This window comes from Mus caroli, unplaced genomic scaffold (assembly GCF_978045245.1).
Source record: "Mus caroli unplaced genomic scaffold, Mus_caroli_1 scaffold_7, whole genome shotgun sequence".
Classification (NCBI taxonomy): domain Eukaryota; kingdom Metazoa; phylum Chordata; class Mammalia; order Rodentia; family Muridae; genus Mus; species Mus caroli.
The window spans coordinates 26,268,895-26,339,032 of record NW_028227262.1 but is presented as its reverse complement, the minus strand read 5'-3'; the positions used below and the strand labels follow the sequence as shown (position 1 = coordinate 26,339,032).

Here is a 70,138-nt window from a genome sequence, read left to right as displayed (position 1 = left end):
CAGGAACCAGAGAGAAGTCTCTGTTGTTTGGGTAATTATAATGATCAATCCTTCGGCTGCCTGAAAGAACTGCGTTTCTAAGAGAGTTCACCAAATTGCAGATTGGCTTCCACGGGCTTCTCCTGGGCATCTCCGAGACGCCCAGGGAAGAGCTCGTGCAGTCGGCTATTTATAATGTACGTTGTCTTTTTGTGGGGCAAACTTCAACACACAGTCTCTTCTCTACTTGGAGTCATGACACACTGTATTTATAGACAGCTTGATCAAGTGGTACTTTCTCTTCGCACACAACACCAGCTTGATTTACTGCTAAGGAAATAGTGCAAAAAAAGATGAGTAAAAGAAAAACTATGTTCAGTCTTCGACAAACGATTTTCGCAATAGGAGATGGGCCTATTACGAGTGCAGTTATTACAGTCACTGGCATCACATAGCACGTACACACACACACACACACACACTCGCAATAGGAGATGGGCCTATTACGAGTGCAGTTATTACAGTCACTGGCATCACATAGCACGTACACACACACACACACACACACACACACACACACACACACCTTAATTGCCTCCCACTTATAAAGCCAGACGCCAAGTCAGCTTATCTCTTCAATAAGCTTTTTCCTCCCTCCTTACAAATTGTTCTGGTGCCACCTAGTGGCCAAGGTGCAGTTTGCAGTTTTACAATGTGGCGTCCAAACAGGCACTTCCGGGACACGAAGGTAATCCCTGCAAGGTGTGTATCCTTTGTCCCATAGATGTGCAGCTTTCCTTTACTCAACAAAGCCATTGTAATAAAGCCATTTGGCTCCAACAAGTGCTATCTTAATAAGGGAATTATCTTTATGCTGGGAGTGATGGCACACACCTTTAATCCCAACCCTCCAGAGGCAGAGGCAGAGGCAGGTGGATTTCTGTGAGTTTGAGGCCAGCCTGGTCTACATAATGAATTCCAGGTCAAGCCAGTGCGATATTCCCACAAGCATCCCAAATGGCCTGAGTGGGAGAGCATGCCAGCCACGTCACCAGTGCTCTCTGCTCTTTCTCCAGTCTGGCTGCCACGTGGAATTGTTGTTCCTACGCTACATCTCAGACTGGGACCTGGACCCGGGCCGGTGTTACCGCGTCACCTGGTTCACCTCCTGGAGCCCCTGCTATGACTGTGCCCGGCACGTGGCTGAGTTTCTGAGATGGAACCCTAACCTCAGCCTGAGGATTTTCACCGCGCGCCTCTACTTCTGTGAAGACCGCAAGGCTGAGCCTGAGGGGCTGCGGAGACTGCACCGCGCTGGGGTCCAGATCGGGATCATGACCTTCAAAGGTGAGACTTGCACACTGGAGAGGGCGATCTGAGTTGCCACTCAGAGTGAGTGTCAGCGGGGAAACTGGGGGTGGGGTGCTACTTAAAGACCTTCAGTTCGTCCTGGATATCAAAAGTATTACTTTATTTTTTGAGGTAGGATCTCGCTATCCCAGGCTGACCTTCAACTTGGAATTCTCCGACCTCTGCCTTCTGAGTGGCGGAAATACAAGTATACATCAATCTCAGAATTATCAGAATTTGAGAGATAGAAGTTGGCAGGGCTATAGGTGCGCTCAGTGACAGAACTCGGGTCCAGCATGTGCAAAGCCCTGCATTCCACCTTTAGCAGTCAAATAATAAATTGAGGAGGAAGAGGAGGAGGAGGAGGATAGTGGTCAGAGAGATGGTTCCGTGGGGGCCCTTGCCTTTGTACCTTAAGTTTAACCCCTGAAACACTCTGTCTGACTTTCTGACCTTCACCTACACACACACACACACACACACACACACACACACACACACACCTCCTTCTTATTTATCTATTTATTTTTCTTTTAAGACTATTTTTACTGCTGGAATACATTTGTAGAAAATCGTGAAAGAACTTTCAAAGCCTGGGAAGGGCTACATGAAAATTCTGTGCGGCTAACCAGACAACTTCGGCGCATCCTTTTGGTAAGTCTGCCTGTCTGTCTGTCTGCCTGTCTCTCTGTCTGTCTCTGTCTCTCTCTCTCTCACACACACACACACATACATATACTCACACACACACACACACACTCACACACACACACACTCACACACACACACACACACACTCACACACACACAGACCTGGAGCCCCTTATTTATTTGTATTATGCATTATTTTATACAATGATTACTTCAAGGCACTTACAACCCAGTTTTCTTTTCTGCTTTACCCAGGGCAGAGCTTCCACTTAGATGCTTGCCTCCTGCCTCCTCTTCGCTCAGTCTTCATAACTCTTTCCTTTTGCTAACCTCCCCTCAGGTGGGGTTCCTTCCAGGGCAGAATTATTCGCCCCTTCTTTTTTTTCCTGGTCCTCAAGCAATTTACTTTCCTCTGGAGCCACCCACTTCGTTTAGACACTTTCCCTTCCCGAGATCAAATTTAAAGCCCTTCACTCCGTTTATATCATCTCTCTTTCTCCGCAGCCTTTGTATGAAGTCGATGACTTGCGAGATGCATTTCGTATGTTGGGACTTTGAAAGCAACCTCCTGGAATGTCACGTGTGATGGAATTTCTCTGAGGAGACTGGATAGAAAAACAACCCTTCAACTACATGTTTTTCTTCTTAAGTACTCACTTTTATAAGTGTAGGGGGAAATTATATGACTTTTTAAAAAATACTTGAGCTGCATAGGACCTCCAGAGCGATGATGCAACTGAGCTTGGTGTGCAACATCGCCATCTACCGGGGAACAGCAGAACTTCCAGACTTTGGGTCGTGAATGATGCTCTCTTTTTTCAACAGCATGGAAGAGCATATGGAGACGACCACACAGTTTGTTACACCCACCCTGTGTTCCTTGATTCATTTGAATTCTCAAGGGTATCAGTGACGGATTCTTCTACTCTTTCCCTCTGAGGCTCACTTTCAGGGGTTCTTTTCTGACAAGGTCACGGGGCTGTCCTACAGTCTCTGTCTGAGCAAGCCATTCTCTCAAAAGCATTAATACTCAGGCACATGCTGTATGTTTTCACTGTCCGTCATGTTTTTCACATTTGTATGTGAAAGGGCTTGGGGTGGGATTTGAAGAATGTGCGATCGCCTCTGGGTGATTTCAATAAAGGATCTTAAAATGCAGATGAGGACTACGAAGAAATCACTCTGAAAATGAGTTCACGCCTCAAGAAGCAAATCCCCTGGAAACACAGACTCTTTTTCATTTTTAATGTCATTAGTTTACTCACAATCTTATCTAGAAGAAGAGTTCAAGAGTTCAACCCAATTTTCAGATCGCTTCCCTTAAACATCCGTAATTCTGTTAAAGGGATCAAACATCCTTATTTCTTAACTAACTGGTGCCTTGCTGTAGAGAAAGGAGCAAAGCGCCCAGATCCAAAGTATATAGTCATCATAGCCAGGAACCGCTACTCATTTTCCATTAAAAATGGCAAATTCTTCCCCGGGCTCTCCTCATAGTGGCTGAGACGGACCACGGAGGTGGTGAACCTCCGGATTCTCTGGCCCAACACGGTGGAAGCTCTGTGAGGGCGCAGAGACAGAATGCGGCAGAAATGGCCTCCACGTCCCAATTCTCCTTTCCTTGCGACCTTGGGAACAAGGAGCCTGTGACTTAGAAACTTCTCGTAATGGGTACCTGGGAGTCATTTGAGTATGGGGCAGTAATTTATTCTCTGTGATGGATGCCAACACAGTTAAACAGAATTTTTAGTTTTTATATGTGTGTGAAGCTGCTCCCCCAAATTGTTAACTGTGTTAGAGGGTGGCAAAATAGGGAAAGTGGCATTCACCTATAGTTCCAGCATTCAGGAAGCTGAGGCAGGAGGATTGTAAATTTGAGGCCAGTCTGAGCTGCAAGGTGAGACCCTATTTCAAACAACACAACCAGAATTGGGTTCTGGTAAATCATACTTAATAAGGGAAAAATGCAAGACGCAAGACCGTGGCAAGGAAATGACGCTTTGCCCAACGAAATGTAGGGAACCAACATAGACTCCCTGTTTGTCCCTCTTTATGTCTGGTCTCCCTATCAACGATCTTTGTTAATGAGAAAAATATTAGAAAAAAATATCCCTGTGCAGTTATCACCCGGTCGCCATTATAATGCAATTAAAAGGCTCACAGGAAATCCTGTATACACGACCGTTATTTATTGTATGTAAGTTGCTGAGGAAGAGGAGAAAAAAATAAAGATCATCCGTCCCTTCCTGCATATGTTCCTGTTTTTTATGTTGCTGTGCGGCATCCAGCGATACTCCTGCCGTCATTTTCTCTTCTGAAATATTAAAGTGGATGCCTGAAGTTTCATAAACTTGAAACTTTAGAGATTACTGTATATCTGAGCTCGTCACTGTGATCATCCAAAATCGTAATGGTTATGGTTCGGCAGCTGTGCTCTTGATTTTTAGCAACTCCCCCACCCCCACTCCCTACCCTGCGCACAGCAAGTTCATCCTGGCTTATTTTAAATCAACTGAATTCGCGATTAAAATGTGAAAGTTTTGGAGATGAACTACTGAATAAAATGATGTTGGGAAAAAAGGGTTTATAAATTAAAGTCATACAGATCACAGGGTAAGGTGGCGCATGTATTTAACCCCAGCTTTGGAAAGATGGAGGTAGGAGGCTCTCTGTGGGTTTGAGGTCAGCCTGATCTAGACAGAGTGCTCCGCAGACAGCCACACAGAGAGAGCCTGCCTTAGAGAAATAAATACCTGATGAAATAGAATTGAATTGAGAGTCCAGAAATTAACCCACTCAGCTATGACCAACTGATGTCAGATAAAGGTCCAAGGTGTGCTGAGTCAGCAAACCCTGCTGGGGCAATCTGACATCAGGTGCGAAGAGTGCAATCCACATGGTGACACCTGCCTGTCCCCTACTCGGGAGGCTGAGACAAGAAGATCAGTAGTAGCAGTAAATCTCCACCCAAATATGCCCTGGTGATGAAAACACAACTCAATTAATATGAATGCATGCTGTGCGCCTAGATTGGACAGATCTACCGCTACACTACCATCTTCTCCATCTATGAGACCCCCTTAGAACTTGCGGTTTCTAAGGTTTGGGGGTATAATTAGTCCCAGGGCTATCCACAACACTGTCCTAGGCGCATTCCCTAAACACGAGCTTATTCATAAACCCAGCCAGAGGGTTCACATTGCCCACAACACACCCTCCTTTCCTACCACATAACCAAAGCCCAAACTCTAGAACTGGTTCTAACTGGGAATTCTCATGGCATCCCATAGCGTATGCCCCCTTCTCTGCAGTGAGCAATATGTCCAGTATTTCCTGGAAACCTTTGGCACACAAAACTCCGAGTCACCAACACCTGCTGCTCTGTCTACTGAACTGGTTTCCGATGCTACCCAATTCATTTGAGTGTGTGTATGAGTGTTAGTGTGTGCTAGTTACTCTTTTTGTTGTTGTGATTAAAACACCATGACCGAGGGCAACCTAAGGAAGAGAGAGTGTGTATCTTGGCTTATCCCACTAAGCCATCACTGTGGGGTGGAGGCATAGCTTCAAGTGTCAGGCATGATGTGAGGATCAGGAAGCTGGGCAATCACATCTTTAACAGCAAGTGCCAAGCACAGAGGGAAACTGGAAGTTAAAGCCCACAAGTGATGTGTTCCCTTAGCCATCCTGAATACCCCCAAAACAGCGCCACCTACCTAGAACCGACATTGAATATCTGAGCCTATGGAGACCTTTGTCATTCTAACCACTGTTGTGCCCTTGCACAGTGAGCCATCTTGCCAGCTCATATTCCACAATTTGTATTTCATTTTATTAATGCTCTCTCTGTAGCAGTGATAATGATGATTGTTCCCTTTTTTGGTTTTGCTTCGTTTTGAGATTTCAGTATTTTACTCAAGTTTTATTTTAAGTGATGTTAATTACAGCATTTGAAGGGGAGGAGCTAATTCCACTCAAAATGGAAGACTCTATAATGTACCCACTAAACGCTAAAAAAAAAAAAAAATAGTGGTAAGTCTACAAGAGGAGTCAGTTTAGATCCCTAGTGTTGTCAGGGTGTGACCACAATCACCTGCCCAGATCAGAGCCAGAGAACCCGGAAGCTATTTCATACTCTGGTGCAATGGGGGTGGGGGAGGGTGGGGGGGAGGGGGAAGAAATTAAAAAAACAAAAAGGAGGAAGAAACACACACACACACACCACAAGGAAGAATTAAGTCCTGAATGACTGACTCCATCTTGCCCACCCTCTCCACCTTAAAATGGCACAAAAGAAATAGCTAACCACACCCTAAAGACTACTTTTGGTGTAAAACAGGTAACTGATGGGCTAGGATGGGGACAGGCCATGATGGGAACAGGGCATGATGGGAACAGGGCACGATGGGAACAGGGTATGATGGGAACAGGGCATGATGGGAACAGGGCATGATGATCTGTCTAAAAAAAAAAAATGTCCCTTTCATGAAGAGACATTCACGTACTTCTGAGCAGATAGGATCGGGACACCAGGGTTCAATGCTTGGGAAGTCACAGTTTCATCTGGGGACTGGATACAGATTTACAAAGGGTCCACACGTTCCCAGCTTCCTTTTGCAGCCTGGCATCTCTAGAGAGGCTCCTCCCCAAGCCCCAACCCACACCTACAGCTAGAAAGGACCCTTTCTGGTATGGGGTTTCTGCTGTACCTCTGAAATGGTAAACACCTTAAAGCTGAGTCATCCTTAGCCTGGAGTGGTATTCATCAACCCTCGCATCCCCAACATACAATATTAAAAGTCCACTAAATTCTGAAGGTAGCTATGTTGCAAAATAGTTCAAAATTAACGATTTTACAATATTCATTTATGCTTGAAATTCTAGTCCTAAACCAAGCTTGTGTCTGCCCGCATTGACGTTCTTGCGTCCAGCAGGGCTGACAGTGTCAGTTTAATACCTGGTTTTAGGATCTGAGTGTACCCTAAGCCAATCAGGCTGGAATTGTTCACTTTGCCAGAAAAGCAGGCATCAGGGTCGACCTGATACTTGGCTGCTATTGCAAAGCGAGTGTTACTGTTTTCTGCAGTGCAGGCGAGATTGACAGCAGTCTCCAACTTCTTGTTCACCTTCTGGTAAATAGAACCACCAAACTCTGTCCCGTCGTATGGAGCTGTCTTGCTCTGGGTCACTCAGGACTTCGAGGTCTCAAAATTCATCTGGTAGCCAGCTAGCCAACCCTTATAGCCAAGCACCGGATTCAGGGCCCAGCGATGTCAAAGTCCACGCCACAGCCCAAGTTGATGTGCTCCCTCTCGTACCCTGCCATGATTTTTAGCATTTCCCCCCCAGTTTTGGGTGAGAAAGATGAATCGAAGGTCAGCTTCAGTCCACAAGCAAGCTGGTCTTCCACAGTGATCTCAGTGCCCAGGGCGCTGTCTGTGTTCCACTTCTCCGTAAATGTTAGCCCATACTCAGTCCATCTGTCCTTGGTTTCCAGACTGCCGTTCACTCTGGTGGTCTCCGTGTTGGCAGAGCCTGAGCTGGTAAATTCCAATCTATTCTTGGACTTCCTTTTCAAATCAAGTTTTATTAAGCCAAAGCGGTAGCCCTTGGTGAAGACATCCCTGGCGGATAGAGGCAGCTGCGATGGGGGGTTGCAGCTAGGATGCTGGGAGCGCTGGGAGCGCAGTGAATAGGCAGAGGGCGGGCCAGCTCTCACGATTGTTTCTTAAGAAGACCTCCTTTAAAATTAATACCAATCCACTAACTAGTCACTCATTCTTCCAAGATTTTACTGATCAATTGCTGTGTATGCATAGTGCCGTGGTCATCATTACACAGACGTGTTAAGCACACAAAGACTACTTTGAAGAAGGCTGAAAGATCTTGGGGTTGGAGAGAGAACTCTGTAGTTTACAGAGCTTCTTGGTCCTCCAGAGAACCCAAGTTCAGTTCCAGCATCCACATCACACAGCTTACAACCGCCTGAAACTCCAGCTCCAGAGGGTCCAACACCCCTGTTCTGCCCTCCACGAGCACCTACATACATGTGTCATACAAACACACAACACACACATACATAAATTTAAAAATATATAAATAAATCAATCCTTTTCTTTTTTTAAAGCAGTCTTAAAATCTATGGACCTAGAGAAGTATTATCTGAAATTTTGAAATGGGACCCAAAGAACTTCTTCTCACAGGATCTAATACTTACAGTCTTTTGAAGCATACGCAAATGTTCAATCAGTGGTGATAAACCTAGAGACTGAGACTGCAGTCAGGCCGGCAGAGGGCTTGTCCAGCATGCGCTAAGTCCTGCACTCAGCCCACAGGGCCACACACAGCTGGGTGTGGTGGCACATGCCTATAATCACAGTGTCTGAAAAATGGAGACACAGAGAGCAGAAGTTCAAGGTCAGACCTTAAAAAATGTCTTGATGTTAAACACATTCGCCACGGAAGCCTGACAAGCTGAGTTCCATCCTTGGAACCCAGGTAAAAGAGGAGACTCCTGCAAGTTGTCCTTCAACCCCCACAGAACTGCAGTGCACACATAGGCCTTCACAGACATCATATGCATGTGTGTGTGTGTGTGTGTGTGTGTGTGTGTGTATTGTTTGTTTTAATATATTAAAAGTTCAAGGTCATCTTCAGCTCCCAAGTAATAGTAAACAGAAAGATACAAAAATTAAAACACAACATTAAACCTTTATTTCATTTATTATTTCCTTAGTGAGATGTGTGCTCTGGAATTAAAGACCCGCACCCCACACCCAGCCTCGGCCCTGGTTTTAACAACAGGTTTATCAGCCTGAGGTTCAACACTCGTTACTTTTACTTCCTTAGAGGATTACATTTTCATGATGTGCAACAGTTTCGTATTTTGTTTGTGCATGACCTTTAAGACTTTTGTCTCCAGGCGTGGTGGCACATACCTGTAAACCCAGTACTCGGGAGACTTAGACAGGTTTGGGAGTCACCAGCCAGCCTGGGCTACATCACAAGACCCTTTGGATTCTCCTCTCTGTATTCAAACACTCCCCTCCTGTCTCTTCTGGTCTATGGGTCTGCATGCAGCCCCAGTAAAGAGAAACAAAAAAGAGTTACTGAGGCAGCTTCAACCGTACCGTGACCTGTTTTCTATCTCTGACACTTAATGCTGCAATGCAAAGCTTCCTGGGAATTGCACCGTGGTTGAGTGTACAAGAGTTGTTCTGGGTCCCGTCCCACATGGCTATGAAATGTTGAAAGTAGCGTCTGCCTTATTCTTGGCTCCTGAACTCCCAACAACGCACTGAAGCAGCCTTCCCTAAAACATTTCTAATTCTTGCTCTGCCTCAAAATCTGGGAAGCCTAGCGATTCTGTAAAATGGGATTCTACCTGGAGGAGGCAACGTTACCTGGGGAACCTAACACACATTTAGGTAGAGAATGGGTTATAAAGTTAAGTGAGACTTAGGGGGAGCCAAAAATGAGATGGTGAAGAGTCCCTGTGCCAGTCGCTGCTCAAGAGCTGTCACCCTCTTTGGTAGATGTGATAACCAGGATGGGACTGGGTTGGCTGTAAAGAGACAACCACCGTGGGAGGGATCCGTAGTGGAGTCACAGGCCATCTGAGAGATAGGTGAAAAGTCAGGCAAGCTGTGTCCACAGGAAGATGCTCTCGTCTTCAGGTCTTCAGAGCGTGAAATCTACTATGCACAAATAACTACCTTTGAATGCTAATCAAATGCGACCGGCCCCTGGGGTTTTAAGACTGTCATGGTCCATGCAATTTGCTTTCTTCTTCTTTCCAATTTAAATCTCACAGGGTGTCACATATTACCAGACACGAGATCTAAATAGGAAACTGAAGCCAAAGAAGCAGAAGACGGTGATATACAGAAAGACTCCATAAACGTCCCACAAAATTGTCTGTATAAAGAGCAAACCGAGAAAGCACCCACAGCGGCTAGCTTCATGGTTCTTTCCTGGTAGCTTCTTTTCTTCCCCAAGGTTTCAGTGCTCTGTTTACTCCCAATGGAATCTTTTCACACAAAGACAAGATTTCATAAAACAGCATGACAGCTGGGTGGTAACGCCTTTAATCCCAGCACTTGGGAAGCAGTGGCCAGTGGATCTCTGTGAGTTCAAGACCAGCCTGGTCTGCAGAGTGAGCTCCAGGGTTTCATAGAGAAACTCTGTCTCAATAAACAAACAAACAAACAAAAACCCTAACAAACAAATACACAAATACACACACACCAAAGAAAACGTAGCAATGACTTAGGCAATGAAGGAAGGGTGCTCAGGTCCCAGGCTGTGTCTGAGGATGGCTCACAGCTCAGCTGTTAACTCATTTAATTACTTAATTTATTCAAGTTCCCAGGAATCTGTCTTCAGGGCAGGACTTAGCACGGTCACTCAGGATTCACTAGGGGGGGTTGATTCTGCTATAAATTTATTCCAGGAGCTGAGGAGCTCAGAGATAGAGTGCTCACCCACCCTGGCGGGGGGGGGGGGGGGCTGCATTCAGTCCCCAACACAGGAGAGAAAGGGGCTGGGGGATGGGGTGGATATGGTAGACTGTGCTTGTATTGGGAGCCCAGGCAGAAAGATTGAGAGTGAGGCCAGATTGGGCTGTATAGTAAGACCTCGTCTCAAACGGAATAGAGAGGAAGGGAAGGACAACAAAAACATAATAAAAATAAAGGCAGCTCTTCCTGAAGACGCAGTGTTTGTAATTCTGAGATTGTTCCTCTCTGTCTCTCTCTGTCTCTCTCTTCCTTTTATTCTTTCTCTTTCTTTCTTTCTTCCTTTTGTTCTTTTTCTTCCTTCCTTCCTTTCTCTCTCTCTCTTCCTTCCTTCTTTCCTTCTTTCCTTCCTTCCTTTATTCCTTCCTTCCTTCCTTTATTCCTTCCTTCCTTCCTTCCTCCCTTCCTTCCTTCCTTCCTTCCTCCCTTCCTTCCTTCCTTCCTCCCTTCCTTCCTTCCTTCCTTCCTTCCTTCCTTCCTTCCTTCCTTCCTTCCTTCCTTCCCTTTTTAGAGACAGTGTCTACAGTGTAGCTCAGGCTAGCCTCACACTTGCTATGGAGCCAAAGATGGCCTTGAACTCTTCATTCTCCTGCCTCTGCCTCCCAAATTCTGGGTTTATAGCCTATGGTATCACTCCGGGTTTATATGTTTTAAAAATCGAACATTGGGCTTCCTGAAAGCTAGGCAAATGCTCTACTGACTGAGCTCCATCTCCAGCCCTGGAAACTTATGAACCTCAATTTGAGACACTGTCTCAGTCCATTTTGTCAGACTCTGGTTCTCAGGCGATCAGGGTGACCACTGAGCCTAGGCAACACCTTTAGTACTGGAGACCAGATTAGCACCCTTCTAACTATAGAGAGAAAACACACTGTACCTTCTGTGGGCGGGTCAGCTCTGTCCACCAAGTCCACACACCAGTGCACACATCTGGGTATTGGCTTGTCTGACATCTGGGGTTAAGAAGGTAGTTATTCAGGAAGTGACTCACGTTTGTTGGTTCCTCTGTCACCAACCCCAGCTGTATTCGTTTACTCTTTAGTAATTGAACAAGGACTTGGGGTCACCTAAGCTCACAGCCATGTCACTTCATACTTTAAAGTGAGTTTATGTGTTTCAGGATGAAGGAGAAGACTCTTGGAAATGTTCAAAGCATTCGTCACCAAGTCCCTGTTTAATGGAAGGTTGACTTCCTCCAAGGCTTATTTTTTGAGCTGTAAAATCTGGAGGGAACTAGGTCCACGAAATATAAAGGAAGTTGCCAGAAATGCCCTTTTGTTTGCAAAAGGCTGCTTCCTCTTTCCTGGGGCAGAGGGACATAGCAGCTGGGTGGCCTTGGTCGAGTCGTTTGAACTTTTTCTGGTTAGATTTTTCTCTTTTTTCCAAAGTTAAGCCAGTAACAAGTGGAGACTTCTGGGGAAAAAAATAAACGAATTCAATGTGTGAGACACTCATCACTTGGTTCACGGTGAATGCCATATAGGTATTTTTCTCTCCCATTCAATTCAGTACACACAGTCAAGAATGCATACGCCCAATTGCATTGTGTCTGAGTCTGCCTGTTCACACTGAGTTCCTTGTAGGTGACCAAGCACTGTGGGTATTTAGAGGGGAAAAATATTACTCAATCAGTAACCTCATTGCTTAGGTTGTGTTTCACAATGTCCCTATGACACTGGAACTTTATCATCCTCATTTTATTGAGGAAACAGAAAACAGATGACCAGGTCCCTCAGCAAGAAGCAGAGTTAGAGTTTGACCGGGTTGTGGCTTCTTCTGTTAGCTACCAGAGTGTGTTTAAACACTCTATTATATTATATAGTGCTTAAATATTATAGATCGAGCTGTACCCAGCCAGCTCAAGAGCATTGCCAGACTGGTTATCTAATCAGTTGGCACTTTGCTGTCGTCTTAATTTAGTTAGTGCTGGCATGCTATCAACTGTTGAATGCATTATGATGGTCACACCTGAGGGCAGGCTGTAGTTGAAGCTGTTGCCATGGAAAACATTTCCTAAAAAATGTATTTATATAGTACAAGAAAACTATGGGCAAGCAAAGTGACTCAGGAGACAAAGGAGCCTGCTGCCAAGCCTGAGAACTTGAGTTTGAGGCCAACTAGACTCACTTGGTAGGAGAGAAACCAGCCCTAGAAGCTATTCTTTGACCTCTACATGTATGCTAAGGCGCGTGCGCACGTGCGTGTGTGTGTGTGTGTGTGTGTGTGTGTGTGTGTGTGTGTGTGTGCACACAATGAACACATAAAATAAAATGTAATTTCAGAAAAAGCTTCTGAACAGAAAAAGCTGTCTGAAGTCTCTGGACAACGGCAAATGGTGGATGGGGTGAGGCAGGAGGGTCCAGAGGACCTGTGCCCCTCATTCAGTCCCTCAGCTTCTCGTCCTTCGTTCAGCCGGCTGTTCTCTGGCTCGGCTCCCTCTCTTGTTGTCTCACTATCTTCTCTATTCTCTCCCACTGTTCTTGATATTTTTCCTCACGATACTCCCTGCTATCCCTGTATGTCTGGTGCTGAGAACCTGGGAGGAGCATGGGGACTCCCCACCCTATCCCCCCACTTCCAAGGGGCCTGGCCTCTTTTAACAGAACAAAGCTGCTGATCTGGCTCTCCTGCTGTATAGACTGTGTGTTGCTTCTGGCTTCTGCCACCACCATATTTAACTTCAAATTCTAGGGTCTGCCTCTTCCACCACTTCCCCTCCACTGGCTCTAGACTCGTGTCTCTCCTTACCTACTTGGCAAACGACTCTCCTAGAGCTCCATGAGCATGATACAAACTCATGCTGGTGCATCAGGCAGCCTCCCTACACCTTTTAGGTGCCCTTCCATGCCTCACCACTGATTCTGGGTATCTCTCTGGCAAGTTTCAGTCCCCTTGGGGATGCCCCCAGGCTCAAATTCTGACCCATGCTGCCTGCCCTTTACCGAGTCGCCCTCTGTGTTTCTCCAACACTATCTTGGAATCCTCCTTCTGATGGAATTACTTCTGGCAACCCTCTAAGTCTCTCCCATCCCTTTCCTGGGCTCCTGGAAGGCTTTCTGCCGGCTGTGTCTCTCAGCTCCCTCCCGGAGATCGCTCTGCCTCTTAACTATGGCTAAACACTTTTTCTCCTCAGTTCCCTCTAGGAGAGGAGCTGCCTGTCTCTCTTTCCTTCAGTGTCTTGCTGGAGCCTGCTGTCCGTCTCTCTTCACTCTACAGAAGCTTCGCAGGAGAAAACAAGCAGCTTTCCGTACACCCTTCTGGGCCTCTGAGACCCTTTCCCTAAGCCTCTCTCTCCACCTCCTCACTCAGCTTCTCTCTCAGTTCCCCGCTGGAACTTGCTCTGTCTCTAACCATTGGTTCATCCCATACAGAATTAGACTTGTTGGAGTCCTCCTCTGCCTTCTCTAATCTCTTTCCTCCTTGTGCTTAGAGATTTTATTAAAGCCTTCGAACCTTACTACAAATGGCTTGGCCTCAATATAAACTAGATAATCAGACTCAAAGGGAAAAAAATAAAAACATCCAATTTCCAAATTTTCATGGAATAAGCCAATGATCCCCCAAATCTCTGATCTCTAAGCTGTCTCTGCTCTCCACTCCCAAAAATCTCTTATCCCTCAACCTCTTATGTTCCCCGCTCTTGTCTTGTCCCTCAGCCTCTTCTGCTCCCGGCTCTTGTCTTATCCCTCAGCCTCTTCTGCTCCCGGCTCTTGTCTTATCCCTCAGCCTCCTTTGGTTTTGCTCACTCTTGTCTCCCTCTGATCACTAGGTTGGGTTTTCTGGAGACTCAAATGTCTTTGGGTATAGATAATACTAAAAATTGTTTTAGGTGGATGGTGGTGCACACCTTTAATCTCAGCACTTTGGGAGGCAGTGGTAGGTGTATCTCTGAGTTTAAGATCAGCCTGAACAACAGAGTGAATTCTAGGATAGCCAGGAGTACACAGAGAAACCCTGTCTCGAAAAAATTTTTGAAAATTATTAAATAAAAGAAGGAGAAGAAGGAAGAAAAAGAAGAAGGGGAGGAGGAATACACCCTTGCACTGCGGGGAGGCAGGAGGACTGCTGGGCCTTGCTGGCCACCAGCTTAGCAGCAGGTTCAGTGAGTGACACTGTCTCCAGAGAATAAGGCAGAGAGTGATAAAGCAAGACCCCGGGCATTCCCCTCTGCTTCCCCGGCCCCGTGCACACACACTTGTGCATTTGCCACAGAAGTAAAACAGAGTACTTTTTCTTTTTTGTTTCATTTGTTTGTTTTTGTTGTTGTTTGTTATTGTTTGTTTGTTTGGGACAGGATCTCTACACAGTCCTGTCTGTCCTGGAACTCCTGTAGATGAGGCTGGCTTCACTCACAGACATCAGCCTGCCTCTGCCTCCCAAGTGCTGGGATTAAAGGTGTAGGCTACCACCACCCTGCCTAGAGTGCCATTTTTTATTCATCAAATTGACAAAGACAAAATATTGTAGTTGCATGCCAGGTGTAGTGGTGTATGCTTTTAATTCCAGCACTCAGGATGCAGAGGCAGGTGGATCTCTGTGAGTTCAAGGACTGCCTGATCTACATTGTTCTAGGACAACCAGGCCTACACTGAGAGACTGTCTCAAAAACAAACAAACAAACAAACAAACAAACAAACAATATTGATCATGTTTATCATTGGCAAAGATGTAGGGAATTGTTAGATTTAAACTATAGACTATGCTCGACCCTAAGCCCCTTTGTTACTTCTTATTTTTAGACAAGGTCTCACTAAGTTGCCCAGGTTGGCTTTGAACTCAGTCTATAACTCACGCAAGCCTAGAACTTGAGCTCTTCTAACCTTAGCCTACAGAGTGATTGTTATTGTCACCCTGTGACTCCAAGCCTGGCTTAATTTAAAATTTGAAAACTGCATTCTCTCTGGATCACTTCCCCATCTTGCTCTAAGCCCAATGTGTAGAGAATTGTGTCCTGTATGGATGCAACACCTGTCAATTAAAGTTCACTGGCTGTAGCTGAGGCAGGAAAATAGGTGAGACTTCTGAAAGGCAGTAAGGATTGTGGGAAAGAGGCAGTGGGGGAGGAGTCGACCCACAAAGAGAGCACTGTTGTATGTAGCTAAGGACTAGCCACATGGCAGACTTGGATTAAGATAAATGGGTTATTAACTTATGCGCTATTAGGGAACCAGCCAAGGCTAGTTGGCCAAGGTATCTGTAAATATATATATTTGAATCTCAGCATTGCTATTTTGTAAGAGTCCATGCTTTGCTAAAAAAAAAAAAAATCCCTGGACTCAAATAGTATGCAAAAGCATAGAGCATTTTATTCTGGAGAAGTCCAGCATGCTGGGGGCTACCATCTTCCAAGATGGAGGTGACCAAGTGAACTCAAAGACCCAATTTAAAGCACATTAGGGTCCATCTTAGAAAGGGGAACAAAATACTCACGGGAGCAAATGAGACAAAGCGTGGAGCAGAGACTGAAGGAAAGGCCATCCAAAGATTGCCCCTACCTGGGTATCCATTCCCATATATAGTCACCAAACTCAGATACTATTGTGGCTGCCAAGAAGTGGTTGCTGAGAGGAGCCTGATATAGCTGTCTCCTGAGAGGCTCTGCCAGAGCCTGACAAATACAGAGGCAGATGCTTGCAGCCAATCATTGGATTGAGCACAGGCTCCCCAATGGCGTCCCTAGTGGAGGAGTTAGAGAAAGAACTGAAGGAGCTGAAGGTGTTTGCAACCCCATAGGAAGAACAACAATATCAACCAACCAGACCCCCCAGAGCTCCCAGGGACTAAACCACCAACCAAGGGTACACATGGCTCCAGCTGCATATATAGCAGAAGATGGCCTTGTTGAGCATCAGTGGGAAGAGAGGCCCTTGGTCCTATGAAGGCTCAATGCCCCAGTGTAGGGAAATTTGAGGGCAGGGAGGTGGGAGGGGGTGGGTGGGGCCATACCCTCATAGAAGCAGGAGGGGGGGATGAGATAGGAGGTTTCTAGGGAGGAGGTGAGAAAGGGGCAACATTTGAAATGTAAATAAAGAAAATATCCAATAATTTTTTTTAAATCCACACACATTAGGGGAATTCTGGGGTAGGTGACCTTTATCTTAATCTGTTGGCTCTATCTCTAGGGACATTCCAGAACCATTACTGGGGTGTGTGTATGTGGGTGGGGTGCTGGAAGCTGTTGCTGGGGAAGTCTGGAAACTGTTGCTAACCCATTGCCCTTGCCTCAGGCCAGATGGCAGGGCAACTTCTGACTGGCTGCCTGAAGCCTGAGTTTTTGGGGGTTTGTTTTTTGTTTTCAGTAACTGACTTGCCCAGTTCTTAGAAACAGAAATTTAGGCCTAGTCTCATGAACTGCCAATTTAAAGCCTACCATGGTGTCAGCCTGTCTCAATTTCACAAGTATGGGCAGAGAGGAAAACTCTGTTTTACATGAATTATTCCTCTGTGAGGTTTATTATCACTGTGACCAAATGCCTGAGGCCAGCTTCATCCTGGCTGGAGATTGTGAAGGTTTTAGTCCATTGTGGTGGGAAGGGTGTGGTGAAGCCCAACAGCTCATACCAGGGAGGCAGGCAGCAGAGGGAAGATGGCCTCACTTACTGGCTGTCTCCTTCCATTCCATCCAGACCCTCAGCCTATGGAATGGGGCTAATTAGGTCTTCATGCCTTGTTGAATCCTCTGGGTAACAACTTTCATGAGGCACCCAGAGCACATCCCCAACCTCACTGGAGCACCAACCTTGCTAGGGCTCTCTGTCCACTGAGTGGACATTATCCTGGATTGTTCTTTCACTGGTCGTGCCGGGGACTTTGTTTTTCTGTCTGAATTCTCTCCTGGATTCCAGTATTTCACTCTTCCTTAGTTTAATAGTTTAGTGTAGTAAACCCTCCAGATGCTTGCTGAGAAACACAGCTTGGGAAGTCACTTCATCCCTTATCTGTCAACGTGTCTTCAACTGTGTCATTATTCTCTTCACCATGGCAGAATGTCTGATAGGAACGATACTTATTTATTTATGTTCTATTTGCATGTATGCCTGTATGACAGAAGAGAGCATCCGACCATCCCATTATAGATGTAGATCGTTTGAGTGACTGTGGTTTCTGGGAATTGAACTCAGGACCTTTGGAAAGGCAGACGGTGCTCTTAACCACTAAGCCATCTCTCCAGTCCTGACAGAAACAATTTAAAGGAGGAAGCATTTGTTTTGCTCATGGACTCAGAGATTTCAATCTACAGCCAATCATACAGTTCCATTCATGCAAAACACAGGTCACCTCCCCTGACTTTCTGCATGGGTTTGTTGGGCTATGGCCTTCACCTACTGGGCAATCTCCCCGCCCCTCTTTTATTTGATTGGTTGTTTGTGACAGAGTCTGGATGGGTAGTCCAATGGCTGGCCTCCAACTCATGATCCTCCTGTCTCAGCCTCTTGAGTACTGAGATCAGAGGGTGTGCTACCTGCTTTATATGAACGCTTTTGCAAAATCAAATCATGATACATGGCTGTGATGGCTTTCAAGCTAGAAGTGCGTAACTAAAGTCAAGAAACTGTGCTCAAAACCTGAAGAGATTCTGCGGCACGAAGCAGCCAGAAAGGGGCAGGAACAGGATCTAAGACAGAGCAAACTGAAGAGAGAGAAGACCAAGGCTGAGTTCCAGATTCCAGACGGGACAGATGGATGGATAAACGACAAAAAAAAAAAAAAAAAAAAAAAGTTGAGGTCCAAGGTCTTCCATGACTATATAGTGAGTTGGGAGCTTGTTGAGACCCTGGCTCAAAGGAGAAACAAAAAAAAGCAAGAAAATCCTGTTTGACTCTATTGAGGTAGGAACCTCTGATCTCCACCCCACCCCCGCAGACTAACATTCTTTCTTCAATTTTCTCACAAACTCTAGTGGGTACTGGGGGCAAAAAAAAACAAAAAAAACCACAAACACAAAAACAATTGATAAATGTTTTTTTTTACTGCAGGGGTTTTGTTTTTCTTTTCTTTTCCTTTGTTTTTTTCATGTATAGACATAGGGCTGTTGAGACCACTCAGGGGAAATAATTTGCTTTTTTGAGCTGACAATCTGCATTCAGTCCTCAGAATGGCTAATAGAGGGAGAGAACAAAAACATTAAAAGCTGTCCTCTGTACTTCACAGGAGCGCCACAGTATGTACACACAACCCCCTCAACAGACACAGTATTAATAGTAAATAGATACAGTTTTTAAACTTAAAATGTATAGCTAGACTTCATCAGATATTAATAAGGCCTAAGCTCCTTTTAATGCTCTGGGACTGCTGTATGCCATTATAGCCTTTGGAGGCCAGGCAGACAAATGACTGCGCTTGTCTGAGTGACTATACTATGCAAGCTGGCAAGGTGTTGGCTGTTGGCCCCTGGTGTCCCTGGAAGAATTTAGCACACTGAATTTCTATGTGTTGAGGCTGGCTTCAGACTTACTGTGTAGCTCCAAGTGACTTTGACCTTGTCATTCTCCTGCCTCCACCATGCAACTACTGGGCTTACAGGAATGCACCACCTTACCTGACTCTTCAATTTCTACATTCTTGATGGGGGTGGGGTTTTTTTAGACAAGGTCTCACTGTGTAATTCAAGGCTAGCCTGGGTTTTACAGTGTAGACCAGGCTGGCCTTAAACTCACAGAGATCTGGTGCCTCTGCCTCACAATTGTAATTGACATTACAAGGAGTGTATAACCATTCCCAGCTCAATTTCTAGATTCTCCGTTTTTCTGGACATTCTTGGAATTAAACCAAGGGCCTCGTGTGTAACTAGTACCCTACCCATGAATGATACCTCCAGCTCAATTTCTAGATTCTTCATGGCAGTCGCTCTTTAGTGGGTCATCAACGTTTGCTGTCAAGACAGTACACATACAAGGAGTCATTTCATCCATGCCCAACTCCCAGAAGTCATTTCAACCCTGTAGCCCAAAGGAGATGGGGTGGTATCCTTTGGTAATGGCAGGTTTGAAGAGTAATTGTGAAAAACGTGAGTTGAGGTTGCTTTCTTCTAAAAATTTTTAAACAGGGTGGAAGTCCCTGAAACAAAGAAGATTATATTTTATCCTCAGTAATAAGAAAAACAAGACAAAGTAAACGAGAAAAACAACATCTATTGGAATTCAACTGAACTACCCTTTGGACCAAGAATCCAAATGGGGCACCTTTGATTCTGTAGTGTGACTGATCTTCGCCACCGCCACCGTGGGAAACAGAACTCCCTGGAATGCTGAGGCATGGGTAAGTGTAACCAGAATGGCAACAATAAAGATACAATGGAATCACCATGTGATTTCCTCCCCCTACTTGCTTCCCACTAAAGGCATCTTCCTTGTGGTGAATTCTTTGATGATACAGATTTTGGAGACACAGCCTAGATTTATAGCCCAGGCTGCCCTTGAACTCAGGATCCTCTTGACTCAACCTCTTGAGTGCTGGGATTTCAGGTATGTGTCACCATGCCTGGCTTCAGAATATTTTGTTCTCTCTCTCTCTCTCTCTCTCTCTCTCTCTCTCTCTCTCTCTCTCAAAGATGTATGTATTTATTTTATTTATATGAGTACACTGTAGTTGTCTTCAGACACACACCAGAAGAGGGCATTAGATCCCATTACAGATGGTTGTGAGCCACCATGTGGTTGCTGGGAATTGAACTCAGGACCTTCAGAAGAGCAGTCAGTGCTCTTAACTGCTGAGCTTTCCAGTCCCTTGTTTTCTCCTTTTAAACATGAGTCAACTAGTTAAATAACTAAATATAAGAAAAATTGCCACCACCACCCCCAAAAAAGTGATGAGAGTATGAGGGAAACCCTCAGAAGGGAAGCACAGAGGGTTCTTGTCTGTGTATCAACTCTGTCTCTTAACTTTAAAAAGGGGTGGTGGTGGAGGAGGGATGGGGGTGATGGTGTGCACCTTAGTCCCAGTACTTGGGAGGAAGGTAGACAGATCTCTGTGAGTTCCAGGCTAGCCAAGGTTATATAGTGAGACCCTGTCTCAAAAACAAAGCAAGCAAACGAACTTATGAGAGGGTCTGGAGAAACAGCCCAGGGGTTAAGGACACTGTGGAGGTTTGAATGACATATCACCATGAGTGTGTATTTGAACACTTGGTGTCTGGTTGGTGGCGTGGAGGTGACAGAACTTTTAGGACATGAAGGTCTGCTGGAGGAAGTATATCACTGGGGGCAGGGTTAAGCGTTTATAGCACCAAGTCCCCTCCCCCAAGTCCCTGCTAGCTATCCCTTGGCTCCTATGTAGGGTTGAGATATAATCTACATGCTACTATGTCTTCCCCAACATCAGATATACAGATCTTAGGATCTGTAAACCAAAATAAAGCCTTCCTTCTATCAGCTGCTCTCGGTCGTGATGTTTTACCTTGGCAGCTGTGATACAAAGTAGCACTGATTGATACAAGTAACGGATACAAATCCAGCTGTTCCTGTGGAAGGCCCCAGAGTTCAGTTCCCAGCACCCACCTCAGGGGGCTCACAACCACCTCTAACCCCAGCTCCAAGGGATCCTCTGCAGGCACCTGCACATCCGCTCATAAACACACTGAGACACTTTAAAAGAGGAGGGGGAGGAACTTACTAGGGAGCCAGGCACGGTAGGGCAAGACTATACAAAATCCCAGGGTTCAGAAGATGGGAATAGGAGACTCAGGAATTCAAGATGATCCTCGACTACCTAGTAAATTCAAGGACAGCCTAGACTGTATAAGACCCTGTCTCAAAACAGAAGCAAATGAACAGCAGAGACACTTACTAAAATGATGCAGTAGAGCTCCAATACATACAATTTCACCCATAGATGGGGGTACCTTGGCCAATAAGCTTCGTTCGAAGGGGGGTAGTTGACGAAATTCCTCCAGCAGTAGCAATACTCTAAAGAAACACAGCATTTGGCTTATTTGATGAATACAGCGCTAAATGACTTAAAATGACCTGGGCATAGTGGCTCATGCCTGCAGTCCAAGCTTTTCAGATGTCTGAAGCAGGGACACTGCAAATTCAAGGCCAGCCTGCGGTAGATGACAAATCCAGGGTAGCCACTTATCGACCCTGCCTCAAATAAAAACTCAAGAGAGCAGAGATGTAGTTCAGTAGTAAAGAGCTTGTCTCCTGAGTATGCTTAGCAGGTACAGGCTTTGGCTTCAGTTCCCAGTAGCAACAACCACAGAGCATGCGCTCTACGTAAAGGCTCTATTTGCTGCTAGAGGTGGTCTCACTCCATAAAATGAAGTCAAGGTGACCGGGAGGTGGAGGTAACTAGAGTAGAAGAGGTTGTTATTATTGTTCAGCCTTCCCTTGCTGGGAAGGTCCTTCCTCCCTCACTTTATGTTGGACTTTCGCCTCTGGGATTCCATCCCAGCATCACCAGCTTGTGTTGTCTGCCCCCTTTACCACTACCACTCACTCAGGAGCGTTCTGTTTTTACCTTGCTCTGTCATGATCTGGATAGTCACACCACTGCTAATAAGGTCCCTGAGTCCTTGGCGGTTTCGCTGATCTGTGTGATGATAAAGCCGTGCTATGTAAATAAACAGAGTTACATAGGGGTGTCGGCTCAGAAATTCTGTAATGGCCCTGGAGCACTCCCCGCAGGGACTCCAGGACAGGAACCAGGTAATGGAGCATCTGGTGTTCGGACGAAAGTATCTTTCTGTAGTAAATTTTTCTAAGAAGTTGACTTCAACGTGATTGCTGGTGTTTTGGCTCGTGTGTCGCCAGACACTGTGCCTTCCACCCCAGTTGATCTCATACAGCAGACAGGTCTCTTTCCGAAGTTCCCGGGGGTCAAAGAAGACTTCAAACTCGTGGGGCTCAATTCTTCTCCTGGAAACATAAAAAGACTCCCATGCAACCTAAGTAACTTAAAAAATCTTTCCCCTCATGCATATATATGTGTGTGTGTGTATATGTATACATGTGTGTATATGTATATATGTGTGTATATGTATATATGTATATATGTGTGTATATATGTATGTATGTATATATGCATATATATGTGTGTGTGTGATGGGTTCACACGTTTGCATGTATATGTATGTACACAATCACTTGCTCATGAATAAACATATAGAAGCTAAAGGTCAATGTTGGGTGTCTTCTCTGTCATTCTCCACCTTGTTTTTCAAAACAGAGACTCTCAATGAACCTCATTGGCCAATAAGGCTCCTGGAGCCACGTGACTCTGCCTCTACAGTGTAGAGGTTATGGAAACAGGCTACCAGCCTGACTTATATGTAGGTACTGGCAATTCAAAATCCAGTACTTGTGCTTCAACAGTAAGCATTGTATCCGATGAGCCCTCTTCCCAGCCTGTCTGTAAACATTTGATATCCCTGCTTCCACCCAAAGGACTGGAATTACCCGTGTGTGGGAACCCAGGGCTTCATGCATGCTAGCTCCACCAACTGAGCTACCTCTCCACCCTTCTCTTTTAGACATTTATCTTTCAAATTGCCAGGTATAGTGGCACACATAATCTCAGCACTGAGGAGGCTGAGACAGGAGGATGACACATTTGAGAACAGCCTGGGATCTCAGCACTGTACTGAGTGACGATCCCCTTTGCAATGTGATGCCATAAGTGTTTTTAGTCTTAATTGTCCCCCTGGTCCCTGGACTATCACATTATCCACAGAGGATTCCTTCTAGCAGGCACAGAAGTACGCACACAGCATTAGGAAGTCAAAAACAGGCGGGGCTCAGATTCCATGTGAAGCTGTGCTACAGTGTGAGACCGTGACTCAAAAAAACCTGAAAAAAGTGGGAGAAGAATGTAGAGAGAACAGCATGGGAGAAGCTGGAGGGGAGAGACTGGAGGGAAAGCTGGAGAAGAGAAGCTGGAGGGAGAAACTTGGTAGATTTGATCAAAACACATTAAACGCACGTACAGAATTCTCAAACAGCAACATTTTCCAACACTGAACAAAGAAATAGGTCCTATATTCACTTCCCAGCACCCATGTGACAGCTCGTAACCATGTATAACTCCAGTGCCAAGGGATTTCACACCCTCTTCTGACCTCTTCAGGTACTACACACACACACACACACACACACACCCACACACACACGTACACATACAATCACATAGATACAAACACATACACATTAATAATAAAAATAATAAAAATAAATATTTACAGCCTGGTCTATATGTACAGGGCTACAAGGAGAAGGAGGAAGAAAAGGAAGAGAAGAGGAGGAGGAGGAGCAGGAGAAGGAGGAGTAGGAGGAGCAAGAGGAGGAGGAGGAGGGAGAGTTAATTCAGTTAGTCAAGCACCTGGCAAAGGACGGCCCCCACAGGAGGGCAGGACTACATTAAACTATGCCAAAGCGATAGGAGGGGCAATTATTCCTCTAATGAGATTATGTCTTTTCCTTCTGGAATTCCTGTCCCTTGTGCAGTTGCTCCTGAGATGTCAGGAGGTTCTGTTGGGCAAGTCTGCCTTTCTGAGTCCTTTGCTGCTTTGCTCCATAGCAATGAGCATGCTGTGAGTTTGTTCTGGGATGTGGACTGGACCCCCCCACCCCCAGCACCAGAGAAGATGCCTATGGTTACAGTACAGGAGAAGGAGAGGAGAAGTGTTTACGCCCCCTCTCTACCTCAACGCTCAATAGCTTTGTTCTGAGTGGCTGGACTGATTGCTGGAAGGGAAGGGTGACCGTCTTGGCTATTTACCATATACAGCTGCAGCTGGTTTTCAAGGGACACATAACATGGACCCCTGTGGAGCTGGGTTTTGCAAGTGACAAAGTTTTGGGGATTTTCAGAGCTATGGCGCTTGTCAAGGAATTTAAAGTGCTCCAGGCCGGGGGGGGGGGGGGGGGGACACGACAGGGTATTCCTTTAATCCGAAAAGGTAGAGGCTGGAGGAGCTCTGAGTTAGAGGGTAGCCTGGTCTACAGAGTGCCAGGATACCCACAGCTACACATAAAACCCTGTCTGGTAAATCCAAAAATATAATAATAATAATAATAATAATAATAATAATAATGGTGATATTAATAATAAATTAACATTAATTAAGTTTGTTAATTAATATTTATTATATAATTCCATCATTAATAATATTAATTAAATTAGTTAATTGCAGGCAGATTATTAATTATATGTTTATATACAATATTTATATATAATTAATTATTGTTGCTATTATTATTATTAGCTCCTGGAAGTTCTAAAAGTGGACCATGGGAATGACCATCTTCCAAAACACTAGCTGTGCAGTAGGCTTGTTAACACATAAGTTGAGTACCTGGGAAGGAGCCCAGTTCTAACAAAGGGTGAAGGGCAGAGTTCACTGCTCCTCCACTCCTTCCTTGGCTTCAAAGGCTCTCCAGTCGCTGCATTTTGTTTATAGTACTAATAAAATTATTGTAAATGTATTTAATCCTGACTCAGGAAGATTTCGGTTTTCTTCTCTTCTGACTTTTCTTTCAGATGAGGTTGGAGCCTAAGCATGCTCTCACGAGTGTGGTAGGCTTGGCTCTTTCTCTCCAGCTCCCCCCCACAACCTGTGGCTGCTTGTCCATCCTGTGGCTGACCTCCAGGCTGACTTAAATCACATAACTTTTCTCTTTCTCTTTTTTTTTTTCTGAGCCCATCTTAAATTTCTTTTACTAACAAGACTAAGAACCTCAAGATGAGACTCAGATTCCCCCATTAACATATGGTGACTCTGGAAGGACTCCCCAAAATTTCCACTAATGTTGTGAAGTTGTCCTTTCCCAGAACTATGGAGTTTGATGGATTAAGCCTATGTTTCTCGTTTTGGCATGTATTGCTGCCTACAAGCTACATAGTACTTCCATCATGGCTTCAGTTATGCTACGGTCTGTTTTTAAACAGAAACAAAAAAGTCATAGAAGCTAAACCCAATCACAGGAATTATAGAAATTAAGCCGAGGAAGCAAAGAGAGAGATGAAGAATGGTAGGGAACCTAGTGAAAAACACACACACACACACAACCCAAACCTGTAGATCCCAGCTCCACTATGACTGGAACCATGTGGAGTCAGAACCCAGAGTGAGAACAAAACTGGCTCAGCAGTTAAAGGCTGCTCCTGCCGAGGACCTGGGTTCAGTTCCCAGAACCCCGATGGAGGCTCATAACCATCTGTAACTCCAGATCCCCAGGATCAGACATCCTCTCCTGACCTCACCCAGCACTTGGCATTCACATGGTGCATGCACACAGACTTACATGCAAGCAAAACATGGAAAAGATGGAAAGGTCTGCTAAAGTCATTTCTAAGTGATCTATAAAAATCCAATTTTTCAGGGACCACCAAATTAATCCTTTTCAGAAAGAGCCTTCAACAAAAGGCAGCAGACAAGGGCTTTAAAATACAGGTGGGAAAGCACAGAATTATCAGGACTTAATCCTTAGTCCCAATCCTTCAGAACTAACACAGGACATGCCAGGCTGACTTGGCACAGAGATTCGTGTTCCCTTGAGAACGGCACATCAAAAAAACCGGACTCTTTAGGTTTGAAAGCCCCTACTGGAGCCTTTGGGGACCAGGAAAAAGCAAATGTGCCCACAGGTGATGGATAGTGAGCTTCTTGAAAAATGGTCTGAGGAAATGGACTTAAGCCTTTAAACTCAGCTCTGGCTTCTAGGGCAGCTTGACAGAAGATAAATAGGTATAGATAGATAGATAGATAGATAGATAGATAGATAGATACATACATACATACATACATACATACATACATACATACATACATACATATATTCACACATACATCATACATAATACATAGAAATATACATAGGTAGATAGATAGATACATAGATAGATACATATGTACATAGGTACATTCATACATACATACATACATACATACATACACAGCTCTTCCAGGACTTTCCATAAACCTTTGAAGAAGAGCATGGCAGAGAGTGGGCAGAGTCTGGAGAGATGCTCTGGACCAGGCGCACAGTGGTTAGTTAGTAAAGCATTGGCACTTCGGGCATTGATTCACACTAGAGTGAGATTTGTGTGGAAGTGACATGGGGACTCCTAATGCAAGGACCAGGCTCTGAGCCCTCTTTTAAAACTTTTTCCACCAATCTCGTTCACACAAGGTACTTCCTGTTTGCTTTATTAAGTGGGCCGTAGTGTAGCTGGTTTCTAAGCTGCAAAACAAAATAAATTTAGCAGTAATGATGTATCTGCTTACACTGTTATTTTTCTTAAAGAGAAAGAAACAAAAAAAACAAACCCTCAACAGATTCTTAAAATGCACAATAGCGCAGGGCGGTGGTGGTGCACGCCTTTAATCCCAGCACTCGGGAGGCAGAGGCAGGCGGATTTCTGAGTTCAAGGCCAGCCTGGTCTACAAAGTGAGTTCCAAAACAGCCAGGGCTACACAGAGAAACCCTGTCTCGAAAAAAAACCAAAAACAAACAAACAAACAAGCAAGCAAACAAAAAACAAAACAAAAACAAAAATGCATAATCGCAGATTTAGAAAGGAAAGGAAAAGGTTAAAACATGCTCCTGTTTACTTCTGTGCAATTGTGTGTCACCAGGAAACAATTTTCCACATGACAGAGGCACGATGGCATACATGTCTCAGCAGCATGTCTCATTCCCTAAAGACGCTGAGAGAGAGAGAGAGAGAGAGAGAGAGAGAGAGAGAGAGAGAGAGAGAGAGAGAGAGAGAGAGAGAGAGAGAGAGAGATGTGGGGCTCACTGCCCAGTGCTTGCTCAGGAGCACTGTAAGAGACCACTCTGACTGGAGCTTGGGACTTTCGGCTCAGCACACCTGAGCATGCCTGTCAAAGCCAGATATCCAGAATAACTTTCATGTAGAAAGCATTAATTTAAAATGATGTGGAGCTAGGTGTAGTGGTGCACACCTTTAATCCCAGCACTCAGGAGGCAGAGGCTGGCAGATCTCTGTGAGTTTGGGGCCAGCATGATCTACAGAGAATGTTCCAGGACAGCCAGGATTACCATGTCTTGAAAAAAAATAAGCCAAATTTTAAAAGTATGTAAAAAGCAAATAAGCAAATAAAGTCATGCATACATACAATGTGTGTGTGTGTGTGTCTGTGTGTGTGTGTGTCTGTGTGTGTGTGTGTGTGGTAATGTTTTAAATTCTCTAGTTTTCTTTTTACAGTGGTCTAAATATTCTCAGTTCTCCTCACTACTGGCTGAGGTCCTTTTGGAAAGAAGAGACAGAGCTTTGAGAAGTCTCTCCAGATCCCACTATTGACCAGGGCCAGGAAGTCAGAAGTCAAAGCAGAGGCCAGGTATGTCTCCAGTGCGATGCTGCTGAACGCTGTAGTTTCTGTGGCATTGGATCCAAGAACTGACATGCCTGTAGCCTTTGATCAGAACCACATCCTTAGACAAGCCACAAAAGAATTTTTATATGACCCTGAGTACATATGTGTATAAAATGTATAGTCTAACATTTACATAATGGAGAAATGTATTTTAAAATAATTTTGGAATATATACATGTGTGTATATTATTTTATCATTTAATAAAGACAAAAGCAAATTTGCATGCTGTAACCCTGTAATTCTTTGTTGTTTGTTTATTTTAACATTTTAAAACTTTAGTTATATATGAGTGTTCTGTCTGCATGACAGAAGACAGCATTATATCCCATCATAGATATTTCTGGGAATTGAACTCAGGACCTCTGGAAGAACAGCTGGTACTCTTAACCCCTGAGCCATCTCTCCAGCCCCCTAGTCCTGTGACTCTTAAATGTCCATTTCTGTGTGATTGAATTGGGTGGTCCCATTCCTGTCTTACCTCAGAGTGGGATCAACAGCTACAGGGCCTGAAAACCAAGAGATGATTTTGTCAAATAACACTTAATAACATTGAGCTGCCATGAAATCATGTTCTACTCTCCCAAGTCTACAAATCATATGGAAAAATGAATGTAGAAGCCAGCACAGTGGGGCACGGCTCCATCCCAGCATACTAGACTCTCTGGCATGAGGAAACTCAAGTTCAAGTTCTGCCTAGGCTATACTTTTGAGATCTGACCTCAAAAAAACTGTTTTAATCTAAATCTAATGGGAAGATGACTTCTCAAAGGATCTGAGGGGTACAATTTGGAAACTACCAAATGTAGATTATACATATCTTATTCCTGAATCTCATTCTACATGTTAGCTGTTTCTAATTCGGTGATGGCTGGGTGCACTTTAGCCTACTGCAATCATATCCTATTTTCTCCTCTATTTTTTTAAAGTTTGTTTTGAGGTAATGTACAAGCTAGACATACCGTATCCAGGATTAGAGTCTGTTTCCAGGCTTAGTTTTCTAAAAAGCCAGAGAGACCCTCAGTCCATACAGGCTACATCTCCTTTCTTACAGCCATAATGATAGGGATGATGAATAATACTTTATAACTTTAAACCTTCTTCAGAATTCTATAAAACTTGGATTCACATCTTGCTTTTAAAACAAACCAATGTTGGGCTGGTGAGATGGCTCAATGGGTAAGAACACTAACTGCTCTTCCAAAGGTCCTGAGTTCAAATCCCAGCAACCACATGGTGGCTCACAACCGCCTGTAATGAGATCTGACACCCTCTTCTGGTGCATCCGAAGACAGCTACAGTGTACTTAGATAAAATAATAAATAAATCTTTAAAAAACAACAACAAACAAACCAATGTCTAATTTCCCAGGTGTTTATACTTCCAGGCTACAGACACAGAACAATTCACAGTTGTTAACAGTGATGACAAGACGGGTTGCAGTTAAGATGGGGTGTCCCCTACAGTGATAGTGGTCAGTAGGCTATTTGCCACACTCTTCCTTTTCTGTCATTACTTGTTTATAAAATGTCTCCTGTGCTGCATCCTGTATATGCTCCAGTTTTTCCAGAGCCAGAGATTTTAAGGATAAAAGTAGAGTTTCCATAGCATCACCGTGGTTACATCTTCCACAGACAGCTGTTGATCTGGAAGAATTTCCCAAAACATGGACCTCACTCCTGCCATATGTAAACTCCGACGCCTGGTGCTTTTGCTCCTGACAATTTTGATCCTTTTCTTGTAGCTTTTAGCATCTCATTTGTTGGCATCTGTCTCCTTGACCCAAGCATGCAGAAGGAAAGGTGCATTCTTTCCCGAATGGCTTCACAATTGCCTGGGCTTCTGTTTGTTTGTATCCAGCCCCATAGCAATTAACTAGCAGGCAAATGTGTCCAGAGCACTATTTCAGTCATATCTCTGTGCTTCAGATACTTTCAAGGTCATTCTCAGCTACATAGCGTGTTCGAGGCCAGCCTGGGCTGCATGAGACCTTGTCTCAACAATAAATAATAAATAATAAATAAAAATTTCAAAAGTCTCTAACAGGGCAGTGGTGGTGCACGCCTTTAATTCCAGCACTTGGGAGGCAAGAGGCAGGCAAATTTCTGAAGTCAAGGCCAGCCTGGTCTACGGAGTGAGCTCCAGGACAGCCAGGGATACACTGAGAAACCCTGTCTCGGAAAAAAAAAAAAATTCTCTAACGATTTGAACTCTACCACCACCACCAATAATAATAACAACAATTTTAGGAGTTGGATCCAATCCCACCTTATCTGAAATCATCTTCTTCCAAAGCTAGGCATGTTTTCCATCCTGTAATTTTTCTATAATCCACCTCTTAAATGCTGGGATGACAGGCATGTGCCACCCAGTCTGTCGTATATGGTGCTGGAAATGGAACCCAGGAATCCTGCACTTGAGTCAACTTTATACCAACTGAGCTATATCACCCAGGCTGTTTATTTAAGAGTAGGATCTCATATTATAGCCTAATCTGCTCTGAAACTTATTATGTTGCCCAAGACAGCTTCAAATTCCTGTTCCAGCCTCTAGACTACTTAGATAACAGATGGAAATAACCATACCTGACTAACATTAATTAATCATTGACTAGTCAGTCAACTAGCATATAGACCATTATTGCTATTTCTGTTTTATCTTCATTAGTGGTTTCAAGTTATAGTTTTACTGTTTTTTAGTGAGGGATAGGGCTGGGCAGGACTGAGAAATTGAACATACTAAGCAAGCTCCCTACCACTGAGCTATATCTTTTCTCGTCTTACTTAAAGCTTTTTAAATTGTCTGTGTATGTGTGTTGTGTTGTGTTGTATGTACGTATGTATATATGTATGTATATGTGATGTGTGTGTGGGGGGGTGTGTTCATGTGTTCAGGTACCTGTGGAGGTCAGAGGAGGACATTGGAACCCTTGGAGCTGAGGTTTCAGGCCATTGTGAGCAGCCTCATGTAGATGTGGGAAGTCTCAAGTCTCTTGACTGCTTAGCCATCCCTCCAGCTCTCCCGCCTTTTCTAAGGAAGGGTCTTGCTAAGTTACCTAACTTGAACTTACCTAATAGCCCACAAAGACCTTCAACTTGTAATTCTCCTGCCTCAGCCTCCCAAGTAGCTAGAATTACAGGCCTATGTCACCAGATCCAACTAACTTAATTTTTTTATTGCCATGAAATCAACATTGACTTAGCGTTACTTGTCAAAATCATTAGGAGGTATAAATACTTCCTTGGAGTAGTAATTCATCTTATGAACAATATTAATTATTATTATTTATAGTAGGAAAGCTGAAAAGCACCCAGGGACCCAAGCATAAGCAGGTCAGACCCACATACACCTGATGCACTATTCAAGACCACAGACCCAAGCTAAGCGTGGGAGCAGGCGTTTGTATTCTGAGACACTTAAGGGTTTAAATGAAGCAGGAGGATAACCTGGGGCCAGCAGCTAGGGACTGGCCTGGGGTAGCATGATAAACTGTAGAGTAAGAAGCAAAGTAAAGAGGAAGCATCAACTCAATGCCTTGCTAGAACCCGGCATCCCTTTACCTGTCTCGGAGCTCATCTTGCTCTGTCTCTGGACCCCTTCCTCGGGAGCTTATGTTGCTGCGATGGCTTCTGCCAGCTGTGTGCCGGACTTTGTTTCCTCAGGTGTGCCCACAGCCACCTGCAGGGACACGGGGTGACTCATTCCTGAGCGTCAGTAGCAACTTGAGATCTGTACTATGTAAATGAAGAAGGAAGTGGCATCTGGATATTTGTCCTCCCCGGAGAAAACCTACAGAGCCATCAATGCTGCACAATAGATCATTGATGACATTAAACTCCAAAGTTCTCTTAGGTGACATCGACATTTAGAAAGCTTTCTCCTCCCTTCAGGCTCAAGTAAGAGTGGGAGGAAGCCAGTACAGAGTCGGAGAGAATGAAGCTGTTCCCTATAACTAAAATGTCCTCAGTGTGACCCGGTGAGAATATTATGGGTTTTACCTGGTACTCCCTCCCATTTGCCCTTTGCTCCATATGTCTATTGGAAAAAGGAGGGGCAGCTTAAGATGCAAAAGCAGGACCTTGGCCTTTGAGTCAGATAACTACTGTGCACTTCTGGTGCTCTCTTCCTCTTGTAGGGAAGGTTAGCTATATGACTAAGTCTAATCTCCAATTTTAAACAATGTTAATATGCTATACTTCTCTAGAGCAATTCTCTGTTGCCAGAACTTCCGGTCAAGTTCAGGCTAGTCATCCCTCAGATTTGAGATCATTCTCTCCAAGTCTAGGTCTCCCACTAGGGTCTTCTCCCTAGATTCTGTTACTGTAATTAAGACCAAGACTGAACACAACTTGGTGGGGAGACGGGTTATTTGGCTAACATTTCCATGTTACATTCTGTCACTGAGGAAAGTCCAGGCAAGTTCTCAAGCAGGAACCTGAAGGCAAGAACTGAGGCAGAAGCCGTGGAGGGATGCTGCTTACTAGCTTGCTCTCCCTGGCTTGTTCAGCCTGCTTTGTAATATACCCCAGGATCACCTGCTCAGGGGTGGCTTTCTTAGGTCTGTCCACCCTATGGCTTGAAGGCCAGTGAGGATGACCTCCACACAGACACCCTTGGCAGTCTTGGCCCCTGGTGAAACTCGGAAGCAAAAGCATCATAAATGCCCACCCTAAGTTGTAAAAATATCATATGAAGATGGAGATGATCAAGGTTTGTGTTGAAGGCTGTTCAGGAAAAGTTCCTTCCTCCTGGTCAAAAGAATGAAATCTGAGTTCTACCTGGGTGGAGGCCAAACATTCTGGTCTGACTCAAAGATTAGAACATTACATACATTGTCATCTCCTTAAGAGTTAACCCAGCGGGGCCTGTCGATCACCTGGCAAGAACACTCCACACAAGCAAGCTGACTCACTGAAGGCGTGCAGAAGAGGTGTGAGGAATGACCATCACCTTCATGAGCCCCCTGAAGCTGTTCCCCTGATGCAACGGCTTGCAGTCCTTCACTGTGAAGCCTGCCTGCTTTTTCTGAGTTCTAACTCAGAAAACGTAACTTTTTTTTTTCTCTTTCCATCTCTCTGGCCAAAATTCTAATTCTAAGTATACCTTTCTTAATAGTCTGGACATTCTCTCTCTCTCTCTCTCTCTCTCTCTCTCTCTCTCTCTCTCTCTCTCTCCCTCTGTGTGTGTGTGTGTGTGTGTGTGTGTGTGTGTGTGTGTGTGTGTGTGTGTGTGTGTGCGTGACTGTACCTGCTTTCTCGGTCACTAACTCAAAAGTCACAAAAGTCCTGGTTTTCTCCTCTCCTCTCAGCCGGCCCCCTACTCCTGGAAGCTGCCACGATGCATGTTTTTTGCCTGATCTGCAGTTTTCTTTCTAACTCTAATACAGTGGTCCTCATGGGGCTGGGAAGTCAACTCAGTAGTTAAGAGTGCTGACTGCTCTTCCATAGGACTGGAACTCCTAGAGCCCAAGTCAGGTAGCTTGCAACCATGAATAACTCCAGCTCTGGGGCTCTGATGCCCTCTTTTGGTCTCCATGGGTACTGTACATTTGTGCACATACGTACACATAAATAAAAATAGGCCATTTTTTAAAATGGCCTTCGAGCATCCTGAATCTTAGATAGTTGGTTAGTTAGTTAGCTAGTTTGTTTTTTTTAGGACAGAGTCTCTTTAAGTAGTCCTGGCTGTCCTGTAACTCCCTATGTAGATAAGGCTAGCCCCAAATCACAGAGCTCCTCCAGTCTCTACCTGCAAATACTGGGATTAAAGCTGTTTTCCACCACAGCAATCTTATGAATTCTTTAGAAATAAATATATTAACGAGACTAAGAACTCACAACAGGGAACCCTAGCTCCTCTGTAACATTCTCATGCTGTGGGAATATGCCCCGCCACCCAGCTGCTCACAGACTTCCACTTCCTGCTTTCTAATTTAGGAAGTAGGCCGGGAGAGATGGCTCAGGGATTAAGAGGACCTGGGTTCAACTCCCAGGACCCACCAAGGCAGTTCATAATCATGTGTAACTTTATTTCCAGGGGGTTCAATACCCTTTCCTAACCTCCATGGGCACCAGACACACATGCAGTGTACAGACAGACCTATATATTTTTGAAAGAAATAAACAAAGAGTTAACTCTGCAAGCATGACCTCCTCTCATCCTCATCTCTGCACCTGGCAGTTGCTGAGATCACTAGCTTGCCTGCAGTGTAGCTCTTCTCTTAAACTATTAAAATTATCCTTGAGTTTCCTGGTTTGTGTTTTATTAAAATTCTTTTTCTGTCTATAAGACTACTGTGAAAGGGACCCTTGTTTTCTCCGGTGGCGCCATGAATATCATCCACTATATGCTATCTTGGTGATGATTTAAACCCCTCTCTTATTTGGCACATCCTCCATTGTGGGTGCACCAAAATGTATTGTATCCATTGTCTTTAGATTTGAAGTTCACTATGTAGCTTAAGTTAGCATCACATTCTTGCCAATCCTCCTGTCTCAGCCTTGAGTGTTGGGATAATTTGTATGACCCTCTATATTTGGGGGACATTTTTTCTAATACTTGGGCATTGTAAATAATGTTCCAAGAATCGTTCTAACACATCGATCTCTGGATAATTACTCCCTTAGGATAAAGTCCTTGAGAGGGGCTTAAAAGACATTAGTGACTCTTTTTAAAGGTAGAATTCCATCGGTCCCTGGTTAGCCTCCAGCTCTCTCTGTAACCATGATGACCTAGAACTTCTGACCACTCCATTTTCCACCTCTGGATCCCTGGCTTTACAGCTGTGTGCCACCCTGCCTAGTGTATATGATCTTGGAAATGGACCCAGGTCTTTCTGCAGGGTAGGCAAGCACTCTGTCAACGGAGTTATAACACCAGCCCGTGTTCACTATCTTGGCCAGATCTGTGATCTACTCAGGGTCAGATAGGATGATTAGTCAATTTTTAAACACAGTGGATTTTATTGAATATGTTATTGATAAGTAAAATAAGCCAAAAAGGATGACGTGATACTTCAACAGTGGTAGACTGACGTCACTCAGGATAAATAATTACTCATGGCTCATTCTGGAAAATACAGTTTTCCCTGGATTCATGCTTCTCCAGTGTCCTGGGGTACTTCACCCATGCTTCCTGGAATCAGCTTTTCTTTTCATTCCTTTAGGTATCATCTCCTGTTCTGTCGGCAGACAGACACACAGATAGATGGACAGACAGACGGGTAGCTTAGATTGTTTTATCTTATGTGTATGGGTGTTTTGCTTAGGTATGTATATGCATTATATTTTTCCTGGTGCCTGAGAAGGTCAGAAGGCATATGGTGCCCTGAAATTGGAGTTACAGATGACTGTGAACTCCATAAGGTCCTGGAATCTTAACTCAGTCCTCTGTAAGAGCAGTTCTCAACTATCTAGCCCCACCTCTGCTTCTATCATAATGTCAAGAGACTGGGACTGTAGCTCTGCTTAGGTAGAATGCTTGCCTAGCAAGCCCAGAGCTCTGGGTTTGATTCCTGGCACCGGGTGTCTCACAGCAGAGGTACACAGGACTCTATCCCAAAACAAACAATACCCTGAATTTTCAAATTCTGGGAACAGACTGTTGGTCTAGAACAATATGGTCCAAACAAGCTTATGCCTGGACTTACACCTTCAAGCTTGGTCAGATGTTCCTTGCTGCAGCAATATGGCAACAGCAGAGTCAGGAACAGGTGTGTGTTGGTTGGGACTCACACAGTCACACACAACCTTGCAGAAACAAGCAACCAAAGACACATAGATTCACCCGTTTCCAGAGGGACAGTCCCCAGAAAATGACCTACAAGTAAAACGCATCTTTCCTGGCAGGTGATGCCTAGAAATTCAAATCCCTACCATTCATACCATTCACCTTTCTGGGGAACTTAGAATTGCAAGCCAGGGCGACTTGGAGACCCAGAATACTGAGATAGGGTGGGTGGCTGTTTGGTTGTTATTTGTGTGTGTTCGTCGGGGAAGGGAGGTTGACTTTTCTTTCTTGTTTTGTTGTTGTTGTTTGTTTGTGGAATGTTTTTGGTGGTATTGTTTTGTTATTGAGGTTAGTTCTCCATATGTTTTCCACGCTGGCCTCAAACCCCAGGGCTCAGGCAATCCTGCCTCAGCTGTTTGAGTAGCTGTGACCAGCTTGATCATCTTTGTTTTAGCCAGCAGAGGGCAGAGAAATCATACAACTAGCTAAACCAAGCGCCAGCACACACAGCCCTGAAAATCCTCCGGCTCTTTCTGCGTCCTGCCTTTGCTCTCCGACTTTACACTAGGCTGGAACACTTTACACACACTCTCACAGCTTCCTGCATAAAAATCCCCCACGGCCCCGGAATGAAGGCCTGTATCAGGTCCAGTCTCTCCCATTTCTCACCTGGACCCTATCTGTGGTTGCTTCAATAATATTCACCTTTCCACAATAGCTTATGACCATTATTTCTCTGAGAGGCTGAACAATTAACCCTTTAGGTGCCGAAAACTCCCATATCATTTACTATTAATACTTTTTGACTTAAAAAAGAAAAATCTTGACGGGTGTGGTGGTGCATGCCTTTGATCCCAGCACTTGGGAGGCAGAGGCAGATGGATTTCTGAGTTCAAGGCCAGTCTGGTCTACAAAGTGAGTTCCAGGACAGTCAGGGGTATACAGAGAAACTCTGTCTCAAAAAAAAAAAAAAAAACAAAAACAAAAAACAAAAAAAGAAAGAAAGGAAAGAAAAAGAAAAAAAAAGAAAAAAGAAAAATCTTTAAAAAAAAAAATGTTTAGGTCAGGCATGTCATTAATCCCAGCACTGGGAAGGCAGTCTCTCAAGCAAGAAGGTAGGTACGCGTAGTTGGTATAACAAAAGTTATATTTTATGCTGCGTGTCATCACACAAGGGTCATGCCCTTAAGTTCCTAGCTGTGGTCCCTAATCTTATCTCCCCGAGGCTGCTTACCTGTGTGAGGTATCTTAGCTGAAGCTCGGGTTCAGACTCTCTGAGTCAAGGCAAATCAGACAGTAGTCTCTGATTCATGGGTCAGGATGCTGGACACTCTACAGACGCAGGGCAGATGGAAGCGGCTTCTCTCCAGTGTGTCTAGCAGTCCTGGGGAAGTACAGAGTGTTGTATCGTCTTTGCTCTGCTTAGATATGGAGTGCTGCTGATAGAGTTCAAGTCCTGTGTGTGGTTGTCTCGAGTGAGTGATATCACAGGGTTCTGGTTATCACATGCAGCCTTGGGTGTAGTGGTGTTCCTGACTAAGCTATTTTTACATATCTAAATGGCATTTTTTTTTTTTTACTCTGCTCATCACAGAGAGACATGTAGATCTGTGAGTTAGAGGCCAGCCTGATCTACATAGTGAGTTCCAAGACAGCCAGGGCTACTCATAAGACCCTGTCTCAAAAGAAACAACAACAAAAGAAACAACAGCAACAGCAACAGCAACAAATCTTTAATTTTTAAAATTTATGTGTGTGTATACCGTATACACATGCAGGTACTCAAGTGTGTATCCGGCATGCATGTGGATGATTAGAGAACAATTTTAAGGACTCAGTTCTTTCTTTCCATCATGTAAGTCTGAGGGACTGACTTGGGTTATCAGGCTTGGTGGCAAGTGCCTTTGCTCACTGATCGTCTTACCAGCCCTATTTTTTGATTTTTAAGACAGGATCTCATTCTGTACATCAGGCTGGACTTGAATTCATGGTGGTCCTCCTGTCTCAGCCTCCCAAGTGGTTGGGATTACAGATATGAGCCACTGTGCCTGGCTTACTATTTACCTTCTGAGAATTGAAAACAGTAGTTTGTAGCTCAAACAATTTTCATTGTTTTTTGTTCGAGACAGGGGCAAACTCTAAAATTATAACTGGTCTGGAATTTCCATCTGTAGACCAGGCTAGCCTGGAACTCACAGAGATCCACCTGCCTCTGCCTCAAGTGTGCTGGGATTAATGGTGTGCTCCATCAAGACTAGCCTAAAGCAATTATTCTTTTTTTTTTTTTTTTTTTTTTTGGTTTTTCGAGACAGGGTTTCTCTGTATAGCCCTGGCTGTCCTGGAACTCACTCTGTAGACCAGGCTGGCCTCGAACTCAGAAATCCACCTGCCTCTGCCTCCCGAGTGCTGGGATTAAAGGCGTGCGCCACCACGCCCGGCTGCAATTATTCTTAACAATATTTCTCTATGCTCTTTCTCAGAATGACAAATTGTACTGAGATGGGGCAAAGGTAGAAACTAGGGGTGATAAATTTTTGCACACAAGGAATTGTATCTGAGGTTGAGAATGTAGCTCAACTCATAGAATGCCTGCCTAGGATGCATGAAGCCTTGGGCGCTGTCTGTAGCACCATAGAAACTAGACATAGTATTGATCTCTGTAGTATCAGTACATGGCAGATGGAGGGGCAAGGATTATAAATTCAAGATCACCCTTATCTTTATATTAATAGAACTCCAAAGCAAGCCTGAGATACATGAAACACTGTCTCTGGAACAAAGCAAGGGCCATCAGCATGGCACAGTGGGTAATGACAGGTCCAGCCACACCTGATGACATGAGTCCCACCCATTTCCAAGAGAGACCCACTTGTTGGAAGGAATTTGACCCTTGACAGTTGTCCTCTGACCTCTACACACATGTGCACACACACATTAAAAAAACAAACAAACTTAAAAATTCAAAAAAAAAACCCTCTGATTTTTAAATTCAAGGAAAAGAGGGTGTGAAAGCGCATGCAAGGTTCTGAGAGCAGAGCAACAAGGGGGTTGGAGCACAGTACAGTGACGTAGCCGAGACTCGCGGCAGGACTTGCATCCAGCGCTTTATGCTTGCCCCATATCACTGAGATCCAAACCAGGTCCCAAACAGGATCCTCCCTGAAGCCAGTCAGGGTGACAAGACATTGTTGTGGGTTATCAAGCAGAGAAGACTGCTCCAGTGGATTTGGGTTTGAGCCAATAGAAAGATATGAATTTAAGCCAATAGAAAGCCTTTATTAGCCAGCTGGCAAAAATACTGGGTGTTCAGGATCTCAGTGTAGACCAGAGCCTTTCTCAGGCTGAGGTTTTAAGCACAAAACCATGTCCCGGGTTGACATACTTCAGTTAACAAGAACAGTTAGAGAGAAACACAATTACGGAATCCAAAAAGCCAGGTTAGTACACTCAGGGACTTTCCCAGAACTCTGGACTTTGTTCTCACTTTGGCATGTGGCACTGCCTGTGTGCTGAGTTTTAAGGCCTGAATGGCACTTCCACAATAGAATTAGTTGTGCTAAGGTCTGGGGCCTGTCATGACATCACCTGGAATCTAGGAGAGAATGAGGAGTTTCAGGGACATTTGAATAGCCAGAAAAGGAGGGTAGGGCAATCTGGCTAGACCCGGTAGAATGTTGGCCAGATCAGACACAGGATATCAATTCTACCAGAGACTGTAGTCGAATTCCTGCCCAGGACTCTGGACGTCAAAGTAGAAATATCCAATGTTGCTCTGGTCCAATGGGAGTACCAGGACTCAAGAGACCAGCTGTGTGAGTGGTGGCAGGGACTCAAAGAAGCCTGGCCAAAGGAGTGGAGGAGAGAATACTGTCACAGGTAACATTTCTAATCATTTTTTTTCTCTTCCCCGAAGCAACAAAAATAATGATAAAATCAACGGAGCAAGGACATTGACGATGACAGCTGGTTTAAAGCCACATCACCGAGGGCAGATCTTTACAGTCTCATGGTCCAGATTCTCTGCTCATAAATGAAGTACTACTGTGTGCTTGACCATAGAGGAAGTGCTCAACACTGCTTTAAATAGAGAAGAAAATGACCAAGAAGTAAAGGTTTAGGCAGGTGTGGTGGTATGTGCTTGCAGTTCCAGCAATGGGAGCACCAAGGTCTTGTTTGGGTTTTATGGTGTGAGTTCAGCCTGGGCTACATGAGATCCTGTCTCAAAAACTAATTAAAAAAAAAAAAGAGAGAGAGAGAGAGAAGAAAACTCTTGAGCAATCACTAGTGTCCCAGTAGTTATGCCCCACCCCTTGCTTAAAAATAGGGGCTGGAGAAATGGTTCAGGAGCTAAGAGCACTGGCTGCTCTTGCAAAGGATCTAGGTTCCGTTCCCACCACCCACGTGGCAGCTTACAACTGTCTGTAACTCCAGTTACAGGGGATCTGGCCTCTGCATGCTCCTGCACACATGTGGTACACAAACTCAAGCACGCAGACACGCAGAACATAAAATAAATGATAAATAAATCTTTTTAAATTAAATTTTAGCCAGGCATGGTGGCGCACGCCTTTAATCCCAGCATTTGGGAGGCAGAGGCAGGTGGATTTCTGAGTTCGAGGCCAGCCTGGTCTACAGAGTGAGTTCCAGGACAGCCAGAACTGCACAGAGAAACCATGTCTCGAAAAACCAAAAAAATAAAAAATAAATAAATTTTAAAATATGGCCAGCAAGGTGGAGGGGATGAGCGGGTCAAGGCACTTGCTGGCAAGTCTAAAGATTTGAATTCTAGCCCAAGGGCCCATGTAGTGGAAGGAGAGAACCCACAGGGCCCAGGAGGAGGTCAGAGACATCTTTCTGGAATGAGTTCCTTCTTCTACCCCTGGATTCCGAGAACCAAACTCAAGTCACTAGGCCCAGTAGCAATCACCTCTTGCCCACTGAGTATCTTACTAGCCAGTATTGTTGTGGTTTTGGGTTTTTTCCCAGATAGGTACATGTAGCACAGAGTGGCCTGGAGCTCCTGACCCTCTTCTCTACTTCCCAAGTTCTGGTATCACAGGGGTTGGAGGTAGAGAAATACTACCATACCTGGCTCATGATGTCCTCGGAGCTAATATGAAGAATCCAGGAGCAGAACAAATCCACCACGGGCAGTCCTGAGAAGAAGAAAGAACCATTGTCAAGGTCCAAAAAATCCAAAAGCGACCCAAGCAGGAACAAGAGTCCACACAAAGCAAGATCTTTATATGAATTAGGCAGTCAAAACTGACCAATCAGGTACAACAGCAGAGACTCAGGGGATGAGTGAATCTTCATTTTAATAAGTATTTAAGCAGATGGCAAAACTGTATTGTATGCAGACCACTACTGGTCGATCAGGGCCCCAGAACAGACTCCACCAGAGCTGAACTGCAACCCTGAGCCAGAATGTTGCAGGTTTTAAGCTCCAAAACCACAAACATCTCTGCTAAGTCATCCCACCAATCAGGATTTAGGGATATAGGACTTCTCCCTATTCCATCAGTCGAATTTAGGGAAAGAGAACATGTCTTTGTGGCACACTTATCTGATTCTCAGTAGTTGGCTATTCAGGTTGATAGGGAGACTTGCCCGAATTCATGTCTCCACTAGCCAACCAGGATGCCAGCCACCCACATACATCTCTCTTTCTGCCAACCAGGATGCCAGTCTCTGAGGGAAGTCTTGGGAGCTTAAACTTTACTTGGCCCCTATTCAAAATGGAAGTTTTACTCAAAATGGCTTCAGGTTGGCTCCTTCTTATATTCCTTCTCCTAGTGTTTGTATATCCCTTAAGTCCTTGGTTGTCTGTTTCAGCGTGTAAAGGATTGTATTGGGTTCTTAGGACCATGAGCTTAACTGAGATGGGAATCAAGGCCCGATGAGGAGCAGGTAGTAAATATGGCAGTCAGCAAAGGGGCCCAATCAAAGAGGTTCTGGAACCAGTTTCCAGCCTGTCTCCCTTGCTCCTCCCTATCCAATAGGCTTCCACTTCTGGACCACAGTCCAGGTGGAGTCCTTTGTTCCTGTGTCCATTGTCTTGAGACCCCAGGGGTTATTACTAGCATCTGAGAGTCTCTGTCACAGTAAGTTTAAATACCTTAAATGCCATATTCAGCAGCTCTCTGCTAGTACCTCTCAAGCATATCTGAGTTAAACATCTATTTTTAGTTATTTGCTTTAAGTTTTTTTTTTCTTTAAAGATTCATTTATATGAGTATACTGTAGCTGTCTTCAGACACACCAGAAGAGGATATCAGATCCCATTACAGATGGTTGTGAACCACCATGTGGTTGCTGGAAATTGAACTCAGGACCTCTGGAAGAGCAGTCAGTGCTCTTAACCGCTGAGCCATCTCTCCAGCCCTATTTGTTTTAAGTTATATCTTGAAACATAATTTTAAGCCAGTGATTCTCAATTTTTTTTAATGCTATAACACTGTGGTATCCGAGTTCTTCACCAGACTGCCTATGGTCATTGTTTTATTGCATCGTAAGACGGGAATTTTTCAGCCTCTGGTGTTAAGCTGTGACCCTAATTTTTAGTCTTTTATTTATGCATTAATAAAGATCACATACTAATAAAGACATTACAATAAAATATCTGATAAACTTTAAAATGTTTCATACATTTATAAACGAAAACATTTTTAAAGCTGTTTTTAAAATGTCCAGATTTGATTTTTTGTAAAATTCCAAAATTTTCATTAAAGTAGTTTAAAATCTCTCAATTGTGTGTTTTTTGAAAAACAAAGTACCTTTTTAAAGGATGAAGACATGGAGCACAAACCGTAATTCTTAGAAGGCAAAACCAAATTTTAACAGTATAAGCAACTTAGTGTTTTATTATAAAAGGGTTAGTTATTATAAGTTATTATTATAAGTGGGTTATTTTTATGTTACAAAGTTTAGTTGACAGCAAGAAAAGTTCTTGTATAAGAACGCATGGAGATGCAGCTTAAATACCTCTTAGTTTTTTTCTATAAACTTGGTTTTTAAGACAGATCAGAAATTATATAAAAATCTTATTCCAATTTAAAAGTATCTTTGGAGACCCGTTTCCTTGGCTGGCTCATCCCATGTATTGGACAATGGCTCCAACCCTGGGTTACTGGTTTTAAGTTAACTTTTTGGTACAGATACTATAAAATTTTAACCATATCCAACGACTTATGAACCAATGATCTATAACCAATACATACAGAACACAGTACAGTCAGAAGCAGACATGCACTGGCCACATACATTTATACATTCAAAACAGACAAAACTTTCCTTACTTCTTCCTGATCTGATTTCAAGGGAGGAGCGCCTTGCTGTTGCTGCCTGCAGAATCCAACACTCATGGGCACCGTGGTTCTGTAGCGGGAATAGGCACCTACTTCCTGAACACAGAAAGCTTAATAGCTGCTGGTTCCGCTTTTAGAGAAGCTTGAACAGATAGATCAGGAGGCTGGGGTTTGCAGTCAGGCGAGCAGGAGGCCGGGCTTTACCAGCAGGGCGGGACTCTCAGCTGCAGGCAGAGTGCCAGTTTATCAGTTTTTGTTGTTGTTATTATTGTTGTTGTTGTTGTCGTCCCGATTCAGCCGCTTTTCCCCCACCCCCGAAAATCCTTGAGATGGGTAAATACTAAGTCAAGAGGTGAACAGCCAGCAGATGAACTTTGGCCCGTTTTTCCAGATATAAAACACAGAGCAACATTCAAACTAAATGAAACCACAGACACAGACTGACAGAATGGGCAATCCAGCATGCCCAGAACCAGAACCAAATGTCCCCTCAGTGAAAACCAGTGAAAAGGCGGGCCGTCTCCTGTCCTCCTCTGACCCTAGGAGCAGTGCTGCGTCCACTTTCTCCTTTCTTGGGTCCCAGACAGGCTCCACCAGAAACCAGAATACAGGCTCACCTCCGGGAGTCCAGATGACTGAAAAACAGTCCAAGGTGCTGCTAATTCACCTTAAGGGCTCAAGTAGGTTAGCGTTTGGTATCCAAATGTTAGGGTGTAGAAATCTAAAAAATAAGTAAATAAATAAGTCTGCCAAGTTATCCCACAAATTAGGATTTAGGGACAGAAGTCTTCCTTAGGAACTTGTCTTTGTGGTACATTTATCCTGTTCCTATTGTTTGGTTTATTCAACTGTGGTGGGGGACTTGCCTAGCAATCATGTCTCAACTTGCCAGACAGGATGTCAGTTCAACACTGAGGTCTTGGGAACTTAAACTTATTTGACCTCTGTTCAAATGAAAGTTTTATTCAAAATGGCTTCAGTTTGGTTCCTTCTTTTTCTTTCTTTCTTTTTTTTCCCCCCGAGACAGGGTTTCTCTGTAGCCCTGGCTGTCCTGGAACTCATTTTGTAGACCAGGCTGGCCTCGAACTCAGAAATCCGCCTGCCTCTGCCTCCTGAGTGCTGGGATTAAAGGTGTGGGCCACCACACCAATATCCTTTCAACAAGGTTTTTACTATTTTCCTTTCCTTTCCTTTCCTTTCCTTTCCTTTCCTTTCCTTTCCTTTCCTTTCCTTTCCTTTTCTTTTCCTTTCTTTTCTTTTCTTCTTCTTTTCTCCTCCTACTTTTTGAGACAAGATTTCTTTTTGTGGCTCTGGCTGTCTATAACTCTCTATATAGACCAGGCTAGCCTCAACTCAGAGATCCACCTACCTCTGTCTCCCAAGTGCTGGGATTACAGATGTGTAAAAAGAATGATTTTTGAACCAGGCGATAGTGGCGCATGCCTTTAATCCCAGCACATGGGAGGCAGAAGCAGGTGGATCTCTGAGTTCAAGACCAGCATAGCCTACTGAGAGAATTCCAGGATGGCCAGGACTACACAGAGAAACCCTGTCTCACATAAACAAAAAGCCCAGGTGTGTGTGTGTGTGTGTGTGTGTGTACAGAAGAGAGTGTAGGACCCCTCAGAACCAAAGTAAGAGGTGTTTGCAGGACACCAGGCTTGTTACATAGTTGCTGGGTTCTGAACTCCAGTGCACAAAATTTAGCCACAGTCACCTCTTACCTGCTGAGCCTTCTCTCCAGCCTCCCTTTTAATAACTTTGATAGAAAGGTCCTGCTTTGCTTTACTATTGCTGTGTCAAACAAACAAACACAGCCTGGAGAAGAAAGGACTTATTTCATCTTTACACCCCAGAGAACAATTCATCACTGAGAGAAGTCAGAGCAGAAACTTAAAAGAGGAACAGGAAGCAGAAGCTGAAGGGGAGAGGCCACGGAGAAACGCTGAATACTGGCTTCTCCCTCATGGTTGCCTGCTTTTCTTTCTTCTTTTCTTCCTTATTTTATTTTATTTTCGGGTGTGTGTGTGTGTGTGTGTGTGTGTGTGTGTGTGTGTGTGTGTGTGTGAGATGTGATTTACTGGCACTAGAGTACATGGGAGCTGGGAACTGAACTCTGGTTTTCGCAAGAGCACCGCATGCTCTTAACTACTGAGCCATCTCCCTAGTCTCTCAGCCTTCTTCTTATACACCCCAGGTCCACCTGCCCAGGGGTAGCACTGCCCAGAGTGGGCTGGGCCCTCTCACATCAATCAACCATCAATAAGATGTCCTCAGACATAACCCGAATGCCGGTCTGATCGAGGCAATTCCCCATTGAGTCTCCCTGAGACAATAACTCTGGGCTGTGCTAAGCTGTCAGCTCTAGCTAATTCGAAGAAGAAAGAATTGGGCTGGAAAGACAGCTCAGTGGTTAAGAGCAATGGCTGCTCTCCCAGGGTCAGGTCCCAGCACCCACATGGCAGCTCACAACTGTCTGTAACTCCTGTTCCAAGGGATTTGACACCCTGTACAGACATATATATACAGTCAAAACACCAATGCACATAAAATAGAATTATTTCTATATATAATTTTATAATAAATATATTTCTATATATAAATTATATTTTTAAAAAATAGGGGGCTGGAGTGATGGCTCAGAGGTTAAGAGCACTGACTGCTCTTCCAGAGGTCCTTAGTTCAATTCCCAGCAACCACCTGGTAGGTTTAAACCACCTATAATGGGATCTGATGCCCTCTTCTGGTGTGTCTGAAGACAGCTACAATGTACTTATATACAAAAAAATAAATAATTCCTTATAAAAAAGAATAGGAAAGTATCAAACACGTGTACACATAATCCAATATCTATTCAAATGCCCTAACAAAATCTTGCTGTAATAATTCAGTTGAAGTAAATTTATTAAGAAAACCCCAGGAAGCCAGACGGTGGTGGCACATGCCTTTAATCCCAGCACTTGGGAGGCAAAGGCAGGCAGATTTCTGAGTTCGAGGCCAGTCTGGTCTATAGAGTGAGTTCCAGAACAGCCAGGGCTACTCAGAGAAACCCTGTCTCGAAAAACAAAACAAAAACAAAACAACCATTGCATACACTAGCAAGTGTTTGCTGAAAGGACCCTGATATAGCTGTTTCTTGTGAGACTAGGCCAGGGCCTAGCAAACACATAAGTGGATGCTCACAGTCAGCTATTGGATGGATCACAGGGCCCCCAATGGAGGAGCTAGAGAAAGTATCCAAGGAGCTAAAGAGATCTGCAACCCTGTAGGTGGAACAACATTATGAACTAACCAGTACCCCTGAGCTCTTGACTCTAGCTGCATATGTATCAAAAGATAGCCTAGTTGGCCATCACTGGAAAGAGAGGCCCATTGGACATGCAAACTTTATATACAGGGGAACGCCAGGGCCAAAAAGTGGGGATTGGTGGGTAGGGGAGTGGGGGGGTATGGGGGACTTTTGGGATAGCATTGGAAATGTAATTGAGGAAAATCCGTAATAAAAAAAATATTTAAAAAAAATAAAAAACAAAACAAAAAAGAAAGAAAGAAAACCCCAGGAACTTCTATCAACTGAATTGGGGGGTGGGGGGTGGGGGTGAGGTGGCTCAGCGGCTAAGAGCACTGGCTGCTCTTCCAGAGGTCTTGAGTTCAATTCCCAGCAACCACATAGTGGCTCACAACCATCTCTAGGGGAATCTGATGCCCTCTTCAGGCAAGCGGATGTATATGCAACAGAGCACTCATACATGAAATAAATAAATTTTTTTTAAAAAAAGAAACAAATAAACAAAGAGGACTGAGGTTGTAGCCAAGTTGGTAGAGTATGGGCCTAGTGTAGTCTCCAGGATCACATAAACACAAGCCAGGTATGGTATCACATGCCTATAGCTACAACACTTCTGTTAGAAGTTCAAGGTTGGGCTGGCGAGATGGCTCAGCAGAAGAGCACTGACTGCTCTTGAATCTTGAGTTCAAATCCCAGCAACCACATGGTGGCCCATAATGAGATCTGGCGCCCTCTTCTGGTGTGTCTGAAGCCTGCTACAGTGTACTTGTGCTTTCCCACCTACTTAAGGGAGTCTTAAACTAATCTGGGGTAAATGAGACTTTTGGTTTTTTGAGGCAGGGTTTTTCTGTGTGGCTGTGGCTGTCCTGGAACCATATCTGTAGATCAGGATGGCATGAAACTCACAGAGATCCACCTGCCTCTGCCTCCTGAGTGCTGGGATTACAGGCATGAGCCACCACAGCCTGTCAAGAAAAAGAAAATTCCAAGCCCGAGCATGGTTGGTTGTTCATGCCTACAATCCCAGAATTTCAGACGCTTAGAGACCAGCTTAGACTAGAGAACGAAACAGTCTCAAGAAACCAAAACAAAAGGAACCTCTGGGTATGGTGATGCACACCCAAGATCCCAGCATGGGAGAGGTGGGCTGTGCAGGATCTGCACTGGAGACTCTCCTGCACTACAAAGGGAGTTTTCAGGAAAAGCTGGCCTCCAGTCTCTGTCTCAAGAAAAGAAAACACAAGCCGAGAGTGGTGGCGCAGGCCTTTAATCCCAGCATTTGGGAGGCAGGCGGATTTCTTAGTTCGAGGCCAGCCTGGTCTACAAAGTGAGTTCCAGACAGCCAGGGCTATACAGAGAAACCCTGTCTCGAAAAAAGAAAGAAAAAGAAAACAAAACACAGCACAGGGAAAGTCCATGATTCCATAGTGAAGAAAGCAAGTATCTAAGCTGTAAGATCATATGAAAGATCTGGGGCTTAAGAAATGGTGCAGCAAGCTGGGCGGTCGTGGCTCACGCCTTTAATCCCAGCACTTGGGAGGCAGAGGCAGGCAGATTTATGAGTTTGAGGCCAGCCTGATCTACAGAGTGAGTTCCAGGACAGCCAGGGCTACACAGAGAAACCCTGTCTCCAAAGCGGGGTGGGGGGGAGGGAAGAACTGGCTCAGCAGTTAAGAGTGCTGCCTGCTCTTGTGGAGGACCCACTTGAGCATCCACATGGAGGAGACGCATGATCACCTGTAACTTCAGGGGATCTGACTGCCTCTTCTGGTCTCCACAGATTCCTGCATGTACACCGTGCACTTACACAAGCACCCACACATAAAACAAGTAAGTGAGCATTTTTAAAGCTCGTGTAATTTTTCTATGTTATGTTTTCTCAAAATAATTTTAAAATCTTAAGATATATAATTGGATATAATATGGTACAGGGCAGGCCTGAATCCTAGGATTCAGGAAGCAGAGGCAGTTTGATCTCTTGTGAGTTTGAGGTTAGCCTGGTCTACATAGTTATAGGACAGCCTGATATAGAGACCATGTTTCCTGTTTCAAAAAAAAAAAAAAAAAAAAAATTTTGGTCCTGGTGGCTCACAGCTGTAATCCCAGCACACAGGAGGTAGAGGAAAGAGGATTGCTGTGAGTTCAAGGCCAGCAAAGATGTATAATAAGGCCTTGTTTCAAACAAGAACAAGAAGCCCAGCTACTATGCATAATGAGCACAAATTAAGTAAACTCACCAAGGGGTCCATAGTCATACACAAATGTGTGTAATGGTGGGGCTCATTAAACATGATGACATACATGTCCGATTCAAGAGACCATAAGCCAAAGGTGGGGTGGTAGTTTTATTAAAGGATTTACCCTAAGCACACTCCTAGCCTAGTCCTGAGACTACCCACACCCACACTCATCGACTACCATGTCTTCATAATGTCGGAGAATGACGTTCTTATCACTATCTTGATAGAGCATGGAGATGGGCGAGAGCTTGGTGGGGACACAGACAGCCTTGGGGACCTTGGGGTCAGCCATATGCATCAGAGCCTGCATGAAAGCATAATTGGAACTATTTAAATACGTGGTCATTGAGAAGGGGCACTCTCCATGACAGTAATTTGCCATGAACCCCTTAGGGGCAATGACCCACTTGTGCCAACCCAGGTCCTGGAAGTTGATGAACAGCTGATGACGGTGGCAGAAGTCCCTACAGAAACCCTTGGGGACAGGGATGGCCGCCCTCCTTTTTCTGGAAGAAGGATGACAGTGTTTAGGGTTGAGGGTTACCACCAGCAGGGAGGCATGGAGAGAGCGGATCAGGCGGTCACAGGGGTTCTCAGGCTGGACAGTTACCCCGGAGTATCTGTCCTCTTTGACCAGAATCTGTAAGTGTAAGTCCAAATTCTTCAGTCGGTTGCTGTTCCAATCCTTAAGCACACCCTGCAGGTTGAACTGGAGCAGACCTTGAGGCCCGGGGACAGACCGCAGAAAAAGCAACCTGCCCACCTTAGGGTGGGATTGCCCCCACACGCCACGGTCCTGAACCACAGACAGAGCCACCACCAGCTCTGGTCGCAGGTTATAGTAGGACCTGGGCCCCAAGTCTAGAGTCAGCTGGACCATGGTCAACTTTGCCTTTTCTTTGATGGCAGACAAGTTAAAATAGAGGACCTTCTGCAGACAGGAGCCATCTTGGAAAGGTTTCTGTGTGTTAAGGAAAAAACCTAGAAGCAAAAGGAAACATTTGAGAGCCATTACAACCATTTTTACTTTGGACCACGTGTGCTCATGCATAAATGCGCAGGGCCCCGAGCTCCAGTCAAACACTCCCTTCTGGGGGGACTATTCCCCAACTCTCCTTATTCAAGTCCAGATGTGTGCTACTCCTCAGGAGTTGTCTACCTTGGTTTTCTTACATCAGGTCTCATTGACCTGGGGTTACCAATTTGGCTAGACTGGCTGGCCAGTGAACCCCAGGGACCTGTCTGTCTGTGCCCCCAGAATGCTGGGGTTACAGAAGGACATATAGTAGCAGGCTGCTTAACTTCATGCTTGTAAACAAGGCAATCAGTACACTAAGTCATTGCCCCACACCCAAGTTTTTGGTTTATTTATTTATCTTATTTATTTATTTATTTATTTATTTATTTTTGGAGGGGCTGAGTTTGTGGCTTTTTGTTTTTTAAAAGACAAGGTCTTTTGTAACCAAGGCTAGCCATTATATAGCCAAGAATGGATGTAAACTTCTAATCGCCCTGCCTCTACTTTCAAAGTTCTGAGACAGCAAATCTATTTCTATACATCTGGTTTATACTATGCTGGAGCTCAAACCCAGAACTTCAGGAGCACTAGGCAATCCCCAGCACCTCCCATCATACCCACGAGCACACACGCGGTAACACACACACACACACACACACACACACACACACACACACGTCTCCTAAGTAGCCTTCCTCATACCTCCAACTCCGCCTCCGCCTCCACCCCCACACCCTGCCCCATGACTTTGATACCCTTTTATTACAAAGAACAACCGCCACGTAGGAGGGCCAGCATCAGCTTCCCTCAAACCAATCTTGGACTTTTCCTTCTTATTAACTAATTCTCTTCTAAAAACTCTTTTTTTTTTTTTTTCCTTCCCCAAGACAGAGTTCTCTGTCTAACCTTGGCTATAGACCAGGCTGGCTTTGAATTCGGAGATCCTTGCAGTGTTTTTCTTTGGGGGAGGAGGGGAGGGGGGAGGGGTGCTGGTTTTCCGAGACAGGGTTTCTCTGTGTAACAGCCCTGGCTGTCCTGGTACTTGGGCTGTAGACCAGGCTAGCCGCGAAGAGATCCACCTGCCTCTGCCTCCTGAGTGCTGAGATTAAACTCGTGCACCACGGCCAGCTGAAACTCTGAAACAGTAGACTTTTAATAATATCTGCACTCTCAAAGCCATTCCCAGTCTAACTCCCAGGAAGTATACATTAAAGGCTTCAGGGACAAATACATATCCAAATCCTTTATTCATCTTCGTATTATAATCTCAGCCCTTGGGAAACTGCAGCAGGGGGATTGCTGGAAAACTTGTGGCCAGTCGGAGCTGCAAGAAAGGGCTGCAGACCAGGGTAGTGTCTCAAAACAAAAACCACCCAAGCCAGGAAAAAAACAGTTACCAGAAAGACTATGCATCTGAATGCCAATGCAGGAATGTGGACTCTCCCAAGAGGCTCCAACTTTGAATAAGAATCAAGTATGGAAAGAAAGGACCGACAGCCTAAGGCTAGAAGAACCTACTTTTAAAATATCAAACTGGTGGCTTGTGCAATTTGGTGGTCAGTTTAAAAAGCTATGGGATGGCAATCCCTCAGAATTTTATAAGAATGTAACTGTGGCTTAGATTATAATACCATTGGTCTGTATTTTTAAAAAGTCAAGTCACGCATGATGGCGCATGCCTTTAATCCCAGCATCTGGGAAGCAGAGGTAGGGGGTGTCCCTTGAATCCAAGGCCATGCTGGTCGAGAAAGAGACCCCCAGGGCAGGCAGGGCTACACAGGGAAACCCTGTGTTGAAGAAACAAACAAAATGAAATAAAATAATTAATAAAATATAAATAGATAGATAAAGTCAAGAGATGTGCTGGCTTTTAATCCTAGCACTCAGTACTTGGGAAGCAGAGGCAGGTGACTCCTGCTCTAAGTATACATAGCAAGTTCCAGGACAGCCAGGGCTACCCAAAGAGACGTGCTTTTGCATCTAACAAAAGTAACACAGAGGGGATAGAAAGAAAGATGGCTGCATGCTTAAGAGGACCGGAGCTCAGTTCGCAGCAGCCATGTGGTTGGGCAGCTCACAACCTCCTGTAACTTCTGCTCCAGGGGTTCTGACACCTCTGAACTCTTAGGATAGGCATGCACAAAAACCATATTAAAAACAGGGAAAGAGTAAGCAGGAGAAAAGAGAAGGGAGGTGGTGGGGAACCGCTGACTTTTAAAACCTACCTTGAATTCGGTCTCACCCAAGGTGTGATATTGTCTAGCTCTCGGAGCGCTGACCTATAGTCTAAACCCACTCTCTGTTAACTGTAAATTAAACTCTGCTAAACCCGCACCGCGGTAGTTAGACTAGCGTGGAGAGGTGATAAGAACACCTTCCTCTGGGCTGATCTTGGAACCAAGACAGAATGTGCAAGATCCAAGCCCAGACTCCGGCCAGCCATGGTGTCCGTCTGTATCCTCCTCCCTGCTCCACAGCACCCACTTGAGATTTTTCTCTGATAAACCCTCGGGTTCCTTACCCTGGTCTGGGAGAAGCTGAAGCAGGTTCCCACGGACACCCAGCTCCTTCACGTAGCATAAGTCCTGCGAGGCCCCGCTGGCCGCAGCGGCTTCTCGAGCCCGGATGATTTTCCTTAAGACGCGAGGCACAGGCTGGAACCTGCGAGGTGAAGGCGCTTTCTCTAATCCCAGAAACTGCAAAAGGTCAGAGTCTTGAAACTCGGATGTCTGGCCCCAGGGCAGGGTTAACAGAAGGAAGCCAAGCGTCAGAAGCCGTAGGTAAGGCTGCATGGTCGTCTGAGCCGGGGTAGAGCAGCCTCTGGGGAGCGCAGCTCAGCGGTCTAGCCTCCTCTGCTCAATTCAAGAGTTTGGGAGGTAATCAAGTGTGAATTGCTCTCTTCTCAGCCCCTCAGAGGCAATTCAATGTGAAAAGACAGATGGTGTGTGTGTGTGTGTGTGTGTGTGTGTGTGTGTGTGTGTGTGCGTGTGTGTTTTCTCCTTCTACTCTCCAGCGGGTTGGACAGCAGTGTACAGCGTGAGTGGAAAGGAAGACACACTCATTGAACATACAGACAATGTGTCTGTGATATGCAAGGCAATGAGATAGCTTCTGGGAGCACGGTAGAGAATAATTTATTATATGTGTAATTTTGAGATGGGGTCTCATGTGTCCTAGATTGACCTTCAACTTGTTTCTCTTTTAACAAGATGTTTGTTTGTTTGTTTATTATGCCTGTGAGTGGGGTATGCATGCCACAGTAAAGGGGCAGAGCTCCCAGGTCAATTCGCAGGATTTGGTCTCAGTCTTCTGAATGGGTCCCAGGAATTGAACTCAGATTATCAGGCTTGGTGGCAAGCACCTTTACCCACTGGGGCACCTTGCTGGCCCAAGTTTGAATTTCTAATCTAGCCTACCTATCGCTCCCAATGAGATTGGATGAGATGCATGGTATGGAACTCTGGGCTGAAAACACGCTAGGCAAGCACTCTGCTCACTCCTAGCCCTATAATCAATCTCTCTCTCTCTCTCTCTCTCTCTTGATTGCTTTCTTCCTTCCCTTCCCTTCCCTTCCCTTCCCTTCCCTTCCCTTCCCTTCCCTTCCCTTCCCTTCCCTTCCCTTCCCTTCCCTTCCCTTCCCTTCCCTTCCCTTCCCTTCCCTTCCCTTCCCTTCCCTTCCCTTCCCTTCTCTTTCCTTCCTTCCTTCCTTCCTTCCTTCCTTCCTTCCTTCCTTCCTTCCTTCCAGAAATGGTGTCTTGCAGGACCTAATTACAAACCTTTTATCTCTGTACTCAGGAAGCAGAGATAGGAGAATAAAAATATAATACCAACTTCAATCATATAGCAAGTTTGAAGCCAGCTTGAGCTACATTGAGACCTAACTTAGAGTGGGGGTGGGGTTGCTATCTTTCTCAGGGGAGTCAGAATCCTGGGTTTAGGTAATCCATCCTCAACTGTCCAGGAAATTGTGACTGAGCTGTCAGTGTGCTGCCACTCCCAGTTCGCTATGCTTCTCTTAGTTTGGGCTGGAGAGATGACTCAGTGGTTAAAAGCACTTGCTGCTCTTCCAGAGGAGCCAAATTTGGTCCCTAGAACCCATATCCGGCAGCTTATAGCTGTCTTCAGGGGATTGGACGCATCTGGCCTCACTCAGCAGGCACCTGCACACATGTGCACATACCCATATGCAGGCACACAGCCTATGCAAAATTAAAAACAATAAAAATACATTTTTATAATTTTATACTTCATAGTCTAAGTACAAAAACACTAACTGGCAGTGTAGCTCAGTGGTGGATACTCAAGATCCTGGGTAACACTGTTAAAAAAAAAATTCCAACATAAAAAAAAAAAAATGTTTTTAACCAGGCCTAGTGATTACAGTCCAACAATTCCAGCTGCTTAGGAGGCTGAAGCAGGAGGTTAAGAACCTCAAAGCCTATCTGAAGTTCCCGGCTGCCTAGGCTGCAAAATGAGACCCTGTCTCAATCGACCCAACAAAAAAGCCTACATTCCTCTTCTAGATTTCAGTGTCTAACCAGTTCTTCTTGACCAGGATCTCAGTCCTGGGGTGAGCTCTGGTCCCACCCAGTATCACCTGGGCAGCATCAAATTCTTCATTTCCTCTCACTGAATGTTGTCTCAACTAAAGCTTGAACCAGGAAATTTGCTTCAGGAACGGATTGAGGGACTCAGTCGGAAGTCTGCAGGTTGGGACTCACACTGCCCAAAGGAGCTTTGTGTGGAAAAGCACAGAATTGTTGACAGGGTGAAAGGGAGGTGTGGACCCATCATAGGCAGACAAATCGTGAGTTCAAGGCTATCCTCTGCTACCTAGCAAGTTCCAGGCCATGGAACTCTGTCTCTATACAGCAAAACATACACTTTAGGCTGTTGCTGCTGTTTTGGTTGGTTGGTTGGGCTTTTTGTTTGTTTTGTTTCAAAACAGGGTTTCTCTGTAACAGCCCTGGCTGTCCTAGAACTCACTTTGTAGACCAGGCTGCCCTTGAACTCACAAAGATCTGCCTGCCTCTGCCTCCCGAGTGCTGGGATTAAAGGTTGTACCCTGGGTTGTTGTGATGATGATGATGATGATGATTTTGTTTTTTTAGATAGGATCTTCTTACATAGCTGTGGCTTTAAGAGCTGTTTATTTTATGTATGTAAGTGCTGCCTGCCTATATGTCTGTGCCAAAAGAGGTCGGAGAAAGGCATCCGATGCCCTGGAACTAGAATTATGGACGGTTGTGAACCACCATGCAAGTTCCGGGAACCTAGTGGAGTCTTATAAGAACAAGTGCTCTTAACCTTGGGCCATCTTCTCAGCACCTTTCTGGAACTTTAGGTGTGGTCCCGGCTAGCTTCCAACTTCTAGTGATGTTCTTGTCTCTGTCTTCCAGGTACTGGGGCTACAGGGTGGACTGCCACCCCAGCAAATTTCTGACTGTGACTGCCCCCCTCCCCCCCCAAAAAAAACTGACTAGAAAGACTCTCAGAGTCCATTGAAAGGCTAACTCATTTAAACTACCAGACAGTTAATTCCAGGGTTTGCCTGGTGTGTGCAAGGCCCTAGGTCTGACCACTTTTACTGTAAAGATAACTGGCTAGTCTGTCCCCAAGACACTGCTCATGGTTTTTGAAACTGGAATGTGAATATTTTGAACTATTTTATTCTTTATTCTATTATAAGAACCTGGGCTGGAGGGCTGGCTCAGCGGTTAAGAGCACTGACTGCTCGTCCAGAGGTCCTGAGTTCAGTTCCCAACAACCACATGGTGGCTCATAACCACCCAATACCCTATTTTAGTGTGTCTGAAGAGATCAACAGTGTACTCACATACTATGTGTGTGTGTGTGTGTGTGTGTGTATATATATATATATATATATATATATATATATGTGTGTGTGTGTGTGTGTGTGCACGCGTGTATGTTTGTGTATATATATATACACACACACACATATATATAAACTTGTTTCCCTTCAAATGGGGAGAGAATGCTGCTTTTAACACTTGACTTCTGGTCACGGAGTACCTCTTCAGCAGGGCATCGAGGATTCCTGTCTGGCATCATTTCTGACCTCCCAGGGTCCTGAGTGGGTATGTTCAGGTGACACTGGCCGAGCTGTTGATCTGTGAGCTTCTTTCATCTCAGCCTGAGTGCACACTGAGCGAGCTCAAAGGTCTTGGGACAGCAAACACTTCTTGCCTCCTCAGGATAGATGCACTTCTTTTTTTTTAAAGATTTATTTATTTATTATATGTAAGTATACTGCAGCTGTCCCCAGACACTCCAGAAGAGGGCGCCAGATCTCGTTACGGATGGTTGTGAGCCACCATGTGGTTGCTGGGATTTGAACTCTGGACCTTCAGAAGAGCAGTCGGGTGCTCTTACCCACTGAGCCATCTCACCAGCCCCCAATAGATGCACTTCTTTCCACTGAGCCTGGGAGGTAATCCAATATAGAGCCTGCCTGGGGCAGAGCCTGCCTGGGGCAGAGCCTGCCTGGGGCAGAGCCTGCCTGGGGCAGAGCCTGCCTGGGGCAGAGCCTGCCTGGGGCCTCTCTGTGATGGCCTTCTCCCAGACAGCACCCCTCAGGGATCAGAACCACAGTCACAGTGTGTAGACACTGTGGATCCCACTGACAGCAACTGTCACCTCTCTTGGTGCCATGGTGCCACCTCACTCAGTTTTCTTTGTTTAATGTTTCTCTGTGTAGTCCAGGCTGCCCAAGAACTCAAGATACTTCTGCCTCAAATCTGGAATACTGGGATTACCAGCCTGCACTACCATTCCAGGGTTAATTAATATATATATATATAGAGAGAGAGAAATTCTGTTGCCTATTTTCCTCTATTACTCTCCTCCTCCTCTTCCTCCCTCTCCTCATTCTTCCCCCCCCCCCTTTGTTTTTTTTTAAAGCTGTGAGTGAGGGGGAATGCTTGTAACCCAGCGTTCGAGAGACTAGAATACAGTTCAGGAATTTAAAGCCAGACAAATTCAAGGCCAGCCACCATAAGAACCTACTTCAGAACAACAATAAAACTTCCAGCAGGGGCTGGAGAAATGGCTCAGTTGTTTAGAGGATTTATTGCTTTTACTGAGGACTGGATTCAATTCCCAGCACCCACATGATAGCTCACAATAGTCACTGAATTCCAGTTGTAGGGGATCTGGCGCTCTCTTCTGGTCGCTATGGGTACTACATGCACATGGTACACAGGCAAAACACTCAATACACATAACATTAACAGTAAGTAAGTAAATTAATTTGCGTTTGATGAGGATTTGGATTCCAGTCCCTGCACCTACATAGTGAGTGACAACTGTCTGTCCAGTTTCAGAGGCTCTGACTCCTGTACTACCCTCTCTGGGCATGGCACATAAAAACACCTGTGCATATAAAATAAAATTTCCTTTAAATTATATATAGGTTGATATTGTAGCTAGGGGGAGAAACTCACCTGGCTCCCACATCCCTGAGGGCATCTGACAGTTAATTGCTGCAGGCCAAGGAAAGATAGTTTCTTATTATAGCCACTAATAGAGTCCATTCTATTAAAAATCCCCTCTCCTGTGTTTCTGTAAGTAACCTTAAAAAACTGTTTCAATGCCGGGCGTGGTGGCGCACGCCTTTAATCCCAGCACTCGGGAGGCAGAGGCAGGTGGATTTCTGAGTTCGAGGCCAGCCTGGTCTACAAAGTGAGTTCCAGGACAGCCAGAGCTATACAGAGAAACCCTGTCTCGAAAAGCAAAAAAAAAAAAAAAAACTGTTTCAAACACACAGGCTTACTATGTAAGCTAATTTAATTACATTTGTGTGTGATGTGTGCATGTGCATGGGTGTATGCATATGTGTACATGCATGTGTATGTATGTGTGTGTGTGTTTGTGTGTGTATGTGTCCATCCTCTTACCTTCCACTATGTGAGTCCCAGCAATGAGGCTCAGATGTCAGGCTTGGTAGCAAGTGCTTTTACCCACTAACCTCTCTCTCCAGCCTTATCAACTAAAGTTTAAAATAAATATGCTAGAGTGGTGCCACAGGCCTTTAATCTCATCACCAGAGACAGAGGCAGGAGGATCTGTGGGCTCAAGGCTAGCCTGGTCTACAGAGTGACACACTGTTAACAAAATAAGGACATAAAACTTTTTTTTTAATTTATTTATTTATTATATGTAAGTACAGTGTAGATGTCTTCAGACACTCCAGAAGAGGGAGTCAGATCTCGTTCCAGATGGTTGTGAGCCACCATGTGGTTGCTGGGATTTGAACTCCGGACCTTCGGAAGAGCAATCCGGTGCTCTTACCCACTGAGCCATCTCACCAGCCCGACATAAAACTTTTGTTGTTGTTGATTTGTTCAAGGTTTTCTTCCCAACCTAAAAACTGGAGGCTAGCTGGGATACAGGAGAACCTGTCTTTAAAAAATTTAAATGAGCCCCAAGCAGTGGTGGTGCATGCCTGGCCTAGAACTCAGAGATCTTCCTGCCTCTGCCTCCCCAGTGCTGACACTACAGGCATTGCCGCCACCTCTCAGCCATGGTTGGGTTTTGATTTGCTCTTTCGTCACTCTGTCCTGAGACTCAAACGCAAGGTTTTGCATTAGCTGTCAGGCACTCTGGGGCTGAGTTACTTACTCCCCAGCTGTGCTTAATTACCTTGAAAGGCAATTTCCTGTTCTGTTCAATAATTTACCCAGCTGACCCCTTTTCGATTCAGATTGTGTATTGCCCAGTTTCCAGGCTTTCTTTTTCTGTTTTTTGTTTGTTTGTTTGTTTGTTTTTGTTTGTTTGTTTGTTTCTTGAAACAGCCTGCTACTATGTAGCCGGGATTGGCCTGGAAAGCCCTGTGTAGACCAAAGAGATCAAACTTCAGCGTCCTCCAGCCTTGGCTTCCTGAGTTGCTGGGATCACAGGTGTGGGGGCTGCTTTGACCTGCACCTGTGACCTGCACCAGCACAGGCCACTGTTCTTGGTATTGCATGTCGAAGCCTTGTCAGGGTTTCAGATGTATCTTAGCCAGAAATAGTGAACATCCTGAGACGACGGCTTCTGAAACTGATACATTTGGTATCATTTGGCCTTTAGGCTTTTACATCTCTTGACATGGAAGAGGAAGACAGCTGCACACTGTGGCTTAAGAAGCTACATTTTATACCAGATTTGTGTTTTACTCAGAAGCCAAATGTTGAAAAAAATGTTAGTACATTATTGCGTTTTTTAATTTTTCCTGTTTTGATTTCAATTGTACCCTGGCTGAAAAAAAATTCAACTTTTCATGTTTATAACAGTGGGGAATTTAAAAAAAATGTCTACAATCTTTCTCGTAAACCGTTGGAAGACTTCTTGGGGGAAAATTTAAAGGTGTCTTCACAGAATGTGAAGGTAGGCAGCTTTGTGGTATCATAACCAGACGCTCTAGAGAACCTAGGGTTTCAAAACTTTGAGGCTAGAGTCCCTCACCCTTGTTGCTTTGGGGCCTGTGGTGAGGCAGCGAGTCATGTGGGAGCGTGGGTTGAGAAATGACTCACATCGTGGAAACTGTGCAGCAAAAAGAAATGAAAGGGTCAGAGTCTCCGAATCGAGGCCACACCCTAGTGGCCTGACTTTCATCCCGCTACATCCAGAAGTCTCACCAATTCCTTGGGAAAATGTATTATTATGTACAGAATGCAATTCCTTGTCTATTCTAGGAACTGTGGCCCTTCCTTTGTTCCTTCTTTCCTTCCTTCCTCCCTCCCTCCCTCCTTCCCTCTCCCTCTCTCTTCTTTTTTTCCTTTTATTTAGTCCTCTTTTTTGAGACAGGGCTTTTCAGTGTAGTCCTGGCTAGTCTGGAACTCACTCTGTAAAACAGACTGGCCTTGAACTCATAGAGAGCCTCCCGCCTCTCTCCTGAGTGCTAGAGTTAAAGGCAAGGAAAGAGCCATCATGGCTGGCATTTATTTTATTTTTTAAAGATTTTATTTATAGGCCTGGCGTGGTGGCACACGCCTTTAATCCCAGCACTCGGGAGGCAGAGGCAGAGGCAGGCGGATTTCTGAGTTCGAGGCTAGCCTGGTCTACAGAGTGAGTTCCAGGACAGCCAGGGCTATACAGAGAAACCCTGTCTCGAAAAACCACCAAAAAAAAAAAGGAAAAAAAAGATTTTATTTATTATGTGTAAGTACATTGCAGCTGTCTTTAGACACCGGAAGAGGGCGTCATATCTCACTACCGATGGTTGTGAGCCACCATGTGGTTGCTGGGATTTGAACTCAGGACCTTTGGGAGAGCAGTCAGTGTGCTCTTACCCGCTGAGCCGTCTCACCAGCCCGATGGCTGGCATTAATTTTATTTTATGTGTATAGGTGTTGGTTTTGCCGGCAAATATGTCTGCATTTGCCATATACAGTATACAGTGCCTATAGATGCTGGAAGAGGGCATTATACCCCCTCGAACTGGAAGTCCCGGAGATTGTGACCCGAACCTCAGCCCTCTGGAAGAGCAGCTGCAGAGACATCTGCCCATCACCACTGGCAGCCCCCACACTCACTGAGATCCAACTGCCTCTGTTTCCAGAGTGCACATGCCTTTAATTGTGCCTAGTTACACATAATTACTCATGTGTGTCTGTATGCACATGTGTGTGGGTGCCCAAGGAGGCCAGAGTAGGGCACTGGATCCCCTGGAACTGCAGTTACAGACAGCTGTGAGTGGGTGCTGGAAACCGAACCCCTGTCCTCTGCAGAAACAATTGCTGAGCCGTCTCTCTAGCGCCTAGAAGTAGTTTCTTAAGTGGCTATTTAAATTTTATGTAGCCAGTGATAACCTTGAACTCCAGATCTTCCTGCCTCTCCCCACAAAGCACTGGGATTACAAACTGTGTTGGGCCGCCACTCCACCACTCTGCCACTCCTGGATAGTCTTTGCGTCTCAAATGATTGTTTGGTTTGGTTTGGTTTTTCAAGACAGGGTTTCTCGTGCCGGGCGTGGTGGCGCACGCCTTTAATCCCAGCACTCGGGAGGCAGAGGCAGGCGGATTTCTGAGTTCGAGGCCAGCCTGGTCTACAGAGTGAGTTCCAGGACAGCCAGGGCTATACAGAGAAACCCTGTCTCGAAAAACCAAAAAAAAAGACAGGGTTTCTCTGTGTAGCCTTGACTGTCCTGGAACTCACTCTGTAGACCAGGCTGGCCTCAAACTCAGAAATCCTCCAGTCTCTGCCTCCCAAGTGCTGGGGTTAAAGGCGTGTACCGCCACTGCCCGGCCTGGGTTTTTTTTTTTTAAAAGAAATCTACACAGAGTAACCTCAGATTTGGTAGGGGGTGTGGGGGGTGGGGTGGGGTGTTAATGCCTTTGTGTTCTTATGTTGGTTAGGAATCCAAGCCAGGCCTTAGCTATGTCAGGCAAGCACTTTAGTACTGTGTTAAACCCCAGCCCAAGAAAAATTTGAAGTACAAAGAAAGAGACTCCGGGCTGGAGAGATGGCTCAGTGGGTAAGAGCACTGACTGCTCTACCAAAGATCCTGAGCTCAAATCCCAGCAGCCACATGGTGGCTCACAACCATCCCTAATGAGATCTGACCACCTCTTCTGGTGTCTCTGAAGTCAGCTACAGTGTACTTATGTATAAGAATAAATACATCTTTGGGCTGGAGCAAGCAGGGACTGAGCGAGCAGAGGTCCTAAAAACTCAATTCCCGACAACCCCACGAAGACTCACAACCACCTGTACAGCTACAGTGTACACATACATAAAATACATAAATAAATCTAAAAAAAGAAAGAGAGAGAGAGAGAAAGAAAGAAAGAGACTCCGAGGACCTGGCTAGGTCTCAGCAAACTCAACAGTCGACAGGGGATCCTGCTTAAGTGATGGTTGAGTGTGGTTCAGCCTGAAGCTTCCTCGGTTGGTAGTCCTGCCCTGTGGCACGAGATGAATTTCGAGTACTGTTGCTGGCCCAAAACCACAGCAAGTATGAGAGACCCCATGTCAGTGGCCCCTGACTCTTGCTGGCTACCTCTGCAGCTGCCGTGGTGGGATACCTCCTTATCTCTCTGGCCCTTAGCTGGGGAAGGGTGGGGAAGGCTGTGTCCCATTATTCTCTCTCTCTCTCTTTCTCTCTCTCTCTCTCTCTCTCACACACACACACACACACACACACACACTGTCCTGGAACTCACTTTGTAGACCAGGCTGGCCTCAAACTCAGAGCTCCACCTGCCTCTGCCTCCAGATTAAAGGCTTACACCACACATAGCCCAGCTATGTATTTATTTATTGACTGGGCATTGTTCTGTAGCCCAAGCTGGCCTCCCCTGAGCACTGGGATCACAGGACTATGTCACTGTCACCACACCCATCTCCCATCTTTCTCTTTCTCTGATGCCCATGCCTACCTCTCACTCAAGCAGTCCCCGATCAGTACCTTTATGTATGTTCTCTGTAAGTGTCTGAGTCAATTCTCTGCAGGATAATACACTTAGACTTCTGGATTTCTCTGAAGACTAACAATAAAAGATATTGTTTAACTGTCTACACTGCCAGCCAGGCCTGGTAGTCCTGAACTGGAACTTCAGTGCTATGGAGATTGAGGCTAGAGTATGGATCATTTAAGGCCAACCTGGGCTACAGTTGTCAAATGCTGCTTTAAGAAAAAAGCTGGAGCTGGGCAGTCATGGCACATGCCTTTAATCCCAGCACTTGGGAGGCAAAGGCAGGCAAATTTCTGAGTTCGAGGACAGCCTGGTCTACAGAGTGAGTTCCAGGACAGCCAGGGCTACACAGAGAAACCCTGTCTCGAAAGAGAAACAAAGAAAGAAAGAAAGAAAGAAAGAAAGAAAGAAAGAAAGAAAGAAAGAAAGAAGACCAGAGCCCGATATAGCTGTCTCCTGAGAGAGAATCTGCCAGTGCCTGACTAATAGAGAAGTGGATGCCCACAGCCATCCATTGGATGGAGCACAGGGTCCCCAATGAAGGAGCTAGAGAAAGGACCCAAGGAGTTGAAGGGGTTTGCAGCCCCTTAGGAGGAACAACAATATGAACTAACCAGTACCCCCAGAGTGCCCTGGGACTAAACCACCAACCAAAGAAAACACTTGGTGGGACTCATGGTTCCAGCTGCATATGTAGCAGAGGATGGCCTAGTCAGTCACCAATGGGAGGAGAGGCCCTTGGTCCTGTGAAGGCTCGATGCCCCAGTATAGGGGAATGCCAAGGCCAGGAAGTGGGAGTGGGTGAGTTGGTGAACAGGGGGAGGGGAGAGGCGAGAGGGGAAGGGGATTTTCCGGAGGAGAAACCAGAAAAGGGGATAACATTTGAAATGTAAATTAAGAAAATATCTAAAAAAAAAAAAAAAAGAAAAAGCCAGGGGCTAGGGAGATGGCTCAGCAGTTAAGTAAGAGCACCCATTGTTCTTCTAGGGGTCCTGAGTTCAATTCACAATCATCTGTAATGGGATCTGATGCACTCTTCTGGGTATGTGCCTGAAGAGTGCAATGTTGTACTCATATACATAAAATAAATAAATCTTAAAAAAAAAAAAAAAAAGGCCAGACCGTTGGTGGGGACACAGGCCTTCAATCCCAGGACTAGGGAGGCAGAGGCAGAGTTAGGGATCTAAGGAAACAACAAAGAAGTTTGACTGCAACAAACTTCTTTCTCCTGGGCTGATTCCAGTCCCTCCCTATTGGCAGCTTTCCTCAGTAGATGCTCTGGCATCTCGAACATCTTGGGGCCTCTAATGTTAAACCTTCTTTGTTCCAATGCCTGGGATTCACACATGATCTTCCAGGCTCCTCCAAAGGGCTTGGGTTACATCTCCAACTCTGCCTTCTATAGCACTCTAGGCTCTGGCTGACCCCACTCCACTGCTGCTGTTGCTGCTGGTGGTGGTGATCTTCCCATGGTACTGGCATCTCCAATACCTTGGGGTGTTCTCCTGCAACTAGGCTTCACCAATAGCCTCTCATAGTTCTCTTTATGATGCTAAGCCTCAACTACTTTGCATGACCCCTTCAGTCCTGGGCTGTCAACTGCAGCTGAGGCTGGATCTTCACCAGTGACCTTCCCTGGCCTCTCACAGTGCCAAGCCTCAGCTGCTTTTTATGGCTCCTTCATGCCTTCAAAACCAGTACTCCCTAGGTGACTCTTACACATTACCAAGACCAGCTGCAGCACAAGGTACAACCTTGGCTATCTCTGGAACACAGCTTCTTTGTCCTCTCAGAAAAGACTTCCCAGATTTCACCTCAGTGGTGCTGGTCTCTTCTTAATCACCACTAATTGTTTAGCTCCAGCTAAGTTTCATCAGTTGTCCCAGTAGTCCTTTCTATCCTTGCCTCTAAAGCCAGAGCCACGTGGCTGAAGCTGCTTGTGTTCTGCTGTTTGTGGGACTGGAACTACCCCACCACCACCACCACGTGCACACACACACATACCCTTATTCTATTGCCAGCTTTTTGTTTACCAACTCCCTCACTGCCTAAACTTGGCTGTCCTGGAACTTGCTCTGTAGTGTGACCTAGAACTCAGAGGCTCTGTCTCCTGGGATTAAAGGTATATACCACCAATGCCTGAATTTAGGTTTTTCTTCACCTAGAATTTGCTCCACCCCAGTCTGGCCTTGAACTCTTGAGTTCTGCTTGGCTTTATCTCCTGGGATGAAAGGTGTGTATCACCACACCTAGATCTGAATTTAGCTGGGTAGGATCTTGCCACAAAGTTCCACTCCCTTAATCTGTTATCTCCTAGAACACAGTATTCAACTCCATTCTACTTCCCGGTGCCCCTTTAATATTTAAACCAAGAACAGTTTCCGTCACATATTAAAGTTTTCTGAAACCTCTAGAGCAAGGCTTCCATCACCCCAATCACCCCTAGCACCAAAGTAAGTCTTCCATAGTCCTGCTAGGATGGCCCAGTATGCCCCACTTAAAGCATTCCACTGCTTTCCCAATTCAAAGTCCCCAAATCCACATTCTTCCAAACAAAGGCATGAGCAGGTCTATCACAGCAATACTCCAGTCCCTGGTACCAACTTCTGTCTTAGGGTTTTACTTCTGGGAACAGACATCATGACCAAGGCAACTCTTTTTTTTTTTTTTTTTTTTTTTTTTTTTTTGGTTTTTCGAGACAGGGTTTCTCTGTATAGCCCTGGCTGTCCTGGAACTCACTTTGTAGACCAGGCTGGCCTCGAACTCAGAAATCCGCCTGCCTCTGCCTCCCGAGTGCTGGGATTAAAGGCGTGCGCCACCACGCCCAGCCCAAGGCAACTCTTATAAGGACAACATTTAATTGGGGCTGGCTTACTGGGTCGGAGGTTCAGTCAGTCCATTATCATTAAGGTGGGAACATGGCCATGTCCAGGCAGGCATGATTCAGGAGTAGTTGAGAGTTCTATCTGCATCTTCATCTAAAGGCTGGTAGGAAAAGACCGGAACTCACTTTGTAGACCAGACTGACCTCAAACTCACAGAGACCCACCTGCCTCTGCCTCCTGAGTGCTGGGATTAAAGGCTGGGAGATTAAGGTTGGCGAGGAGAGCACGGTGGGGTACTCTGGTCAGAATCTGAATTCCGGGCTGGTCATGGAGGCACATGCTTTAATCCCAGCACTCAGGATGGCAAAGGTAGGCAATTCAAGGCCAACCTCATCTATATGGGTTCCAGGGTTACATATTGAGACTGTCTTAAGAAAAAAAAATCTGAGAGCCGGGCGTGGTGGCGCACGCCTTTAATCCCAGCACTCGGGAGGCAGAGGCAGGCGGATTTCTGAGTTCGAGGCCAGCCTGGTCTACAAAGTGAGTGCCAGGACAGCCAGGGCTACACAGAGAAACCCTGTCTCGAAAAACGAAAAAAAAAAAAAAAAAAAAAGAAAAAGAAAAAAGAAATCTGACTTCTTCAAATATAGAGCAGAGCCAAAAACACCAGAAATCTTTTAGTCTGAGGAGGAGCAGGGGAGGACGAGTAAGTCAGGCTATCAGGCGGGCCACATTTCCCTCCCACATGAAGAAAGCAGAGAGGAGGGTTGCCAGGTGAGGTGGCGCACCCCTTTAATCCCAGCACTTGGGAGGCAGAGACAGGCGGATTTCTGAGTTTAAGGCCAGCCTGGTCTACAGTGAGTTCCAGGACAGCCAGGGCTACACAGGGAAACCCTGTCTGGGGGGTGGGGGTGGGGAGAATAAATCCTTAAATACTTCTTTAGAGCTGAGGTGGTGGCATACACCTTTAATCCCAGCACTCCGGAAGGCAGAGGCAGGCGGATCTCTGAGTTCGAGGCCAGCCTCGTCCCAGAGTGAGTTTCAGGACAGCCAGGGCTACACAGAGAAACCCTGTCTCAGAAAATAATAATAAGAATTTGGCCAGGTGTGGTGCATGCATTTATGCCCAGCCCTGGGGAGGCAGAGGCAGCCAGATCTCTGAGAGTTCCAGGCCAGCCAGGATAATGTCTAGTGAGACCCCATCTCATAAGAAAACAACAAAATAATAACTGGATCTTGGTGACTCCTTGCTTGTAATCCCTGTACAAGGGAAGATCAGATGATTAAGGTTGTTCTCAGGTCCAGGCCAGTGTGGATTTCAGGAGACCTAGTCTCAGAAAGCTAGTCTTAGAATTCCCTGTGTCCTGGCTTGCTAGATGTGAGGCTTCTCAGCCCTGTGCTCACAGCCTTGCTAAGCCTTCTCCATCACTGTGGTCTGTACCTCCCTACATCAGGACCAACAACAGAAGGCAGTCTTCAAGCCATGCTCCTGTGTCTTAATTTCTGAGGACCGCTCTTTTTCTTAACCTTCATGCTTTAGCCTATAGTAAAATATCTTTATCAACCCCCAAATCTGCAAGATAATAACAATGGACCTTAGTGCTTAAAGCACAAAAGGCAGGAGCTCTATTCCCTTAAAACTCTAGCTTGAGATCAGAAACCCTCTCCTGACTCCATACACCGGAGGATCCATACACTCTTACACATATGCATTCATACACACATATACATAAAAATTTAAAAAAAATTTAAATAGGCTGGTCCGAAGGTAGTGAGTTATCTCAATTGATTGTTCACAGTCAGTTACAGATTGAACTCCTGTTTTACACTTTGCCCCCTCTCACTCTTGCACTTGACTCGTCTAAAAAGAAAAAAAAAAAAAAGAAAAAAAGAAATGTATGCGCTCACATGGGACAATATGTTCCGTCCTCAGCTTCCTCTGAATCCCTGGTAGCATAGAAGCAAACTGCCTTTACATGTTAATTTGGCAAGTGCAGGTTCAATCCCATCATGCTCTATGTGTTTTATGTTATACACAAAGAATAAACATGGGGCTGCGGAGTCAGTGGGTGAACGCAGCTGTTGTAAACCTGAGTTTGTTTTCTGGGCCTAGTGGATAGGAGAGTATGAATGCCACAAATTGCCCTGGCCTACACACACACACACACACACACACACACCACAACATAATTGTAATTTTAAAGATATGAAAACATAAAGAGTGGTGCACGCCTTTAATCCCAGCACTCAGGAGGCAGAGGCAGGCAGATTTCTGAGTTTGAGGCCAGCCTGGTCTACAGAGTGAGTTCCAGGACAGTCAAGGCTACACAGAGAAACCCTGTCTCGAAAAACCGGAAAAAGAGAGAGAGAGAGAGAGAGAGAGAGAGAGAGGAAGGAAGGAAGGAAGGAAGAAAGAAAGAAAGAAAGAAAGAAAGAAAGAAAGAAAGAAAGAAAGAAAGAAAGAAAGAAAGAAAGAAAGAAAGAAAACATAAAGATTACATGAATTGGACTGGTTATGGCATCTCAGGGGTGTCCTTTGCTTATTTAATTTTGCATGGCTGGGACCAGAAACTAAGGCTTCATGCCTGCAAGGCAAGTCCCATACTATTAAGGCTCAAGAGTCCACCAGCCCTGTCTATTGGATTTTCTCTAACTTCTACAATGGAATTCTCAAGACTCTGAAGTGAAGAGATCCTTCAGGTAACAGTTGAAAGTAGATCAACAGGGTCAAGGTGCTGTAAGAGCAGTGTGTGTGTGCCGTAAACTCCAGCACAGGTGGGAAGTATCTATTGGCTACTTGAAACTGGCCAGCAATCCTGTCTAGCTCTCCCGAGTGCCCGGGGTGAGAATTTGCATCTTAATAAGATCCAGCTGGTCTGAGCTAGGCTTCAAATTTGCATGTCAAAGAAAGTAGCCAGGACCTGTGTTAAAGTCTGAAGCCTAAAAACCACTAGAATAGCCGTGGCTTTCATCCCAGCCTGTGGGAGGCAGAGGCAGGTGGATTTCTGAGTTCGAGCTCAGTCTGGTCTACAGAGTGAGTTCCAAGACAGCCAAGGCTACATCCTGATCCCATATTGCTGCACTCCTATGGTCCCTGCACATTGAAGCAGAGGGATCCTATGATCCCTGCACATTGAGGCAGAGGCAGGAGGATCCCTACAACTTCAAAACCAGGCTGTTGAGAGTTCCAAGCAGCCTAAAGTTGTGGCATAGTAAGAGACTTTGTCTAAAACAAAACAAAAATGGGAACATTGGTCTTCATTCCTCTTTTGTGCAGTCAGTGGCCTGTCCATGCTGGTACACTTCATCACAACTCAATCCAAGAATTGTTGGAGTTGCGTTTTTTATTTATTGATTTCCTTCTCCTCCTAGACAAAGTCTCACACAGTAGCCTTGGCTGACCTAGAATTAGAGATCCTGCTGCCTCAGCCTCCTGGATGTTGTGATTATAGGTGTGAGCCAGCACGCCCAACCAAAGTTAATTTTAGATGCTCAGAAATGCTTATACCAGGTGTGTCACCCACGCCTGAAATGCCAGCACTGGTGTAGACTGACTTAGGATTCAAAGTTCCAAAGTGCACAGGTTGATGCAGGGAGATATTTGAGTTGGCGGCTGGCCTGGTCTACACAGGGAGTTCCTGAGCAGCCAAGTCTGCCCTGTTTGGAAAAACAAGACAAACAAAAAGTTTCAGGCCACCTACTGAGAGATGGGGAGAAAGGGGGGGTGTCTTTTTTTAAAAAAGTTGTGGGGATGGTGTTGTAAGCTTTATAATCCTAGCACATTGAAGGCAGAGAAAGGAAGAGCTCTCCAGTTTGAGGCCAACCTGGGCTGTTACATACCAAGTTTCTGAACAGCAAGACTACACAGTCTCAAACAAAGAGTTAGATACTATTAAATGTATTGTCTATGAAATGATCCACAATTATATATCCTTGAATTCCATGCATATATATATGTATATATCATAAAACATCCATCTATTAAAGTATAACAAGTACATCTTTATTTAGTAGCATTTAAAGTGAAATAGTTTTCAAAGATTTAAGATGAAGCAGGCAAAGGAAACATTCTAGTTAACCAATGGGAAGGGGGTGGGGGATGGCGCAACCGCCTATTCTAGAACATTTAAACCCAGTTCACTGATCACGAGCCATCTCCAAGATGTAATAAACAAAAATAAAATTCCTGAGATTTCAGGAAACCAAAAGAGATTCTAGATAAAATCTGCAATCTTTGTTGTTGTTTGCTTTTTCGAGACAGGGTTTCTCTGTATAGTCCTGACTGGAACTCACTCTGTAGACCAGGCTGGCCTCAAACTCAGAAATCCGCCTGCCTCTGCCTCCCAGGTGCTGGGATTAAAGGCGTGGTGACTACCACTGCCCGGTTTGTAGTCTTTTTTTTTCCTTCCATATTGTGACTAGGGCTGGTCTAGAACTCAGAGATCCACCTGCCTCAGCCTCCCTGGAACTGGCTGGGATTGCGCAGGGTTAGTTTTAACAGAGAGCAGACAAAGGGGAATCCTACAGTAAAAAGGCCCTGCCACCGTCTAAAGGTGTAGCTCAGGTGAATCCTGTAATCACTGCTTCATTAGCATTAAAGTAGCCTGGGGGTAGATTCGGCTGTATAAAAGGAAACCAGACTCCATTCCCGGACTGACTGCTAATTGGGTTTTGGAAGTCTTAGGTCTTTTCAAAGACTAAGCAATCTTGTTCCGAGCTAGCTTTTGAGGCTTCTGCCCATCACATCGCCATGGAGGAACTATCGGAGAAAGTCGACCCAATGAAGGACCCTGAAACTCCTCAGGAGACAAATGAAGAGGACTCATTCGATGATACAGGTAGGCCGGCCGTCAGTCTTTCTGCCCGGGGTTTTGTGAAGCCCTCCCTTCTCATCTCGTTCAGCTAGCACGAGGCTGGTATCACTGAGCCCAGCAGTGACTCAGTGGAGGACCAGGAGTTTCAGGCCATCTGTTGTGAGTGCAAACCCAAGCCAGAGATGATGGTTAAGAATATACACCTTCCTCGGGGTGAAAATGCTGGTTCATATAGATAAAAAGAACCGGGAGGGAGTTGAGATTGGCATCTCGGTTGCGGGATTTTTAAATTTAAGACTCATAAGACCACGTTCTGGGCTGTACTGGGTTGTATGGTGCGGGGTGACATTTCCTCATCAGCAATTGGTCTCCGCGGTGTTTTTATTTTGTTTTGTTTTAAAATATTTATGATTTGGTGTTTGAGGCAACAGTGCCTGGACTAGAACTCCCTATGCAATCCAGAATGGCATCCCAAATCCTAGAATTAAAGATTAAAGGCTTCGGAGTGGGCTGCAGTGTATGTGTGTGTGTGTGTGGGGGGGCGTTGTTTGTGTTTTTAGCATAGAAATCTTGGTTGAGACGACCTCACTCGGTGGTAGTAGATGTACTGGAACGCAACCTTGTAGCCCTGGCTGGGCTCAGTCTCGATCCTCCTGCCTCTGCCTCCAA

The 70,138-nt window shown here is 45.1% G+C and overlaps 4 protein-coding genes and 4 pseudogenes across 6 annotated transcripts in view; 3 read left to right on the top strand and 5 right to left on the bottom strand.

The window, feature by feature from the left end:
• The window catches only part of Aicda (activation induced cytidine deaminase), a 3,199-nt gene extending 661 nt beyond the window's left edge, over positions 1-2,538 (top strand). Inside the window, exons 2-4 of one of the 2 annotated variants that reach the window (XM_085839604.1) lie at positions 1,056-1,326; positions 1,898-1,983; positions 2,485-2,538. In XM_085839604.1, coding sequence (XP_085695730.1) covers positions 1,056-1,326; positions 1,898-1,983; positions 2,485-2,538 — 411 coding nt within the window. Of the gene's footprint in view, positions 1-1,055; positions 1,327-1,867; positions 1,984-2,484 lie in introns of both variants that reach the window. The other variant, XM_085839603.1, reaches the window with a different exon arrangement.
• An 800-nt stretch (positions 2,539-3,338) lies between these two features.
• On the bottom strand, positions 3,339-4,472 carry LOC115031290 (cytochrome c oxidase subunit 7C, mitochondrial pseudogene; annotated as a pseudogene).
• A 2,374-nt stretch (positions 4,473-6,846) lies between these two features.
• LOC147003833 (non-selective voltage-gated ion channel VDAC1 pseudogene) lies at positions 6,847-8,212 on the bottom strand (annotated as a pseudogene).
• A 10,251-nt stretch (positions 8,213-18,463) lies between these two features.
• On the bottom strand, positions 18,464-43,186 carry Apobec1 (apolipoprotein B mRNA editing enzyme catalytic subunit 1). Of its 2 annotated transcripts, XM_085839965.1 has the most exons (8): positions 42,856-43,186; positions 40,646-40,713; positions 36,792-36,941; positions 31,390-31,507; positions 28,311-28,338; positions 21,954-22,351; positions 21,282-21,400; positions 18,464-19,553 (listed from the first exon to the last, which is right to left on the bottom strand). In XM_085839965.1, the coding sequence occupies exons 4-8, from the start codon at positions 31,403-31,405 to the stop codon at positions 19,425-19,427; spliced, it is 690 nt and encodes a 229-aa protein (XP_085696091.1). In that variant the 5' UTR covers positions 31,406-31,507; positions 36,792-36,941; positions 40,646-40,713; positions 42,856-43,186; the 3' UTR covers positions 18,464-19,424. The 2 variants fall into 2 exon arrangements, with proteins under 2 accessions (XP_085696091.1, XP_085696092.1); XM_085839966.1 differs by lacking the exon at positions 36,792-36,941.
• Positions 29,013-29,515, bottom strand: LOC110297124 (BBSome-interacting protein 1 pseudogene; annotated as a pseudogene).
• A 5,358-nt stretch (positions 43,187-48,544) lies between the features above and the next one.
• Positions 48,545-52,203, bottom strand: Gdf3 (growth differentiation factor 3). The gene is made up of 2 exons (XM_021165810.2): positions 51,933-52,203; positions 48,545-49,374 (listed from the first exon to the last, which is right to left on the bottom strand). The coding sequence occupies exons 1-2, from the start codon at positions 52,201-52,203 to the stop codon at positions 48,545-48,547; spliced, it is 1,101 nt and encodes a 366-aa protein (XP_021021469.2).
• Positions 52,204-60,378: 8,175 nt separating this feature from the next.
• Positions 60,379-60,617, top strand: LOC147003832 (signal recognition particle RNA; annotated as a pseudogene).
• Positions 60,618-69,319: 8,702 nt separating this feature from the next.
• Dppa3 (developmental pluripotency associated 3) overlaps positions 69,320-70,138 on the top strand; it is a 3,720-nt gene continuing 2,901 nt past the window's right edge. Inside the window, exon 1 of the mRNA XM_085839602.1 lies at positions 69,320-69,493. Within this exon, the coding sequence (XP_085695728.1) occupies positions 69,406-69,493 (88 nt within the window). The 5' untranslated portion in view covers positions 69,320-69,405. The remainder of the gene's footprint in view (positions 69,494-70,138) is intronic.

Bases quoted from the DNA above. Each gene is read 5' to 3' on its own strand.
- Gdf3 (XM_021165810.2), bottom strand. From the start codon at position 52,203: ATGCAGCCTTACCTACGGCTTCTGACGCTTGGCTTCCTTCTGTTAACC. The intron at 49,375-51,932 runs GTAAGGAACCCG...TTTTGCTTCTAG, and splicing joins TCAGCTTCTCCCAGACCAGG to GTTTTTTCCTTAACACACAG.
- Apobec1 (XM_085839965.1), bottom strand. The intron at 22,352-28,310 runs GTAAGACAGGAA...TTATGTTTCCAG, and splicing joins GCTGTTGATCCCACTCTGAG to GAGAAGAATTGAGCCCCACG. The intron at 19,554-21,281 runs GTAAGTGTCTCT...TCTTTGTTTCAG, and splicing joins AGCTCTACTGCATCATTTTA to GGACTTCCACCCTGTTTAAA.